At 44.2% G+C, this 72,089-nt stretch overlaps 2 protein-coding genes across 2 annotated transcripts; both read right to left on the bottom strand.

Moving 5' to 3' along the window:
• Positions 1-12,539: 12,539 nt before the first annotated feature.
• LOC136610459 (olfactory receptor 11L1-like) lies at positions 12,540-13,535 on the bottom strand. The gene has a single exon (XM_066589687.1). It carries the CDS (start codon positions 13,533-13,535, stop codon positions 12,540-12,542), a length of 996 nt encoding a protein of 331 aa, XP_066445784.1.
• Positions 13,536-31,473: 17,938 nt separating this feature from the next.
• Positions 31,474-40,499, bottom strand: LOC136610460 (olfactory receptor 1468-like). Its single transcript, XM_066589688.1, has 2 exons — positions 40,150-40,499; positions 31,474-32,509 (listed from the first exon to the last, which is right to left on the bottom strand). Exons 1-2 carry the CDS (start codon positions 40,497-40,499, stop codon positions 31,474-31,476), a joined length of 1,386 nt encoding a protein of 461 aa, XP_066445785.1.
• Positions 40,500-72,089: the final 31,590 nt, after the last annotated feature.

The raw sequence follows: 72,089 nt of genomic DNA on the forward strand, positions 1-72,089 counted from the left end.
TACTTACTGACAGGAAAGCCTCAAATCCTCGCAGCAGCTTCACGTCTGGTATTTTTACTTTTGGAAATGTGTGTCGTTGCAGGAAATCTTGAAAGCCGATCATTCTCCAGAATGGCAGACACATCGTTATTGATGTACTTAGTGCCTTTTATAAAAGAATCTTGTAGCCGCAGAGGATTCATGCCGCTCCCTCTGGGAGATTCCTCTCTGCAGAATAGTTTGCTAATTTTTCTACACTACATTTCATTCATTGTGCTATAAATGTGAAGACCTCAATAAAAAAAAAAAAAAATGGTTTTAACCCTTTAAAAACCAGAGTGTTTGGTCCTAAAGAAACAGACACTTTTAAGCAATGTGCTGAATTTTTTTCCTCATTAATTTTTTCTTGGGATATCACAATAGTTTTTCCTGTGTTTTTTTAACCACCTATTTTGGACCTGAGGACATAATGAGTTTTGGGAATTTGCATATCTACTTTTCAAGTGTCACAACTTTGTAATTTTTCCATTGAAATGGCCACCAAAATCAGCAAGGCAAACGCGCTGGCACATCTTAGCTAAGCATCACACTAGGTGCAACGAAGGCCAATCACCGCCTGCGGGTGACACCACTGCCTCTTCTCCTGTGTTACATGCTGGCATTGCTGTCCAATCCCCCCCAGGATGCAGTACCCCTAGGTCTGCTAAGGCCCACTTGGTACCTTGTCCTGATCCAAGGTCTGGTCCGGATGGTGAGGTTGTGGGCATTAGGGATACAAGTGTGAATGGGAATAATCCTGGTTCAGCCTGGGTTTCAGATGCTGTTAAGAGCTCAGAGACCCAGGCAGCTCTTGGTGCTCCCAATATGGGGGCACCTATTGCACAAGCAGGTACTGTATCTGCGACTCCTGGGGGCTTTGCGGAGGGGAAAGAGTTCAAATACAGTTGGAGGAAGAGAGGTGGACCTATCTCTCTGGATAGAGAGCAAAGGGGGGAAACCGTATAGTGCCTACCGACACCCAGGCAGGACGTATCTCATAGGAATGTGGTCCTTCTTTGCTGGAGAGGCAATGATGCGTGTTCCCCAAGGGGGAAGGTAGTGGAGCTTCTACTGATGATGGGCTTCAGGGTGGTTGACATCTTGCCCTGATCCATCCCTATGGCACATCTGAGTTTGACATCAGTTTTCTTTGCCCAGAGGGTCTAGAGATTTTCTGGGGAAACTACGAGCTGATGAAAAAGGAGCCCAACTGGCAAGACTTTGGCGTCCAGGTGGTGTTTCGCCAGAATGAGGTCAAGAAGGTGACCGTTTTGACCCATAATGACTCCCTTTCATGCTATGACATTATGACGTGGCTCAGTCGGTACAGTGAAGTGACAGACATGCCCAAGATAAACAGGGATGAGCAAGGCATATGGTCCGGGGCCTGGACGTTTATGGTCAAGTTGAAGCTTTCAGGGAACTCAGTAGCTCATATACCATCTGCAGCCTTCCTCGGCAGGGATCGTATCCTGGCCTTTTACCAGGGGCAGCCGAAGCGCTGCAACAGGTGCGGTGACCCATCACACTTGAGCGTCACTTGTAAGACTGTGAAGTGCGCTCTGTGTGGGGGTCTGGGTCATCTCCCTGCCTCCGGTGCGGAGATTAGGTGTAACCTGTGTGGTGACCTTGGTCACCCATTTAGCCGCAATGTTGTCTTAGCTCCTATGGATGGGGGTCGTGATGTGACCTCCAGGGGAGAGGGTACCAGCAGACGTGAGGGGGCTCAGGAGCCAGGGAAGAACCAGCAAAAGACGGCTGCTCAGCAGAGGCGTCATTAAAACGCAGATGGAGCAGGGAGCTGGCAGGAGCCCACGTGGCAGGTGGATCAATGGTGGCCCCTGTACCCGAAGCGAATCTTGCAGCTGAGGCTTTGAGGGACAGCGAGTTAGATGAAGAGGACAGGAGGATCCACAGGGTGGAGGAGACCAACTCTGCAGATTCTTCCCACTATGAAAGTGTGGATGAGGAAGGCAAGAGGTGTTTAGAGAAAAGGCACAAGCTGAATGCCACTAGGAGGAAACGAAAGGGGGATTCAAGATCTTCTCCCACTCCAGGCCAAGTACTTTAAGGAGAATCCTGCTCACCTCCGGTTGGAAAAATTAGTGGCTAGAGCCTGGTGGTCACCCCCCTAACAATTTAGTTGGGCCAGACCATAATCAGCAAGGCACACGCGCTGGCACATCTTACCTAAGCACCACACAAGTTGGAACGAAGGCCAATAACCGCCTGCGGGTGACACCACTGTCTCTTCTCCTGTGTTACATGCTGGCATTGCTGTCCAATCCCCCCCAGGATGCAGGCATAAGCGTCCACTGCGTACTGAAAGTTTTCCCAGCACAGCAAGCAGCTGTCCCCATCCCAGACGGGGTAAGGCGCACCCCTTTGCCTACTCAGTATTCCACAGTGTACGGAAATGTTTCCCAGCGCAGTGTTCAGCTGTCCTCATGCCACATGGTCGCTTGATAGCCACACCACCCTCATGTCTATTTATAAGTGCAGGAGAAGGAACAGGAGACACACATTGCAGAGGGTTGGCAGGGCCTTGCAGCAACCCTCCTTGAAATTGTGGGCGATAGCCCACAATGCTGATGAGAATTGCTGATAAATTAACGTATGATCATAATTCCAATCCCATGCCACCTCCATCACAAAATTTCATGAGCCACAAATGGGGGCATAAAGCGGACTCGGATGCCAGTACTTCTACATATCTCCAAAATTCAACAACCCATTCTAAAACAAAATATTTTTTTACCCAGAGTGCAGGTGAAACCAGAAAGATTTGTTTACCAAGAGTATAGGTAAACTCTTAAAAGATTTGTTTATTTAGAGTGTAGTTGAACCCCTGAAAGATTTGTTTACCAAGAGTGCAGGTGAAACCCTGAAAGATTTGTTTACCAAGAATATAGGTGAACCCGTAAAATAATTAGTTTACCAAGAGTATAGGTGCACCCTTGAAAGATTTGTTTACCAAGAGTGCAGGTAAAAACCTGAAAGATTTTTTGAGTGACAGCTCATACTTGCTTAATGGGATTCAGGTGGTGGTCCACCGACAGGTAAGCTACCGCCTTTCCCAGCCCCTGCCTCTCGCTGAGGGCCTTATTAACCAGTGCCCCAGGGAAAGACAGCATGAACTGTAAAGAAATCAGTGGCCAAAGATGGACACCGCGCTGGGATACGTTTCCATACGCCCTGTGACCCTTTGAAAATTGTGTTTCATAGCTGACAAATCGCAGACAAATTAATGTATCATTGTAAGTGCCATCCCATGCCACCTCCGCCGCAGCATTTCATTAGCCAGAAACGCCAGCATAGGGGGGACTCAGAGGCCAGTACTTCTACATTTTTAATGAAGAAAACAACCCATTTTAAAAAGAAGAATTTTTTTTTTACCAAGATTGCAGGTGAGAACCTGAAAGATTTTTTTGAGCGAGAGTGCAGGAAATTTGTTTACCAAGAGTATAGGCGAATCCCTGAAACATTTGCTTACCAAGAGTATAGGCGAAGCCCTGAAAAATTTGTGCACCAAGAATATAGGCGAACCCCTGAAACATTTGTGTACCAAGAGTATAGACGAACCCCTAAAAATTATGTGTACCAAGAGTATAGGTGTACTCCTGAAAGATTTGTTTACCCAGAGTGCAGGTGAATCCCAGAAATATTTTTTTTTTTTAAAAAGAGCTCGTACTTGCCTAATGGGATCCAAGTGGCGGTCCACCGATAGGCAAGCTACCGCCTGTCCCAGCCCCTGCCTCTCCCCAAGGGGCTCTTTAACCAGTGCCCCAGGGAAAGACAGCATGTACTGTGAAGAAATTAGAGTGGCCAAACCAGGACAATTCATTCTGTCTCGCTGTCAGATAGCTGGACACTGCTCTGAGATACATTTGTGGACTCTGTGGGCATATAAAGCTGGAACCAGCATGTTTGCTGAACTCTAGTGGTGGACCTCTTCAAAATTGGGGGCAAGAACCTGGAGGCAGCCCTCAGAAAAAAATTGTTTTGACAGAGCCTGGAGGCAGCCCTCCGAAAAAAATAGTTTTTACAGAGCCTTTTGGCCCTCTGAAGAATTGGCTGATCAGCATGCTGACATGCTGGTTTAGGAGGAGGAGGAGGAAGATCAGAGAAGAATAGATCAAGCTACTTCTACCCTTTTTTGGGGTGATAGAATGTGCATGGTTCTCCAGTTCCAGCTTAAAGATAATTCATGTGGAGAAGAGAAGTCTAGGGGAATCCAGGCTCTCTTCATCTTAATGAGTGTAAGCCTGTCGGCGCTGTCAGTTGATAGGTGGGTACGCTTATCCGTGATAATCCCCCCAGCAGCACTAAACACCCTCTTTGATAACATGCTAGCGGCAGGGCTGGCCAGCACCTCCATGGTGTACAGCACAAGTTTGTGCCACGTGTCCAGCTTTGACACCCAATAGTTGTATGGAGCAGAGGGATCACATAGGACGTTGGTACAGTCAGCTATGTACTCCCTCACCACCTTTTTATACTGTTCCCTCCGACTCAGCCTAGACTGGGGAGTTGGGCCACAGTCTTGCTGGGGTGCCATAAAAATGGCAAAGGCCTTGGAGAGTGTTCCCCTGCCTGCGCTGAACACGCTGCCTGTTCCACTCGTCTCCCCTGCTAGTTGGCCCACTGAACTACGTCCTCTACTGCTAGCGTTGTCACATGGGAACTTTAGCATTAGCTTTTCTACCAGGGCCTTGTGGTATTGCATCACTCTCGTACTCTTTTCCTCTTCGGGAATGAGAGTGGAAAGGTTCTCCTTATACCGTGGGTCGACAAGGATGAACACCCAGTAATCTGTGTTGGCCAGAATGCATCTAACGCAGGGGGCACAGGAAAGGCAGCTTAATATGAAGTCATACGCAACAAATCGCTGTCCTTACTAGGAGGATGACTTTCAGTCTTCTTTTCCTCCTCCTTCCCCTCCTCCTCTTCAGCTCATACACACTGAACAGATGTGAAGGAAGTAGCATGGGTACCCTTTGTGGGCAGCAGTCTCTTCCCCCTCCCCCTCCACCTCTAATATGCGCTGAGAAACAGACCTGAGGGTGGTCTGGCTATCAAGCGATGTATTGTCATTCCCCATCTCCTGCTCTATCCGCAAAGCGTCGGCCTTAATGCTTTGCAGCAACCTTCTCAGCGGGCAAAGCAGCGGGATGGTTACTCTGATATTGGTGGCATTGACGCTCGCCATTTGTGTTGACCCCTCAAAGTTTCCTAACACCTGACAGTTGTCACACATTCATGCCCACGCCTCTGTGAAGAAGAGCGGAGGCTAACTACCACTCTGACGGGCATGTTGCAGCTGGTATTCAAGAATGGCTCTACGTTGCTCGTAAACCCTGGCCAACATGTACAAAGTTGAATTTCAGCGCATGGTCACGTCGCATAACAGTCGGTGAACTGGCAGCTGGAAGCGCTGTTGCAGTCTCCTGAGGGTGGCAGCATCTGTGGTGGACTTTCTAAAATGTACGCACACGCGACACACCGTTCTGAGCAGCTCAGAAAAATTGGGTCAGTTTTTAAGAAAGCGCTTACTCACCAGATTGAACACGTTGGCCAGGCATGGCACATGTGTTAGTCTGCCAAGCTGCAGAGCCGCCACCAGGTTATCACACATGACAATGCCTGGCTGGAAGTTCAGCGGCGAAAGCCACAGATCTGTCTGCTCCGTCAAAGCCTGTAACTGCTCTTGGGTGGTGTTCCTCTTGTCACCTAAGCTCAGGAGTTTCAGCACAGCCTGTTGATGCTTCCCCACAGCAGTGCTGCAGCGCCTCAAGCTACCAACGGAATATAGTAACATAGTTCGTTGGGCTGAATGAAGACAATGTCCATCTAGTCCAGCCTGTCTATCCTTCTGTGTTGATCCAGAGGAAGGCAAAAAACCCCAAGAGCAGAAGCCAAATAGCCCTTTTGGGGGAAAAAAAATCCTTCCCGACTCCCTAATGGCAATCAGACTGTCCCTGGATCAACCCCTAATATTTCCTACCTACCTGTAACCCGGATTAACAATTGACCTAAGATTTATAACCTATAATATCCTTCCTCTCCAGAAAGACATCCAGTCCCCTTTTAAACTCCTCTATGGATTTTGCCATCACCACTTCCTCCGGCAGAGAATTCCACAGTCTAACTGCTCTTACAGTAAAGAACCCCTTTCTATGTTGGTGATGAAACCTGCTTTCCTCTAAACACAACGAATGCCCTCTTGTTACCGTCGCAGTCCTGGGTATAAACAGATCACGGGAGAGATCCTTGTATTGTCCCCTCATGTGTTTATACATGGTTATTTGGTTGCCTCTTAGCCGTCTTTTTTCTAAAGTAAATAATCCCAGTTTTGGTGCCTCTCTGGGTATTCCAGTCCCTTCATTCCATGTATTAGTTTAGTTGCCCTTCTTTGAACCCCCTCCAGTACTGTAACATCTTTCCTGAGCACCGGTGACCAGAGCTGTGCGCAGTATTCCATGTGGGGCCTGACAAGTGCCTTATATAGTGGGAGGATAATGTCCTCGTCCTTCGCCCCTATACCTCTTTTAATACACCGCAAGACTTTATTTGCCTTTGCAGCAGCTGACTGGCATTGGTTACTCCAGTTTAGTCTACTGTCCACCAGTACCCTCAGGTCCTTTTCCATATCACTTTTCCCTAGCAGTACTCCATTAAGTGAATATTGGTGACATCCGTTCCTCCTGCCCATGTGCATAGTCTTACATTTTTCAACAATGAACTTCATTTGCTATTTTTCTGCCCAAGCCCCCAGCTTATCCAGGTCCTTTTGTGGCCGCACATTGTCCTCTGTTGCATTAATTATATTGTATAATTTTGTGTCATCTGCAAATATTGATATTTTGCTGTGCAGCCCCTCTATCAGGTCGTTTATAAATATATTGAACAGAATGGGGCCTAATACTGAACCCTGTGGCACCCCGCTAGCGACTATGGTCCAATCAGAGTACGAACCATTTATTACCACCCTCTGCTTTCTATCATTGAGCCAATTATTTACCCAATTACACACGTTTTCACCCAATCCGAGCTGCCTCATTTTGTATATTAGCCTATTATGTGGCACGGTGTCAAAGGCTTTAGAGAAGTCCAGATATACGAGATCAATAGATTCCCCCAGGTCCAGCCTAGAGCTTACTTCATCGTAGAAACTGATCAGATTTGTCTGACATGAGCGACCCTTCATGAATCCATGCTGGCGCCTCTCAGAATCCCCTCGAAAATGTTTCCCGTTACTGAAGTGAGACTTACTTGCCTGTAGTTACCAGGCTCGTTTTTGCTCCCCTTTTTGTAAATTGGAACCACGTTGGCAATGCGCCAATTCAATGGTACTACACCGGTTTTGATAGTGTCTAGAAATATTAGATATAGCGGCCTGGCCTAGCTATCTCGTCACTTAGTTCCCTTAGTATCCTTGGGTGTATTCCATAACTGAAGGCGACATGCTCACAGATGGTGATTGAGAGGTGGAGGAGGAGGAGGGGTGGGGGGGAGGAGGTGGCATAATAAGCCGGAGAAACCATGACTGAGGTAGGATCTGCAATCCTCGGTGTGAATAGCATGTGAGCGGACCCAGGGTCAGACTCGGTTCCAGCCTCCACCAGGTTAACCCAATGTGCCATCAGGGAGATGTAGTGTCCCTGCCCACCAGCACTTGTCCACGTGTCGGTGGTTAAGTGAACCTTCCCAATAACCGCGTTGGTGAGGGCACGGTTTATTTCTGTGACACGTGCTGGTGTAGGGTGTGGACAGTGCAGCGGGAAAAATAGTGGCGACTGGGGACCGAGTAGCGAGGGACTGCCGCCACTATCAGGGTGTGGAAAGCCTGTTTCTACCATCCTATATGGCAGCATCTGCAGGCTGAGTAGTTTTGAAATATGTACGTTTAGCGATTGTGCATGCGGGTGGGTGGCAGCATATCTCCGCTTGCGTTCCAATGCTTGGGTTATCGACAGCTTAACACTGCACTGGGACACATTGGTGGAGGCAGTGGAGGACCGTGCATGTGAAGGGTGCAGGGTGGGTGACGCTCGTGCCTGCATCCTGGGAGGGGGATTGCATCTCAGTGCCAGCATGTGACACAGGGGAAGAGGCAGTGGTGTGACCCGCAGGCAGTGAATGACATTCGTTCCACCTTGTCAGGTGCTTAACTATCATATGCCTGCAGATGCTGGTGGTGGTCAGGCAGGTAGTGGTGGCTCCCGTGCAGCACAGGTTGCACACCACTGTTTGTCGGTCATCCGCGCTCTCATTAAAAAACCTCCAGACTTTCAAACACCTAGCCTCTGCACGGGAGCGTGCCGTGAGGAGGTGCTGTGGGGAACAGTTGGGGGATTACTTGCTCTGGCCCTGATTCTCCCTTTGGCCACCCCACTGCCTCTTCCAACCTGTTCTGGTGCTGCACTTGCCTCCCCCTCTGAAACGCTCTCCTCAGCAGGCTTACCAACCAAGGTCGGGTCAGTCACCTCATCATCCACCAGATCTTCCTCGGAATCCCCAGTCCACTCCTCCCTCAGACTTAATGCCCTAACAACAACCTCACTGACAGACAACTGTGTCTCATCATCATCATCAACAAATACCTCTTGAGACATTACTTGGAAGTCCCCACCCTTATCACCCGAGACTATGAAAGGTCCAAATTTTGAGGATCGGTCATGACAAACTCCTCAGGTGGCTCATAAACCCTTGTTTGGGACTCAGGTAAGGGACCTGAGAACAGTTCCTGTGAGTATGCCTGTTCTGAATCTCCTTTTCCTGGAGTGAGCAGGCTGGGAGGAAGGAGGATCAGCGTGAGGATTCAAAGGTCCAGGCCCTTGGCTAGTGTGAGTGGACTGCATAGAAGACTGGGTGGTGGAGAAATTACTGGACGCGTTATCCGCTATCTGCGACATCACCTGATTGCACTGTTGTGGTTTTAAGAATGGTGTACTACGCGGACCGGCAAACTGTGAGATGAAGCAAGGGAGCATAGATATGTGGCGTTCTATTTCTTCCTCAGCAGCAGGCACTGTTTCACCCCACCCAGGACCTTGGCCTCTGCCCACACCCTCATTTGGATGTCCACGTCCACGTCCTCGTCCTTGACCCTTACCCCTAGTCTTGATCATGTTGTATAATGCACTGCGTCAAAATGCTACGCAAACTGCAAGGTATTTTGCGTACACTATAGCCAAAAAAAGATTGTGAGAAAGGCGTACAGTCTGCTTATATAGTGTGGATCGACAGGACACACAATGGGTTCTTTTGTGTACACTATAGCAAAAAAAAGACCAAAAGTGGAAACAAAAGTGGAGTTGTAGTCCTAAAAAGGACTGTTGGGTTCTTGGGACTGTTGGGATCCCTGCCTAAACGCTCCTTCTAACCTACACTATCACCCTCCCTCATTTACAGCAGCTCTGTCCCTCAGCTAATCCAGCGTCTGTGTGAGGCGAGCATCAGGTGACCTGAATTTTCATGATCCCAGGTCACCTGTTGCGGCCAGCCAATCACTGCTATAGACATGCACAGGGTTGGAACGTCATAGTAGGAGGTGCCAAAGCTGTCCCTGAACGTTCATTGGCTTAAAAAAGCCGCTAAATATGTGGGGAGGAGAGGGTGAAATTTTCTCGAGCACCGAGTCACTTTTCTCGAGTAACGAGCATCTCGAATATGCTGATGCTCGAACGAGCATCAAGCTCAGACGAGCATGCTCACTCATCTCTAGTGCTCACACATGCACATTGACTCTCCTTTTTCCTGGGGTACTCAGGGTGCTCTTTTCTTGTGATCCTTGGAGGTCTCAGTAGTTGGACCTCCAGCAATCAAACATTTATCACCTAACCTGTAAATACTTGTTTCTTGAGGAATAATGCCTTTAAGGTGCACACCTAGTGTTGAGAGTGAAACACACACTTAAATAGATGCTTTGAACAAGAATCAGGTCCAGCCTCTCCCTATGAAGACGGTGTCAATGACCAGGGTGTAGTTTAGGGTGACTTTCTCTCCACCAGGGGAACATCTGCAACCGCCAGCTGCTCGTGTGCCAGTATGTTGGTAAGTGTCCATAAACTGTGCCAGGGACATTATGGGAGGCTGAGGGCTGCGGGGATGTTCTCTGTGTAAGAATAGTCCTCAGACATCCTTCCTGTGTAAGTTTGAACAGTTTATTAACAACTTTAACTTTCTGGCTGCAAAACAGTTTCTTAGTCTGTGCAATGATTATATGTCCACAAAGGTAACGGCAAGGTTGTTTCCAGCTACGGTTTGTTGAATAGAAAAAAATAGTTTTCCTGCTGAATCAGTGGAACCAAAGTGTCAAGTCCTTCAGCGCAGCATAACTCACAGATACAAGACCGCTACCGGCCACCACAGGCTAATGTCCAGAGGAACCCCTGGGTCTGACTGCTCCCAAAGAAAATGCAGTTGGGATGTTATCTTCCTCTATGCCCATAGGGTGCTTTGGTGCCAGTCACCTCTTGGGTCCAGACCACGATCTGCAGTGGAGCTGCTGCAGCTGCTTCCTTCTCTCACTGAAGTCCTGACCTCTACCAGGTGAGAGGAAGGGCAGTCCACCCAGAGCCCCATACTGTATGCTTTAGTAATCAAAGCCCTATGATCTATATTAAAGGCACAATTACCCAAATGTCACACCATGCTAACTTAACCAATAACATCTTGGCTACACCCCTTTACACCTACAGTACATAATGTATCCTTTGCCAGTAACTAATGCAATGCTATGTGATGTCACGCTATGTTATACCATGTGGGTATATGTGTTGTTTAACCCCTTAAGTTGATGATACAACAGTGCGTTCTGGATGCATTTATATTCCATAATATGGATAAGTGTCCCAGCCTGACCATGGGTTCCTGAGCCAAATTCAGAGCACATTAGAATCTATGATGCATGGGGTTCAGGTCAGGAGACACTCATTCATATTACAGGTGCATAAATGCGGGGTGGATTACACTTGTGTGTCACCATCCAAAGGGTACATCCACACCATGAAATCTACTTTGAACAAATTCAGTGTGGATTTCAATGGAAAGATGAGGCAGAAATCCACAAGGCTTATGATATATGGGATATGTACAGCCTAAAGCTGCATGGTAGCAGCTTAAAACACATTTGTAGGTGAATGGAGTGATTAGCCAAAATCCCAAAATGTTAGTCAGCAAGTCACCAGTAAAGCCAGCCTCTTCTACTCTCACGGCCACCCCTTTCCTGTCAATGTCAGCGCTCATACCACTGGAATCTCGTGCAGGCGCTCTCCTGGCTCATCTCTCATGACCCCTCAACTTCACTGACACATATGCGCCGGGAGAGGTGCAAGATGCGTGCGTGAGATTTCAGCGCTAAGAGCATTGACATAACAGGGGTGTCGGTGAGAGCTGAATAGGATGGGTTTTATAAGTGATGTGCTCACTGACAGCTGCAAGGGCTTCACCTCTTTGACTCAACGTGGCACATTTGCGTATCAGACAGACTGCACCAAAAGTAACATTTTGGGGCTTTGCATAATTTCTGCATTCACCTTAAAACATATACTTTATTCTGTTGCTATGCTGCTTTAGGCTATTGTGCCATCTTATTTACCTATATTCTGGTGATTAGTTCCCTTTGATGGTTACACACAGAATAATGGCACAGAGCTTAGCGGTCACACAGAGTATTAAGGCACAAAGCTTTATGCTTATCGGTGGCAACAAAACAGTCTCTAAGTACAGTCATCTATGTAATTCCAACATAAGGCTACCAATCATAATGCAAACAGTCTCTTGCCATTGGCCACAGTTTCACTCACAGTAGATGTTTGCAAAGCAGCTATACGCAGTCCATGGTACTATTGGCAGTGTGTGTTTACATAGCTTGGCAGGCCGACTGGGTCACAGTCTCAGGTCGCTTGCCGAGTCTAGTACAAGTAGTTTGTGCCTGCTCATAATACAGACTGTAGACCAGAAATTGTCGGTAAGCACTTGCAGTGTCCAGGCTCACCTTTACTCATGGAACACTTACTACGCAAGGTCCACAGTGTAGAGAATGGTCAGTAACCACCCCATCGGATCCCAGGATCACTACTACTCATAGTAGACCCAACTCTACCCACGGATTCTCCTCTCCACTAACTAGCTCAGGACAGGTAAGTACTGGCTCTACAGAACTCTGACTGTCTCACTAACTCATGAACGGAACATGAGGTGCTCTGAGATGACCCCTTATAAAAATTGGCCCCACCAAGCATGCATTAATGGAGATGCAACATACAGTGTCCTCACATGTGACCTCTGAAACATTTACGCTCACTGCTAACAGTATAACATAGCTGGAAGGTGGAGTGCCTGCAATAAAGTTCATGTTAAACATCACAAAAGTCAAAATGGTACTGAAGAGCATGGCACAGATCAGCAGTTAGATACACTGGCATATCACAGTCCAAGGGGGTAAATGAGTGCTCTGACAGGCCTATTTGGAGCACCCCTTTACGCACACACTTCTACCTGCCTTACTGGAAGAATTATAAGGTGGATGGACAGTGTTTTTCCTTAGGAGGTGAGGCAGAAAGACTAACCAGCCAGTTTACCTGAAATATTGCAAAACAGTTATTGAAAAGTTTCCTAAGAGCCTGCTTAATATCTGTGTTGCTCAGACTGTATATCATAGGGTTAAGAAGCGGAGTTACAACAGTGTAGAACAATGATAGTAATGTCTTTGCATTTTGCTGCCGTGGAAATACATATGTGGTAATAAGTGAACCATAATATAGAGACACCACAGACAAATGGGCACTACAGGTGGAGAAGGTCTTCTTTCTCCCGGTCACAGATGGAATCTTCAGGATGGTGAAGATAATGTAGGCATACGAAACTATAATAACAGTAACTGGGCAGATAGCAAGAAAAAGAACTAGAAAGAAAGTTTCTAACTTCATTATAAAAGTGTCTGAACAGGAAAGCTCCAGTAAAGGCTCCAAGTCACAGAAGAAATGGTCAATGACATTCGGCCCACAAAAATCAAAATGGCTCACTGTAAGAAAAATCATCAACACTGTAGCAAAAATCACCAACCAGCACAATAGTACGGCTTTTATACAAAATGTGAGGTCCATGACTGAGGTGTAATGTAGAGGGTTACAGATGGCCTGATACCGGTCATAGGACATCACCGTCAGGAGAAGACATTCCAACGCCTCAGCGGCTGAAAAAAAGTAAAATTGAGTCAAGCAGCCGATGAAGGACACAGAACGTCCTTCATACAACATAATGTGGAGCATGTTGGGTACAATGGTGGTGGTGAGTAAGAGATCAGTAAGAGAGAGCTGTGTGAGGAAGAAGTACATGGGAGAGTGGAGCGATCTGCTGTAGGACACCACCAGGATGATGAGGAGGTTTCCACATACCGTCACACAGTAAATGATCAGCAACAGGAGAAAAAAACAAAAATTAAAACTTTTTAAATTTTGAAATCCCAAGAGCAAAATCTCCGTCACTTTAGTGAAATTGTGATGCTGCATATCCAAGAAGAATTGTCAAAATTGTTGTAAACTACAAGAAAGAAATATAAGTTAAATATAGTGGAGGGCTGAACATTTGAATGTCTCTTGTCATCCTACATTATTAGACTCTCCGTTCTGTCTTTTTTAGGAGAATTTGTCTAAAAAGTCAATATATGGTAATTCTAGGAAACATTTTGATTTTCCCTGACAGATGTGATGTAGAGGAGATCTGACCAACGCTTTTTATAATGTGAAGGAAGAGCGGCTCGATTGAAAATGAACAGCCATAACACACAGATGGCAAGTCGCTTAAAGGGGTTGTCCCGCGCCGAAACGGTTTTTTTTTTTTTTCAACCCCCCCCCGTTCGGCGCGAGACAACCCCGATGCATCGGGGTTAAAAAAGATCACCGGACAGCGCTTACCTGAATCCCCGCGCTCCGGTGACTTCTTACTTACCCGGTGAAGATGGCCGCCGGCATCTTCTCCCTCCGTGGACCGCAGGGCTTCTGTGCGGTCCATTGCCGATTCCAGCCTCCTGATTGGCTGGAATCGGCACGTGACGGGCGGAGCTACACGGAGCTACACGGAGCCCCATTGAGAAGATAAGAAGACCCGGACTGCGCAAGCGCGTCTAATTTGGCCATTAGACGGCGAAAATTAGACGGCAACCATGGAGACGAGGACGCCAGCAACGGAGCAGGTAAGTGAAAAACTTTTTAGAACTTCTGTATGGCTCATAATTAATGCACAATGTACATTACAAAGTGCATTAATATGGCCATACAGAAGTGTATAGACCCACTTGCTGCCGCGGGACAACCCCTTTAACCTTCTTTTAGAAATTTAAATTATTTCATGATTGGAATTATTCTTTAAAAACTGATAATAATCATTAAATGATCTAAAGCAAATCCCAATGTAGATGTAGAAGACCTTTAACTTTACTTTTTCAATCGCATGTAATATGCTAAGTGTCAACTTAAAGTTCACTACTTTAACCCCATAAGGAAACCGACTCCCTTTTTTAATTTCCTATTTTTTCTCCCCACCTTCAAAAAAAAATCCTGATTCTTTTATTTATATATTAATGTCTGGAGGCCTGTTGATTTTTACAGGACGAGTTGTATTTCTGAATGGTACTATTTAATAAACCATATAATATACTGAAAAACTTTTCAAAAGTGAAGCAAAATGGGAAAAAAATGCACATCCAGCATCTTTGGGGGAGGGGTGTCTTGTATACACAACAGCAAAAATGACATAATAACTGTATTCTGTGGATCCGTGAGATTAGTGTAATGTGAAATTTATAGAGTTTTCTTTTTTTGTTGTTGTAATATTTAAAATATATATTTTCTGCCGCCATATTCTGACAGCCATATTTTTTTTTATTATTTTGGAGTACATACAACTTTTGATCGCTTTCTATTACATTTATTCTTAAAAACGGGGTGACTGCAAAAAACGCAGTTGTGACGTGTATTGTTTTTTTTGCCGGTATACACTGTGTGCTATAAATAATGCATTACTTTAATAGACTTTTACAGATGTAGATGGACATTTCCGTAGCGATATCAAATGTGTGTGTGTATATATATATATATATATATATATATATATATATATATATATATTTTTTTTTTAAATCTAGATCTTTTCATTAAAAATATGGAAAAAGGGGGATTTTATTAAACTTGCATTTTATTTTTCTTAATAATTAATAAATAATAATAATAATAAAACTTTTTTTTTACTTTGACTTGAACTTGCAATTGTTTGATTGCTATTGCTGTGTAATGTAATACCATAGTTACATCATGCCACGCCACAGTCATGGCTTTATAGGCAATTTACAATGACAGCCCACTGAGCCTTCAGCAGGACCCGGGTGCCATGGCAACTGAGCAGCAGCCATGAGGGGGCTGTTCAGCACCCCTAAACTATGATCAAGGCTCTTAAATGTTGCTGTTGGAATTGAAAGCAGCAGTTAAAGAGTTAACAGCCGCAACCTTCGTGAGCACTGATTGTCGCTGTTGCGATGGGAGTCAGCTCTCAAAGACAGACGACACCTGCCTTGTATGGAGCAGGATCTCACTCCATACAAACCCTGAACCTCTATAAGGTAACTGGGCATCACAAAGATAAATAAGTTATGGTGGTCCGAGGATGGCGACAAAAGTTGTAATTTTAAAGATATATTTTTTTTAAGTAGTACAAGAAAAAATCTGTGCAAATTTGTCAATGCCATCATTCTACTAAGCCAAAAAATTAAATTAACACATCATTTTGTGGGTTAGAAAAAGTTTAAAAAGTTATGAATTTTGAAAGTGGGTAGGAAACAAGGAACAAGTCCTCACACAGCCGCAGCAATGGGGGGCTCAAAGATGGCGATAGAAATCAATTATTTTTAAAGGTTTTTTTTTTTTTTTGGCTTGTTTATATCAGCGTTAGGGAGTTCTGCTTTCCAGCTCCATTCAGGGAGGAGGAAGATTCCCCACCGACCGAGTGTTCAATTAGCGGCCAGCAGTTGGGCATTTTACTAGAATTTACAGGACTAATTCTATATTCTAGCGGACATCAGTGACAGAGGTTCCGCTGTACTAGATTAATAAGCGGTAACCATGCGGTATTGACTTAGTCATACTCACTCAAGGAATAAAGATAACATCATGTTTACCGTGCCGTGAAGGCTGTAAAAACCGCCGCCCAAAAAAGGGCAAAGTTTCATTTTTCTCCATTTTTCCTTACTTAAGCCATTTTCACACGGCCAAGAAAATCGTGCGAGGTTTGTGTGTTGCAGGATTTTCTTTGATGTTTTTCTCACATCGCAGTGTGGAAATAAATTGCGGCATGTCCTATATTTGTGCATTTCTGTGCATCAGTTTCAATGGGGCTGGCCAAGCATCACATGGCTTGTGAGGCGCATACAAGCGCGATGCAAGGTTTCCCATTGAAAACAACTTCCCTGAACGCATGCAACAAAAAGCTTTGCATACGCGAGGACATCGCACACTGGTGAGCATGAGATCGGGCTGAGTTTCACGGCTTGACATCACACTCGCACTCGCCTGTGTGAAATTACATTATATGGTACATAATACAGCACTACTGAAAAACACAACTCGTCGCACAAAAAAGCTCCGATGTAGCAATGTGATTGAAAAAATGTAAAAGTTATGATTTTTGAAAGTACAGAGAAAAAAAAGAAAATGTAAACACAAAACTCATCATCATTATCATGGTTTTCATTAAAAAAAAGCCTAAATGACATTTTCAAATTTGCAGCATAAATATTGGCATAAAATAAAATCTACTTACTGGCAGGAAAATCTGAAATCCTCTCGGCAGTTTCACTCCTGGAGATTCGTCCTTCAGTAAACGACATTAGAACTCTTTTTATAGAGAAATCTTACATCAGTTCCATAGTGAAGTCATGGAGGATTCAGGCTGCTCCTCGGGGAGATTCCTCTCTGAGAAGTTTAAGTTTGTTAACTTTTATAAAACTTTGAACTAAGTTTTACTTTTCCAACTATAAATGTGAGGATTTAACCTATTCAGGATAAGTCCTAAAGACTAGAAAAATCAGGCTTTTTGTTTTGCTTCTCAGCAACGTCATAACTCACTCCATTCATAAATAATAGTAATCATAATGATAATAGTAATAATAATAATAATAATCTTTATTTGTATAGCGCCAACGTATTCCGTAATGCATTTGAGTGCACAAGGGGCTCAATAGGGAGGTGTGCAGGCAGGAAATAAACATGATGGGTGTAATTTGAGGGCAGGGTCTAAATCAGGGGAGTCAGTATACTTCTTTGAAGAGGTGAGTTTTCAGGGCACATCTGAAGTTCTGTGCATCAGGGATTGTCCAGGTGCCTTGGGGTAGAGCATTCCATGGGGTCAGTGCTGCTCTGTTGAAATCCTGGAGGCGAGCATGTGAGGTTCGTATTAGGGGGACGTCTAGTCTAGCTGTTGGCAGAGCGGAGCGCAATGGCTTGGTGGTGTACGGACAGGAAGAAGGTAATGTATGGTGGTGCAACGCCATGGAGAGCTCTGTGGGTGAGGGTGATGAGTTTAAATTGAGTTTGGTAGTGTATGAGCAGTCAGTGCAGTGACTGGCATAATGTAGAGGTGTCTGAGAAGCAGATGGATAGGAAGATGAGTCTAGCTGCCACGTTTAATACGGCTTGGAGAAGAAAGGGTCTGTTGCAGGGAAGGCCAGTAAGCAGTGAGTTGCAGTAGTCAAGTCGAGAATGGATGAGGGCGACAACGAGTGTCTTTAGTGTGTCTGTGGTCAGGAACAGACGGATTTTTGCAATGTTCCTGAGGTGCAGATGGCATGTATCCTTTAGGCCGATAGAGTAAAGCATAGCAAGGAGGAGATCATGGTTGACAGTATCAAATACAGCAGAAAGGTCGAGGAGGATTATTAGGAAGTAGCCGCCCCTCAACCTGGCCATCATTAGGTTGTTTGACACTTTTGTGAAGGCGGATTCAGTTGAGTGGAGGGGGCGGAAACCAGACTGGAGGGGGTTGAGGAGTGAGTTTTCAGAGAGAAAGCGAGTTAGGCGGGAGTACACAAGGCGTTCAAGTAGTTTGTAGATAAGAGGGAGGTTAGAGATAGGTCTGTAATGGGCGGCATCAGTTGGGTCAAGGCTCGGTTTCTATAGGATAGGGGATATGATGGAGTGTTTGAAAGAGGGGCGGAAGATGCTAGAGGATAGGGAGAGGTTGAAGATGATAGTGATGTTGGTAATGACAGCCGGGGAGACGGATTGGAGGAGATGTGAGGTGAGAGGGTCGCTGGCGCTGGTGGTGGGGTGAGCAGCGGAGAGCAGTCTGGAGACTTCTTCCTCTGTTGTAGGTTTGAGTACAGATAGTGAGTGGTGGATGCCATACTGAAAGTTCTGGGAATTCTTTATGGATATTTTCTATTTTTTTTCTTTGTGTGGCTAACTCTCCAGTGCTGAGGTTCATCATGTGGGCCTGTTTTTTGTGGTTAAGGAGGGAGTGGAAGGTGTCGAAAAGTCGTTTAGGGTTGTGGAATAATGAGAAAACAAGGGAAGTGAAGTGGACTTGTTTGGTATGGTGGAGGGTGAGGTTATAGGTTTTTAGCATGAATTTGAAGTGGAGAAAGTGTCGTTCAGCACATCTGGAGTGCCACAGGAGGAAACCTGTTTGGGGCATGAGCCTGGATTGTCGTAGTCGGCGGTTAATGGCTCTAGTCACAGGGAGTGCCGCAAGATAAATGTAGCCTTTATTTGCAGATGTGCCATTCTCTGATAGATAAACTCATCAGCTATAAAATGTAAGGAGTTTTCTGAGCACCCCAAGCAATGGTGGCAGTGGGGGGGGGGGGTATATAATATATTCAATACTCACCATTCGTTGTATGCTGCTCCCCCATCACCATTCGCTGTTGCTCCAATCTCCAGTCTCTTGCGCCATTCACTGTTGCTCTACTTTCATCGGCTGCAGCAGCCTTGTGGGTTGTTCAGCCACATGTCCGCTGCAGCTAATAGGTGGCTAGACAGGGATGTCATCAGTGACATTTTCTAAACCTGCCTCAGAGCTTCCACCTCATGAGCCCATGTGACATGTTTATGGGATGTCACCAAGACTTATTGCAGGTTGACATCACCTGTCAGATGCCGTGGTGTGGAAGTGACAATCTTGCTCTATGGTGAGAATACTACTTTTACAAAGTTTTGCCATGCAAAACCAAAAACTATATAAAAGAAATAACTTGGAAACCCCTTTAACCTGTTCTTGCATTTTATCATAAGAGTACCTTAAAGTTCTCAGTTTATTCGTGTCCCTCCATATACTAAGGTGATTGTGTAGGCCAGTGATTCCCAACCACAGTGTTGTAAGGATCCACTAGGGGTGCCAACAGAATCAGGTCTAGAGTCAGAGTTAGCGACTAGCGATGAGCGAGCACCAAAATGCTCGAGTGCTCGTTACTCGAGTCGAACTTCCCGCGATGCTCGAGGGTTCGTTTCAAGTAACGAACCCCATTAAAGTCAATGGGCGACTCGAGCATTTTTGTATATCGCCAATGCTCGCTAAGGTTTTCATTTGTGTAAATCTGGGAAATTCACGAAAGTGATGGGAATGACACAGCAACGGATAGGGCAGGCGAGGAGCTACATGTTGGGCTGCATATCAAGTTCCCAGGTCCCACTATTAAGCCACAATAGTGGCAAGAGTGGGGCCCCCCCCCGCACTGTCAGCATAAAGATCGTTCTCCTCTGCCACTGCTGTAACAGCTGTGGCAGAGAAGAACGATGTTAGCCCATTGAATTCAATGGAGCCGGCAATACAGACGGCTCCATTGAAAGCAATGGGCTGCCGGCGAGCGCGGGATGAATTTTCGGGAAGGGCTTAAAAATATAAGCCCTTACCTGAAAATCATCCTAAAATGTGTAAAAATAAAAAAAAAATGTATACTCACCTTTCCGCTGCAGCCGGAGTTCAGCCGCGTCTGGCCGGCAGTTCTCCTGAACTGCTCTCTGTAGTATTCAGCAGCCGGGGATTTAAAATCCCCGCCTGCTGAATGAGCTGCCTCTGATTGGTCACAGCCTCACCAATCAGAGGCAGCTCTCACTCATACCCATTCATGAATTCATGAATGGGTGAGTGAGTGCTGCCTCTGATTGGCTCAGCGCAGGGACCAATCAGGGGCAGCTCTCAGCTGAATGACAGCTAAATACAACAACTGAGGATATCTATATATATGAAGACGAAAGCCCTCACTGACTGACTGACTCACTAACTGAATTCATGAATGGGTGTGAGTGAGAGCTGCCTCTGATTGGTGAGGCTGTGACCAATCAGAGGCAGCTCATTCAGCAGGCGGGGATTTTAAATCCTCACCTGCTGAATACTACAGAAAGCAGTTCAGGAGAACTGCCGGCCAGACTTGGCTTAACTCCGGCTGCAGCGGAAAGGTGAGTATACTTTTTTTTTTTTTTTTACACATTTTAGGATGATTTTCAGGTAAAGGCTTATATTTTTAAGCCCTTCCCGAAAATTCATCCTGAGATCGCCGGCAGCCCATTGCTCTCAATGGAGCTGGCTGTATTGCCGGCTCCATTGAATTTAATAGTCAGTGCTCGTTTAATTGAGACGAGTACCGCGTGGTGCTCGTCTCGAGTAACGAGCATCTCGAACACCCTAATACTCGAATGAGCATCAAGCTCGGACGAGTATGCTCGCTCATCTCTATTAACGACATTAGGGATTAATTATCTGCTGGTCATTAGCACTTCTGGAAATAAGAAATGAGAAAGCACCACAGGGAAGCTCCATCCACAGCACACAATTACGCTACTTCACCTTCTCCTCATCCATTGTCTATGTGTATAGAATCCCTCACTCTCCACCTTACCATACTGTGCACATCTCCACCCCGCCATACCGTACACCTTTCCACCCGCCATACCGTGCACATCTCCACCTCTCCATACCGTACACATCTCCAGCCCCTTTACCTTCTGTATCACCCCATTACTTGTAGTATGTAAGCTCCCTTACCACTATTGTTTCCATCAACTGATTACTATGTAAGGCCTCGGTCAGATGGGCGTTTTTCACGTGATTTGCGCATGCGCATGCGTCCGGCGATTTTATAAAACCATTGCTTTGCAATGGTATCGGACACATGAGCGCTTTTTATGCGCTCGTCCGATAAATTATAGAACAGAAATCGCAGATCGCACCTATGTGCGATCTGCGATTCCTGTTCTCTTCTCTATATGCGCTCAATGGGACCGGCGGCAGCAGCGCCGACCCCATTGAGAACATATAGTAGACAAATCATTCTCCACCGCCACAGCTGTAACAGCTGTGGCAGAGAAGAATGATGTTTGCCCATTGAATTCAATGAAGCCGGCAATACAGCCGTCTCCATTGAAAGCAATGGGCTGCTGGCGATCGCACAATGAATCATGGGATAGATCCTTGTATTGTCCCCTCATGTGTTTATACATGGTTATTTGGTCGCCCCTTAGCCATCTTTTTTCTAGAGTAAATAGTCCCAATTTGGATAGCCTCTCTGGGTATTCCAGTCCAGTCATTCCATGTATTAGTTTAGTTGCCCTTCCTTGAACCTCCTCCAATACCGTAATCTTTCCTGAGCACCGGTGACCAGAACTGTACACAGTATTCCATGTGAGGCCTGACAAGTGCCTTATATAGTGGAAGGATAATGTTCTCATCATTCGCCCCTATACCTATTTTAATGCATCCCAAAACTTTATTTGCCTTTGCAGCAGCTGACTGGCATTGGTTACTCCAGTTTAGTCTATAATCCACTAGTACCCCCAGGTCTTTTTCCACATCACTTTTCCCTAGCAGTACCCCATTTAGTGTATATTGGTGACATCCGTTTCTCCTACTCATGTGCATAACCTTACATTTTTCAACATTGAACTTCATTTGCCATTTTCCTGCCCAAGCCCCCAGCTTATCCAGGTCCGTTTGAAGCCGCAGATTGTCCTCCATTGCATTAATTATATTGTATAATTTTGTATCATCTGCAAATATTGATATTTTGCTGTGCAGCCCCTCTATCAGGTCGTTGATAAATATATTAAACAGAATGGGGCCCAATACTGAACCCTGTGGCACCCCACAAGCGACTGTGGTCCAATCAGAGTACGAACCATTTATTACCACGATTTGCTTTCTATCATTGAGACAATTTTTAACCCAATTACACACGTTTTCACCCAATCCGAGCTTCTCATTTTGTCTATTAGCCTATTATGTGGCACGGTGTCAAACGCTTTAGAGAAGTCCAGATATACGAGATCAATAGACTCTCCCAGGTTTAAGGGCTGGACATGGGCATATTGCATACTCACCTGCTTTCAGTGCGCTGGGGCCCAACTGACTGGTTCCTGCTGCTCTGTTCCTGTCCTCCGCAAAGTCAGCTGACTGTAGCAGCCAATCAGAGGCTGCAGTGAACTACTGGTATCATGACACCCAGGATGTGAGTTTGGCAGGTGATACAGTGGCTTTGATTGGCCTCAGTGGTGACCTGATTTCTGACAGCAGAAGACAAGGAGGGAGCAGCGTTAGTTGGCTAGTGGATTCCCCAGGGGCCCAAAGGCAGGTGAGTATACTTCATTTTTTATTTTAACACATGCCCCGCTCTTAAGCATTTTTACTTTATTTTGAAACCACAAGATTGCAAGTTATTCCCTATCCACAGGGTACTCCTAAGGATAGGGATTAATTTGACGATTGGGGTGGGTTTGCTAATAAGACCCCACTGAACTTGAGATTGGGGGTCAGGTGTTCTCCATCCTCCTCTTTGTGGAAATCACCACAGTGAGGAGGAGACTGAATGGAACGCTGGTGGTGCAAGCACATCAGCGCTCCATTCACTTACAATTGAGTTGTGGAGATACCTGAGCACATGCTTGGCCAGCGCTCCCTTCATGCTGAAGTCACAATGGAGGAGGAAGCACGTTCCCGCAGTGGCAGGCAGAATGGAACATGAGAGTCCTGTACACAATCAGCAAGTTATTCCCTATCCTCAGATGGGGCTGCTCTGGTGCTCTCCCATCTGTATTATTGTTACTACTCTGATAGCTACTTGGTCAATGTGAATTGGTGGTAATCCCCATCAGATTATAATCCAGTGGTGTGCCTGGAACCAGAGTGGTGAGCCCTGAACATAGTCTACAAGGGCTACTACTACTCCTGCTAGGTCCTTCCTCCTATGGGATGGGTTCTATTCTCCGTGCTTTGCACTTGCAATTTTTTGTGCAAATACGTCCATCTGAAGTTGCAGTTCATGAGCAGTTTATTTAGGGCTTTAATGATAAACAATTTTTTCTTTCTTTCTGTCATCAGCACATTCCAACAGCCGTAGTTTTTTTATATTTTTCTGACATTGCCATATCAGGGCTTGTTTTTCTGTGAAGCAAGTTGTATTTTTTGAAGGCACCACTTTGGGATGCGCATAATGTATTGTTTAATGAGGAGATGGAAAAGAAAACTAGAGGTTTCATCATTGTGTTTTGAGGTGTTTTTTTTTTTGCTTCACTCTGCTGTACAACTAATGTGAGAATGATATTCTCTGGGTCAGCACGGTTATGGTGCACTACAAGCTCCCTAGCATTTTTTTTATTTAATGAGGGCTTGTTTAGTGCCATTTGGGGTTTTTTTTTGGAGGCAGGATGAAGAAAATCAGCAATTCTGCCATAGTTTTTTCTTTAGCATTCACTGTCCGGTATAATCAACAGGTTAATTTTATTCTCTAGGTGGGTATGATTGCACTGATACCAAATTTATGTTTATTTTGATGGTTTAGCGTGCCTTTACACTGGCAATGAAATCGCACGATTTCCCAGCGCTGCGAGTCTGCGAGAAATCGCAAAATTATGAGGTCAATGTCTTCCAATGGCTCACTTTACATTTGCGATGTTTTCACGCTTGCAATGCAGCATGAAAACAAAATCGCAGCATGTTCTATCTATTTGCACTCTCGCCGGCGCCCCATTGCAGACATAGGGATATCATCACGATCTGCTGCCACTGCTGTGACAGCAGCAGATGGGGATTCCTTCCCTCCCACGGGGAGTCGCCTCATCACTGAACACTGTGAAAGCAGAGCAGGGTGGTCAGTGAAGAGCGGACTCCCAGCAGCGGCAGGAGACCTTCCTATGTTTTCAATGGGGCTGCTGCTGCTGGACCCATTGAGAACAAGATTAAACCCTTGGATGGGACAGCATCCAGGAGTTTAACATCCAAAGAATCCCTTGTTGCTGCTGTCACAGCTGCAGCAGGGGATCACTATCTTCTCCCATTGCTTTCAATGGGGCCAGCACTGCTGCTGTCCCATTGAAAGCAATGGAAGAATACCGACTCTCCTGCCACAGCTGTCACATTTGCCCTTTTCCAATCTTCTGGGACTTCTCCTGTTCTCCAGGAATTTTCACAGATTATGGCGAGTGATTCAGCAATTACCTCCGCTGCTTCCTTTAGTATCCTAGGATGTAATTCATCTGGACTTGGAGACTTGAATTCATTTAAGTTAGCTAAGTGTTTCCTCACCATCCCTCTGCTTTTAGATAACCTGCATTCTTTTATTTCCCCCAATACCACAGGGAAGATAAGTGTTAGGTTGTGCTACTGGGAACTGTAGTACTATGGTTTCTAGCAGCACAGTCCCACAGGTGTTTAGTGATTGAGCTGGCTGGGTGTGGTGATCTCTTGCTAGCCAATCCCCCAGTTCTTTGCTCACATATATACCCAACTCGTTTCAGTGTCTGTTTGGTGTCCAGGGTGAGCAGTCCTGTTACTTCCATGTTTCAGCTTGTCATGTGACTAGTGTCCAGTTGTCTGTCCTGTACAGCTTGCGGTGTGACTTGTGTCCTGTTGTCTGTGCTGTTGCAGCTTGCTGTGTGAACTGTGTCTGGTGCTGCTGGATCATGTGTCTTGTTAGAGTAGGAACTGCAATATACGAGGAGCCAGTGTATGAACTAATCCCTCGTTTTTAATATTCAGCTATATCATCTGCTTATTTGTACAGGTATGCATGGTGAGTGTTTGGGGCAATTTGTCAGTCCCTATGTTATGTCCGTCCATCAGTCCAGTCCAAAGTATGCAGTTTTTCCTGTCCAGTTGGTGTTTCCATCATTACGTCTAGTCTGAATTCCATTTTAGGTCCCCGTGTTTGTTATACCCAGCCTTTTTGGGCACGTTCGTGTGGGTTCTGCCCACACGAATGTAACATAATGCACCCTCTTTTGTAACGGGGGGGGGGGGGCATTATGTTAGCAATATGTTAGTATGTTGTATGGTATGTTGGTACGCATTATGTTGATATGCATTATTGGGTTGTGTGTGAACAGTGTCAGGTCCAGTATCTGTTCTGGTGGCCAGACATCAGGTGTGGATAGTCCTGTTCTGAGTATGTTACTATGCATTATGTTAGTATCTTGTATGGCATGTTGGCATTCATTATGTTCTGTTTGTTTCACTATGTTGTGTGTGTCATGTCCTCTGTCTGATCCACCCGTCCACTGGTGTTGGACGCCTGGTTCCTGTTCCTATATGTCTACCCGTACGTAGGGGGTCAATCTGTGTCCTGTCACCTTTGTTCATTGGTAGGTGAACTTTAGGGCCCTATATTTCTGTTCTGCCCAATCCGTATCCTTCCCCTAGTCTGTTGGTAGGCGGATGTTAGGGCTTTATTCCGTGTATCAGCCTTCCAGGGATAGCAGGCCTGAGATTCCAGCATTGGTCACCTTTATCTAGGCAATCCCCCGCCTATTAGGTAGGGACCTGAGTTCCAGTTCTGTCCTGGCATCCGTGCGGACATAATAAATGACTAGCTTAACCGTTTGCTGCAGCCCCCTGTGCGGTATGCACCTGAGCTATTTCCCTGGCTGGCATCTGCATCAGGCTCGCATTGATAAGTCCTGTGCACGCTATGTCAGTAGGGAGGGTTGATAAACATAATTTTTTTCATTTTTAACAAGTGTGCAAGTTCTGTGTTCATCCATCCTGGTCTCTTGACATGCTTCCCTTTCTTCCTTTGAGAATCTCATTTTACAATATTTCCCAACCTTCTTGGACATTTCTGTCCTTAAGAACATCCAGCCATTGGATTCTTCCCACCCTCTTTCTGAGTTCATTAAAATCTGCCTTTCTGAAATCCAACCTTGAGGTCTGAGTCTTCTCGGGTTTTCCTCCCCTTTTTATTAAAAATTCAAGGATAGCATGCTCACTGCCTCCTAAGGTGCCAGACACCCTTACTTCCTCAACCCTTCCCTCCCTGTTGGTAAGAATTAGGTCCAAGGTAGCAGATCCCTTTGTTTTCTCTTCTACTCTTTGGAAGGTAAAGTTATCAGCAAGAGCAGATAAGAATTTGTTGGATCCATTACTTTTACCTGAGAGATTCCCAACAAATGTTTGGATCAGTAAAATCTCCCATGATCACTATGTCATGTTTTTTTGAGAGCTTGGCCATCTGATGTAGAAAGAGGTCATCAATATATTTTGCTTGTCCTACAATAGTATCCTTTCTGTTGTTCTCTCCTTGTATTCTTACCCAAACAGTTTCTACAGAACTCCCAGCTCTGAAGCTTGAATCTCTGTGGAGATGAATGTTGTCCTAACATACAACACAACACCTCCTCCCCTTTTTTAGGTCTGTTTCTTATAAATAAGTTGTATCCTTCAAGCCTTGTGTTCCGATCATGTGTATCATTTCACCAAGTTTTTGTGATGCCGATGACACCATATTTCTCTTCCTGTGTTAGGAGCTCTAATTCTCCTTGTTTGTTTCCCATGCTCTGGGCATTTGTGTAAAAACATTTTAGTTTGTGATCAGGGGCTCTTGTTTCCCTACTTTCCTTGTGAATTTTTTACCTTTGTTCTTTCTTTCCACTTCTAATAGCAAGGTTCCTAAATGTATCAATTAGCTGTATATTTTTACCTGGCCTTCCACTTCTGTTTCATGTTGCTCTAGTTTAAAGCTCTCCTAATGAGTGAAGCAAGCACATTGCACACAGTGCGATGCGTTTTCCAGCCCCATTGAAAACCATAGGCGAGGCGTTCCGAGGAATGCCCTAAGATAGGAAAACCACTCATATATATTACCACATTCTAAAGAATGGGGTTCATATTTGTGTGTCTCGCATCGCACAAATCTCGCTTGATTTTCACAGCATTGTGAAAGTAGACATGCTGTGAAATTCAGCCCTTTGCAATACAAGAGTTAAATTCCAAAGCTGATCCACAATTTAAAACACAGCAAAATCTGCAGCATTTAGGTGCGGACTTAGCCACTGCAGATTACTAGTGGAATTGGTGCGGGCATTCCATTGTGGAATGTGCACAGTGTGAAAGTACCCTAAAAAGATTGTATTTGCATCATCACATTCAAAGACCAATAACATTTTTATTTTACTGTAAATGCAGGTGGGTGGCTGGAAGCAATCTCCGGTCCTCTCCACCTCCGTTCACTGAGAGATCAATGCTCCTCTACTTTCACGTAATTATCAGGATGACTGTCGAGGCTTAAGTGCCCAACAATCTTTCCATGTAAAAAGAGCCTTACATAGAACTTGTCTGATGATATGAAGTTGGCTAGAAGATCTCAAAAAGCTACACATGATGTCAAGTTCTAAAAAGATAGTCAATTGAATCTACCTCTTCCGAAATAGTTACAAAGCCATTATAAGACTCTGGAACCATAATGAAAGCCAATGAACACAAATGAAGAAAACTTGAAACAGTGGTGAACCTTCTCTAGTAGTGCCCAGTCTACCAAAAATTTCACAAAGAAAGCATCAACGAATCACCCAGGAGATCAGAAAAGAACTCAAAAGAACATCTAAAGAACTGTAGATCTCACTTGCCTCAGTTAAGATTAATGTACACAATTCTTCAAAAAGAACAGTTTCAGACAATTGTATGCGCACACTCCAGCACAACATATTTGTGCAATGTACAACTTTGATTTTAGAGCATGTTTCTGCATGTCGCAGCACAGTACTTTTTTGCACATGGAGGTCCTGTTCACATGCATGCACAAAAACACCCGTCCTGACTTTAAAGGCTATTTAGCCTAATGAGGTCCAGATATGTTCTTTTCCCCTCAGTTTGGTGGTGTTTACACATCCCCTAGCATTTTGTATGCATTTTTGCACACCTTCCATAGATTTTTTTAGGGGCCTTGGTGTGCAAATATGCAGGAAAAAAGAGCAGGTAGTGTTTTTTTTGTGTGAAGACGAACCAACATGTGCAAATACATCTGTCTGCAGCTGCTCTAAGAAAAACATTGAGCAAAAAATGGCATTCATGGGAGAGTTACAAGGTACAAACCACTGATGACCAAAGATAACAAACATGTCTTGTCTTGCATTTGCCAAAAGCCATAGAGATGATCCCCAAGACTTTTTAGAAGAAATTCTGTGGACTGATGAGTCAAAGGTGGAACCTTTTGGAAGGCTTGAGTTTGTTTCATCTGGCAAAAAAATAACACTACATTCTACAATAAAACATCATACCCACAGCCAGACATGGTGGTGGTCATGTGATAGTCGGAGGTAGGAACTGGGTGACTTGTCATCATTGATGGATCCATTAAATCTAATCTCTAGCAAAAAATCCTGAAGAAGAATGTCCGACCATCAGTTCTGAAATGAAAGCTCAAGCGCAGTCGCGTTGTGCCTCAGGACAATGATCCGAATTAGCAAGCAAGCCTACCTGTGAATGGCTCATAAGATCCGAAATGAAGCTTTTGGAGCAGTTTAGTTAAAGTAGTGTCTTGAATCCCATTGAGATGCTGTGATAAGACCATAAGTGAGTTGCTCGTGCTCGAAAACATCCAATGTAGCCAAATTAATATAACTTGCGCAACAGTGTCTCAAGGTTCCTCAATGGGAATGTAAAAGAATTATCACAAGTTACTGCAAACTTGTGACTGCAGTTGTTGCTGTCAACGGTGGCACAACCAGTTATTAGGATTGGGGGGTAGTTACTTTTTCACATGGGTTTTTGAATAAATGAGTGTTAAGGTTGTGCATCTGAGACCTGCGGTTCTACAGGCTTTCTTATACACACCTTCACAGGTAGGGGTTAATTGAGCTTGCTTGGTGTTGTATTCTTCAGCAGCCAATCCCCCTGGTATGCAGCAAATAAATACCAGTAAAAAACCCTTGGGAGAGACTGTTGGTCATTTTAGTGCCATATGTATCACTGTTTATCCCACTCAGAGCATGCTTGTCTGTAGTGTCTTTCTCTCGTCCCCTGAAGACGGTCTGGACACCTGCTGTCCCTCCCCTCCTGACAGTTTCTGGGGTGCATGCATTGTGTAGTGTGTGGTACGGTGACCACACAGGTACAGGCTACCTGCAGGTTTCTCCCTATCCCTGGGAAGGTGTAGCCCCCAGACGTCTGATATCTTATGTGTTTGTCAGATGGGTGATGCCTGACACTGTTCCCTATGTCAGCACTGTGGCTTACTCTCCCTATTCCCCTGGAGTGAGGACACTTGGACTGCTGTGGCTTGCCATTGGTATGCATGTGAGCTCTGGGTGGGGTCCGTGTTGTATGCACTACCTGTTGGTGTGAACAGTGACTTGTGTTGTATGTCTGTGCAAGTGGCCAGACATGAGGTGTGTACAGTCATGTACTATGTGGTATATGTTATACTGTATGTTGGTGTGAACAGCGACGTATGTTAGGTATGTGCAGAGTGCCAGACATGTGCTTTATGTGCAGTCATGTTCTGTGTACAGTATGTATGTCTGAACAGTGTTGCATCCTGTGTGTTTAGTGCATCTCTCCAGCTCCCTGATTAGGGATAACCAGGTCACTAGAAGAAGACAGTGGGGCCGCCTTTATCGAAGCGATGACTTCGCTTTTAGCCAAGGGTGCCCCTCTTTCCCTGATCAGTTAGAGACAGTTGTCCATTCTTCCTTCTGGGGAGATGCAATTGGTCCATGCAAGTACTATATGTGTGTGTCTGCGGTTTTAAATGCACACGTTTGCGTCCGTTCTGAGAGTGGCGCTTTTGTACGCCAAGTGGACGCAGCAATGAGATTATGAATATATCGATCTTAAATAACTGTAGTGACCATTTAAAGGCCACATTTTGTGTTTTCTCATGCTGTCTTCATATCTTAAATTAAAATTAGTTAATCATTCGAAACATTTAAAAGTTACAAATTCGTAAGAATAAAAGAAATTGGAAGAGGGGTAAATACTTTATCACAGCACTGTATGTAATGCAGTGTACTATGTGTGCCTGTGACAGGCAGGCAAAAAGGCTTCAATTCTCTGTAGAACAGAGGCATCCAACTGCCACAGTAACCCATCAGCACCCTGCAATGGCATTGTGCACCAGTGATGAGTAACAGATGGAGTACCTTCCCACTTGAAGGAACTAGATGCTTTTGACTGTGTCTTCTAAGGTGTTAAATAGCATGACTACTGCCAGCTTTAGACTGGGCTGTCACAAAAAGGTTATAGTCTATTCCAAGACCTCTTAGTGACTGCCATATTGCTGCAGAACCATTGCAAACTTGCCCTGGGCTAAAGTAGTAAGCATTGAGGAGGTTCCACGGTAGTAGTTTAGCCTGCTGAGAAGAGCAGTGACCAAGAGATCTGACGGTGCGGTAACTAACCAGGACTTCGCCATGGACCTTGCACTGGATTGCTGTACATGATTGAGATTATTGGAGTGACAATCTCATGAGTAGAGGCAGCTCTGGATATTGAAGGTGACTGCGGGCAACTTCATGTCTACAAACTGTATCATAAGCAGGCACAAGCCAGTCGCCCTGGACTAAGTTAATGACTTACCCAGCCACCATGTTAAGCTCTGCAACTGCTTGCTGTGAATATCTACTGTACTGCCAATTCCAAGAGACTGTTTCTGCTACAAGTGGCATCTGCCTGGTGTAGTACTTTGAGAACGACTTTTTCATTACTACTAAAACTCATCAAGTACTGTAATTCAATACTATGTGTAATCACCAAGCTCTGTCCCAATATTGTGTGCAACTTCCAAGAATGTGGATTTTGGGTGTACCCTATATATTTTTACATGGTACCCAGCTTGAGGTACACAAACTCAGGAAAACTTAGCTTGACAAGAAGTTTGCTTGAAATTAGGCAACTGGTGTAGAAGTTACAGTCTGTCAAACAAGGTTCAATCGTGGTGGTTACATACAGTACTGAGGCACAGAGCTTGGATGTTATACATAGTGTTCAGGCACACAGCTTGGTGGGTATAAGTGGCAAAAGACCAGTCTCTAAGTACCCTTCTCAATGTAACTTCAACAGGTGATTGCCAATAGTAACTGGAACAGTTTCTTGGCACAGTGTCACTCACGTTAGCCATTCACAGGTCCACTATACACAGTGATCTGTACACACACAGACTCACACAGCTACTTCTGCCTTGTGAATGATGCCTAATTGTTAACTGGAAGAATAAAGGGCAAGATGGGGTTTTTCTTTATGGGGTGAGGCAGAAAGACCAACAGCCCAGTTTAAATTAAATCCTACAAACAAATTATTGAAAAGTTTCTTAAGAGCCTGCTTAATATCTGTGTTGCTCAGACTGTATATCATAGGGTTAAGAAGCGGAGTTACAACAGTGTAGAACAATGATAGTAATGTCTTTGCATTTTGCTGACGTGGAAATACATATGTGGTAATAAGTGACCCATAATATAGAGACACCACAGACAAATGGGCACTACAGGTGGAGAAGGTCTTCTTTCTCCCGGTCACAGATGGAATCTTCAGTATGGTGAAGATAATGTAGGCATAAGAAACTATAATAACAATAACTGGGCAGATAGCAAGAAAAAGAACTAAAAACACAGTCTCCAGTTTCAATATAAAAGTGTCTGAACAGGAAAGCTCCAGTAAAGGCTCCAAGTCACAGAAGAAATGGTCAATGACGTTCGGTCCACAAAAATCAAAATGGCTCACTGTTAAAAAAAGCATCAACACTGTAGCAAAAATCACCAACCAGCACAATAGAACGGCTTTTATACAAAATGTGAGGTCCATGATTGAGGTGTAATGTAGAGGGTTACAGATGGCCTGATACCGGTCATAGGACATCACCGTCAGGAGAAGACATTCCAATGCCTCAGCGGCTGAAAAGAAGTAATATTGAGTCAAACAGCCAATAAAAGATATAAAACTTCCTTTATGTAACACAATGTGGAGCAGGTTGGGTACAATGGTGGTGGTGAGTAAGAGATCAGTAAAAGAGAGCTGTGTGAGGAAGAAGTACATGGGAGAGTCGAGCGATCTGCTGTAGGACACCACCAGGATGATGAGGAGGTTTCCACATACCGTCACACAGTAAATTATCAGCAACAGGAGAAAAAAACAAACATTGAAACTTTCTAAATTTGGAATTCCCAAGAGCAAAATCTCCGTCACTTTAGTATAATTGTGATGTTGCATATCCAAGAAGAATTTCCAAAATTGTTGTAAACTGCAAGAAAGAAATTAGAGTTAAATATAATGGAGGCTGAACGTTCAAATGTATCCCTCCTTTAATCCCACATTATTAGATCCTCCTTTCTGCCATTTTTAGGAGAATTTGTTCAGTTAACTCACAATGATTCTAAAAAACATTCTCCTTTCACTAACAGAGATCATATAGAGATGGTCTGACCAGCACTTTCTGCATTGTGAAGAAAGAGACTCTCTTGAAAATGAGTTGACTTAACACACACACGGCATATAATATACATTTTTTAAGAAATTCAAAATCTGATTGGTCCCTGCGCTGAGCCAATGACAGGCAGCAGTCACTCACCCATTCATGAATTCATGAATGGGTGTGTGAGTGAGAGCTGCCTCTGATTGGTCAGGCTGTGACCAATTAGAGGCAGCTCATTCAGCAGGCGGGGATTTTAAAGCCCCGGCTGCTGAATACTATAGAGAAGCAGTTCAGGAGAACTGCCGGCGACCGCAGCAGAAAGGTGAGTATTTTTTTTTTTTTTTTTTTTTTTTACACATTTCTGGATGAATTGCAGGGAAGGGCTTATATATTTAAGCCCTTCCCAACAATTCATCCCGCGCTCGCCGGCAGCCCATTGCTTTCAATGGAGCCGGCTGTATTGCCGGCTCCATTGAATTTAATGGGCAAACATCGTTCTTCTCTGCCACAGCTGTTACAGCTGTGGCAGAGAAGAATGATTTGTCCACTATATGTTCTCAATGGGGTCGGCGCTGCTGCCGCCGGCCCCATTGAGCGCATATAGAGAAGAGAACAGGAATCGCAGATCGCAGATAGGTGCGATCTGTGATTTCTGTTCTCTAATTTATCAGACGAGCGCATAAAAAGCGCTCATGTGTCCGATACCATGGTTTTAAAAAAAATCGCCGGACGCATGCGCATGCGCAAATCGCGTGCAAAAACGCCCGTCTGACTAGGCCCTAAAACTGCTTTGAAAAAAATTGCATCTTCTTTGCTCTATTCCAAGATCTATAACACTTTTAATTTTCCACCAATGGAGCTATGTGAGGTATTAATTTGGGATGGATTTTGTAGTTTCCATTGGTACCATTTTGGGGTTACTGTGAGTTTTTGATCGTCTTTCATGTCATCTTTTTGTAAAACAGATGGTTGAAAAACAACTTTTTTACTAACTGTATTCTTTGGTTCAATATGAATATTGAAATACGAAATTCCTATTTTTTTTATTTTTTTTATTACTTTGGCACAATAAAAGCTCTTTTTATAATAATAAAAATAGAATTTACTGTAAAAACATGGTGACCTAGACTAAGGCACTTTAGTGACCACCATAAAAACCCATAAAGCTGGTCTTCAATAGGTAATTAAAATATAATATTGGAAAAATCTCATGAATGAAAAGTTGTATTTTCCCAGAATACAATACAAGTACTTCGTAAGAAACCATGCTAAATATATAATGGCATAAAGCCTGGAAAAATTGATGTGCATATCTGATGTTTTGACATTTGTGAAAAATGTACGTGGGTCCACTGTGTTTGTTTATTTTTTTGAAATTCCTAAAAATTAGAGATGAGCGAGCATACTCGTCCGAGCTTGATGCTCGTTCGAGTATTAGGGTGCTCAAGATGCTCGTTACTCGAGATGAGCACCATGCGGTGCTCGTCTCGATTAAACGAGCGCTGACCATTGAATTCAATGGAGCCGGCAATACTGCTGGCTCCATTGAAAGCAATGGGCTGCCGGCTAGCGCGGGATGAATTTTCGGGAAGGGCTTAAAAATATAAGCCCTTACCTGAAATTCATCCAGAAATGTGTAAAAAGTAAAAAAAAATATATACTCACCTTGTCCCGGCAGAACGATGTTAGCCCATTGAATTCAATGAAGCCGGCAATACAGCCGGCTCCATTGAAAGCAATGGGCTGCCGGCGAGCGCGGGATGAATTTTCGGGAAGGGCTTAAAAATATAAGCCCTTACCTGAAAATCATACTAAAATGTGTAAAAAGTAAAAAAAATATATACTCACCTTGTCCCGGCAGAACGATGTTAGCCCATTGAATTCAATGGAGCCGGCAATACAGCCGGCTCCATTGAAAGCAATGGGCTGCCGGCGAGCGCGGGATGAATTTTCGGGAAGGGCTTAAAAATATAAACCCTTACCTGAAAATCATCCTAAAATGTGTAAAAAGTAAAAAAAAAATATACTCACCTTGTCCCGGCAGAACGATGTTAGCCCATTGAATTCAATGGAGCCGGCAATACAGCCGGCTCCATTGAAAGCAATGGGCTGCCGGCGAGCGCAGGATGAATTTTCGGGAAGGGCTTAAAAATATAAGCCCTTACCTGAAAATCATCCTAAAATGTGTAAAAAGTAAAAAAAAAATATACTCACCTTGTCCCGGCAGAACGATGTTAGCCCATTGAATTCAATGGAGCCGGCAATACAGCCGGCTCCATTGAAAGTAATGGGCTGCCGGTGAGTGCGGGATGAATTTTTGGGAAGGGCTTAAATATATAAGCCCTTCCCTGCAATTCATCCAGAAATGTGTAAAAATAAAAAAAATATATATGCTCACCTGGTCCCGGCAGACGGAGTTCAGCCGCGGCCAGCTGGTAGTTCTCCTGAACTGCTCTCTGTAGTATTCAGCAGCCGGGGATTTAAAATCCCCGCCTGCTGAATGAGCTGCCTCTAATTGGTCACAGCCTGACTAATCAGAGGCAGCTCTCACTCACACCCATTCATGAATTCATGAATGGGTGAGTGACTGCTGCCTGTCATTGGCTCAGCGCAGGGACCAGCGCTGTATTGCCGGCTTCATTGAATTCAATGGGCTAACATCGTTCTTCTCTGCCACAGCTGTTACAGCTGTGGCAGAGGAGAACGATCGTTATGCTGACAGTGCGGGCGGGGGGGTCTCACTCTTGCCACTATTGTGGCTTAATAGTGAGACCTCGGAGCCCGAAATGCAGCCCTGCATGTTGCTCCTCGCCTGCCCTATCCATTTCTGTGTTTTTTACATGACTTTGGTGAATTGCTAAGATTTTCACAAATGAAAACCTTAGCGGAGCACCAGTCATATACAAAAATGCTCGAGTCGCCCATTGACTTCAATGGGGTTCGTTACTCGAAACGAACTCTCGAGCATCACTGAAAGTTCGACTCGAGTAACGGGCACTCGAGCATTTTGGTGCTCGCTCATCCCTACTGAAAATGTATTTTGAGTTAAAGGACATGTGTTTTTCCAATTATTCGTATACTCCTTATTTTCAGATTTTTGTACTAATTTTGACATGTTAATTAACTCTTTAAGGACATGGCCTATTTTGGACATAAGGACGCGATGATTTGGGGGTGGGGGGGATTGTTATCCACTTTTCAAAAGCCATAACTTCTTTATCTTTCTATCGGCATGGCCGTGTGAAAGCATGTTTTTTGTATGCAAACTGTAGTTTTTATTGATGCCATTTTTGTTTACGTAGATTATATTGTAAAACTTGTATTATTTTTTTATGATAGCAGGGAGACAAAACACAACATTTCTTCCATTGTTTTTTGGATGTTTTTTTATAGCGTTAATCATGCAGCATAAATTCATTTTTTCTGTGGGTCAGTACAATAACAACAAGACCAAAATTCTTTTTTTTTTTCTTTTTTTCCCTTTTTCGCATTAAAACACCTTTTTTGGAAATCATTTTGTTTTCTAAATTGCTACATTCAAAGTTCTATAACTTTTTTATTTTTTCATAGATGAAGCTCTGTGAGGGCTTGTTTTTTGTGTGACAAGCTGTGGTTTTTATGGGTACCATTTTGAGATACATACGTCTTTTTTTATTTTAATTTTGCCTCATATTTTTAGGTGTTTTTTCATGCTGTTTGCGGTGCAGGATAAAAAGTGGCAACTGGACACCAGACAATGATGTCCCAGCCTGGCATGACCTGTGATCGCTATTGTCAGTGATAATGCATATTGAACACATTCCCTTCTTTGTATAAAAAGAAAATTTAAAAAACACATATCTGGTATCCTCATATTCGTAACGAGATGTACAATAAATTGAACACATTATTTATCCCACATAGCAAACACTATGAAAAAAAACTGAGCCAAAATGCTTATTTAGTTCATTTTGCCTATCATAAAAATGCAGTAAAAGTTATCAAAAAGCTATCTGTACCCCGCTATAGTACCAATGAAACCTATAGCTCCTCATGCAAAAAAAAACAAGTCCTCACAAAGCTTTTCTCATGGAAAAATTTTTTTTATGACACTTTCAATGTAAAAATTTTAGAAGAAAATAAAAGGTTTTTATTGTGTAAAAGTGAAAAACCTAAAAAAGCAAATAATAATTTTGATATTATTGTAATTGTACCGACCCTCAGAAAAAATGTATTATGTCATTTGTGCTGTATTAGTAAAGCAGCTTCATGCACGAATGTGAACCTCATTCTTTTTAATGGGATCATACACGTGAGCAATGTTTCCAGCATCATGGGAAAAACTCGTGTCACATCCTGTATTTGGTGTGCTCCTGCATCGCATTGCCCACTGTCTTCAATAGGGTAAGCGACAGCATCGTAACACCGTGGCTGCTACTTCAGCCAAGTGATGCGAGGCGGTTTTGCTACAAGCATCCACTACAAAATCACATGTTGTCGAACGCGATATCCCACTAGCCTGTGTGAAATTTGCCTAACGTTGTAAAAAAAATGGCAGAATTGTTGTGCTTTTGCACATTATATTTACCCAATTAAAATTACAGCCTGCCGCACAAAAAACGAGCCCTCCCACGGCCGCGTTGGCAGAACAGTAAGGGTGGCGTTTGAAAAGTGAAGATAAAAATACCCCAAAAACTGTTGTGTCCTTATGGCCAAAAATGGCTGTGTCACTAAGGGGTTAAAAATACTACATTTTAGTGTAATGTAAGGTTATATAAAATACTATGTATACAAAACCAGGATTTTTGTATATTTTTAAATGCTGAAGTTATAATTAATAGAAACTCTTAGAAGCGGATGATGATGACACTGATAAAAATATTACATTTCCTCAATTAATGAATGAATGAATTTAAAAAATAAAAGGTACGGTGTATCATAATATAGTGGAATGGAAAGTATTATAAAATATGATATATATTCACTATTCTCCTATTCATGAGCCCGAAAACATAAATCCAATCTACTTACAGCACAACCTCTACTTCCCCTCCTAGTCTGTGATCTGCTGGAGAGTCGTGTGGCTGCAGGTAATCTTGGAGGACGATCATTGGCCATAAGACACAATGTTAGAACTCAGCCGCTTTTATAGAGCAGCCAGGCAGGATTCATCTCCTCTGGGAGATTCCTCTCTGCGGAGAACCTTATTAACTGTTATAGAACTTAGAGGTAATATTTATTTCTTGTGCTGTAAATCTGAAGATTTCCTTTAACTTCGACAAGAAGATCATTTATGTTTCAAGGGTGGGAATTTCTACAGATGTATTTTTTCTCATCTGGACTGGCATGGCACACTACATTTATATCACAGGGCGTCTACACTATTGGCATGGCCTGGTCTCTTAACAATATTCTCCGATATGGCCGTAGGTGTCTAAACTCATCGATGCGTGTGGAGCAAAGGCTAAGCCTGTCTGGTCCAATCCCACACAAGATCACCAGTAGCACCTATTGCTGAAAAGTAACTGATGGTTATAATAGAAAGTTGTCAGATCACAAACTTTCAATTTAGACGCCTAAAGTACCTGGTGCCAAACTTAACATATATTTTTTAGACCGTCCATTGGACCCAATGGCCCTCCGAGGTTCCCCGGCCACTATAACCTAACTTTTATTACTATTATTAAATTACTCCCAGTAAAGGCTACATTTACAAACATAGCTACTGTACCTATCGATTTCTATCATAATTGTCTAAGTAACTACTACATTCATTCATGAGCACTACTGCTGATTGGTCTCTTGACTATGGCATGTACAGAGTTAAACAGCGGGGATCAAATTTGTCCAGTACCTGCTATTTAAGCAGGTGCCAGGCTGTCATCCGACAGCCAGCCACCTGCTCCCACTGGCATGGGAGACCCATGCCAGGCTTCTGAAGCAGCACCGTAAGGCCCCTTAACGACTGCCAGAAAAAGCCATATGGACAGTCGTTAAGAGGTTAAGCATATGTTGATGTGGTCAATTGAGCTCTGTGGATAGAAGGCAATCTTCTCCTTGTCACCCGCTCTAATATGAAACAGATTATATGCGCCTCTGAAGTCCAGTTTAGTAAAGACTTACCTTCAGGGGAGGATTGGGTACTTAAAGTGGCCCTAGAAGAAAAACTAAAAGTGTCCCCATTCGGAACCTGGGTAAATATTAGGCTGGGTACTAAGTAAATGCTAATCAAGGACACATTGGAAAAACGAGCCCATAGAGCATGGGTTTTCATTGGGGAGAAGTAAAATGCAACTGTTGGTGTGGATTTTTATGCAGTTTTTTTTGTCTTGGATCTGACGCAGATTTCACTCATTCAATTGAATTGTTGAAGTCGGCTGCGGATCTGCTGTAACTTTTGGAGGACTTGTATATAAACCATCTTTCAAGATTCCCTTTAACTTATTCAGATATATTTTACCTCTAAGGGACAGACAGGAGCTATGTGTGACCACAGGGTGGAGTAGTAAATGGAAGCAGATTAATAGGACAGTCATAGGGTCTATGGGGTGGCAGAGTCTCTGCTTGGGCTTGCTGAAGATGTCAGCATAGCTGGCATACTGAGCAGGTAATAATAATAATCTTTATTTATAAAGTGCCAACATATTTCGCAGCAATTACAAAACAGGGGGAACAGAAACAAAACCACAGTAAAATCTAATCAATTGATGGAAACAGTAGGAGTAAGGAGCTCAAACGAGCTTACATACTACAAATAATGGAGTGCTACAAAAGGTAAAAGGCTGGAAATTCTACCAGGTTGAACAGAATTGAGGGATACTAGTTTTGCTATGGAGCACATTCATAACTCTTCTCCCCAAAGACTAAAGAACTGAGATAAGTGGAATGACCATCACTTTCTCTATTGAGTATGAAACACACTGTGACCACCACAAAAATTAGAAAGGGCGACTGGCAGAAAAAACAATAGAAGAGTGGAATGACCATCACTCTCTCTGAAAAACGTAGAATGAGGTGAAAAGAAGGCCCCGCCTGCTGGGACAGACCAGATGGACAGCTAGCACTGAGATGCGACATGGGGGACACAAGAAACCTCCAGTCATACACATAAATCATACATACCATGCACACAGTTTCAAACACACGGTGGCATATAAAAGCTGCACATTTCTAAATTAGCATATTACACTTATGGGAAAATATATTACTTTAAATTAGGCATGAGCAGGTGAAGCAAACAATGCGCGCTATATTAAACATCACTTATATATTACACATTACTTAAACATTATAATGTTGCATAACTTTATAAACCTTTTCAATGTGAAAAGCAAAAGCATGTGTTGAACTATGAAAATGGGGTAACTTTAGAGTCTTTTGAAAAATAGGGGCTTAACGGGGGTCAGGAACAAATGTCTCTTATGTATTTTATGGAAATTGGAATCTGTTGGCAGGTAGTAACAGTCTGCTGAATAGGAACCTTCCCTCACTGACTTCCCTCACTGTCAGAGTCAGAAACTGATATGACAGACGGAGACCGGTCATTCACCAGCACCTCCATCACAGAACTTTCCGACAGGCTGCGTCGCAGACTTGGGTCACTTTCCTCCTCTCTATCTGATATTACCGCACTGGCGGTGGAAGTGGAGGCTTGAATGGAGCTCCCACTAGAGGGTGAAGTGTCCACAACTGTAATGGGAGATGTAGCGGGTCTCCTCAGTGGTGGTTGCAATGATGTGCTGGGCCCGGCCTGACGCTTCCCAGTGAAATGGAAGGCAAAGTCGGAGTCTCCAAACTCTAGAACAAAGGCACGTAGGAGTTCTGTAATATAGTCCCTCATGACAGAGTTCTGGTGGTGGATCAATATTCACGGTGGGTATTCCACCTGGTTGGTCACATTACTTCTTCTAAAAGTGTAGATAGGGTGTGGGGGCTCTGTGGCATCCCCGGTGGCCACATCAGATCACTGATCAGTAGTAGCAAGATACATGGAACTGGCGGAAAGACAGATTAGTTGGGGATCCTCCTCCCAGTATAATGGATGCCTCCTGAGGGACAGTCCAGCTGTAGTCTTGAAGATAGGGCATAGTCTCAGGTGCATGCGCACTGTATCCATCTTGCTCACATGGGGGTTTGTGAGAGTTTGGCCTAAGGAGTCTGCAGCGGCAGATAACTCCTCCCCTTTTGGGTTGTCTTTAATTACAGGTAAAGTCCTTTTGATGGGGTAGTCCTCCCCACTACTTTGCACCTGGCCAGGGTGCGGTCTTTTTGGCGCCAACGATCTGGCGGGAAGGTTTTGGCAGGAGTGAGTTGGAGAGAGGAGAGCGTTAGAGTTTGGGCGCCATTTTGAGCAGTCCTAGGAGGAACGTGGAGTACAAACATTTGTAAGCTATTTGAACATTTCTTTTTTCTGGGTAGTACATCTGCATTACTGCAGGCATGACTGTGTGGCACAGAAGATTCAATCCTGCTCTTAGTGATGCCAAGAAGAAGTAGGCTGCTGCAGTAGACCGTAGGGTGACCCCAGACACATGGAATACATTGAGGAGCTGGGAGGGCAAGATGCTGGCTTGTCACAGCAGCACTTACCATGCTCCCTCCCAGAAGGACACACGCCGACAGGGCCGGACACCCTCAGCATGGGGATGCCCAATCAATGGGAGAACAGGCGCTGAGATTGTCACGGGTGATAACACAGTTCCGATACCCACCAGCTTGAACATCGGTGGGGAGATAATTGAACCACAGACAATGATAGAATACCTCAGGACCAAGGGAACGGTCAGGGCCTGGAACAACTTAACTTTACATAACGTCAGCAGTACACAAGGCACTGATTTGAAAAGTGCAGGAACTAGATAAACTAGAGTACCTCCACACGGCAGACCCAGACTTCAGGATGCCGGTGTGTAACTAAATAAAGATGTGTACCTCCACTCAGCAGGACCCAGACATCCGGACGCTGGAGTGTGAACTATGAAAGTAGAGTACCTCCACCTGGCAGTCCCAGACTACAGGATGCTCGGGTGTGAAACAATTATTAATGAGTACTTCTGCACTAGGCCTTGGAAGAATGCACTCACTTACTGCTCACTCTCTCTCTCTCTTGGGGGCTTCACTCTCTCTTCATCATGGGAGCCCGCACTTGGTGGAACCTCTCCTTCTCTTCCATCTTCACTACATGCGGGTTGAAGGTACCCCTATTCAGCTCTGGACTTTCTCTCCTTGGTGGTACTTTAGATGGAGCCCATAACGATGACTCTCTCTTCCCACTCTCAATCACTCACATTTATATCCTCACTCATACCACGTGACAGGACATAAATTGATACATTTTCAGACAGTCAACACTTTGCAGACATTAGCCACTTATTTGCTGCAGCTGTGCAATACACATAACAGAATGCCCATACAGTTTTGCACAGAACATCTACATAAGACATACATTTATGACATTTGTGACATTTATGAAATTTGTTATACTGGACATTTCCAGCAAAACATTTGCAACCTTGCATTTATCAGTCTTTTTAAGCCCACATGACACAGAACCAGTAGTCTGCTGAATGGCCTCACCACTCCATGCACTCTTCACCTCCTGTGACAGCTTCTCCAGACAAATGGATAGGCTACTTTGGCCCAAAATTCAGACCAGTAGACACCAAGACTCTACCTGCAATCCAGTCAGGGACTTTTCCTTAGCTCCTGATAATTGGCAACCAGGTGCTCACTGATCTACACCCTTGCACCTCTAGAAATAGTCTCTCTGCTTGCTGGCAACAGCCACCTGCTGTCGACATCGGTCGCTTGCAGCAACCATGACAGTCCATTGTAGCTCACTGGCAACAGCACTCTGTTCCACTTTTCCTCCCAAGGAATAGCATCTTGGATCTTTGGTAACAAAATCCTCTTGCAGGGACACCTCCTGGCATGTCCTCATAGCCATGCGGTCTTTTTCCAACCACACCAAGGCTTTCTCACTATCCATTTCTATTTTAGCAATTCATTCTTGCTGCTGCACCAATCATAAATGGCTGCATAATCAAGTGGAATAATGTATCAAGTAGGGTACCACAAGGCTCTGTCCTAGGCCCAGTGTTGTTCAACATTTTTATAAATGATCCAGAGGAGGGAATTGATGGGAAACTGTTCAAGTTTGCCGACGACACAAAGCTAGGAGGGATAGCTAACACTAGGGTAGAGAGAGACAGTATTCAAAAATATCTAGAAAAGCTTGAACAGTGGGCGTCGACTAACAGAATGATATTCAACAAGAAGAAATCCAACGTCCTACATCTGGACAAGAAAAATGAAAAAAGGACATACAGAATGGGAGGAATTGGGGTAAGCAGCAGCACATGTGAAAAAGACTTGGGTATACTAATAGATCATAGACTGAACATGAGTCAACAATGTGATGCAGCAGCCAAAAATGCAAACACAATTCTGAGATGTATTAATAAGCATAGAGTCTAGATTATGTGAGGTAATTATTCCCCTCTACTCTTCCTTAGTCAGACCTCATCTGGAATACTGTGTCCAGTTCTGGGCACCCCACTTTAAAAAAGGCATAGACAAACTGGAGCAAGTTCAGAGAAGAATTACCAAGATGGGGAATGGTCTGCAAATCATGTCCTGTGAGGAAAGGTTAAATGATCTGGGAATGTTTAGTCCGGTGGAGCCAAGCACACCTCTCCCCTAGGGGTTCTTGGTCCCCCTGAAGAACAGAGAGCAACGTCCCCTATCAGCCCTTCTCCTTTTCTTGGCTCCTCCTCAAATGAAGAAGATGTGAGGTCACCTCCAGAGGTTGAAAACAGTTTGAATGCCTGACCAGAGGGGAACCAGTCTGTCATTTCTTTAGTAATTGGCCTGGGGCATGGGGAGATCTTTTCTTCCCTTGTTGTTTTCTTGTCTGTAAAGTCTTTTTTCCTTTTTCCTATCCACCATTTCCCATTCTCCTCACCAATTCCACCTTCTGGGTGGGAGGACAAAGAGGTGACTCCCTCCTCTCTCTCTAGTCTCCTGACCTCCTAATCCAACTCACTACCCTTTACCAGCCTAGGACCCTTATCCTGAGGGACCTCCACCAAGTCGGGCACCACGTTGGCCTGGCAATGCAGACAGTGGCTGTAGGGGTGTCCGAAGACACAATACAGATGATAGCGAATGTGCCCACAGGATGCAGCTATATATCCTGTGCCCTGAAGCTCATGTCTAGCAACAGCTCAACTACTTTTGATCTTTTTGGACATGTGTCGTGCTGCCACAAAGCGCTATCATGATGCCGCAAAGCGCTATGATGAGGGCTAATTTCTATTATTATTATTTGTGGCTAGCAATTAATTGTAATTTATTTTGTTTGGACGCCCGTGCCCTTGAGCACAATTTGTGAGCGGTGAGGTGTGGTATAATACACAGAGACAGATATTTTGCTTAAATTGTAACCACAATATTATTTAATAAGACAGTGAGATGAGGTAGTTTTCTTTATCACAATCAGTGCATAATAACTGATACACAAATTGCAACAATGTAAACACCTGTGTCTAACTCATCCGTGTACTAGGGGATTACTCTAGATTTCTTCTCTCTATCTTTCTTGGTATTTATATCTCTTTATTTCTTTATCTCCCTCTCTTCAGATTTACATCTGTTTTATTTTATGTTTTTTATTCGCTGCTTCTACTTCTCAGCTGCTCATGATTTCTCAGATTTCTGTCTTGTTTCTCTCTTTCTCTCTTCTATCTCCTGCCTGGCACTTTCTTTTCTCCTGTCAGGCAGATTTCTTTCCTGGCGCTCTCTCTCTCTCTGCCTGGTGCTCCTCTCTTTTTTCACTACCCTTTACTCTCTTTATTTATTTCTTAAACTTATTCTTCCATCTACTCTCTGGCACTTGCTTTGCCTGGTGTGTCTCACTCTCTGGCTCCTGCGACCATTGTCCAGCTATTTATCTTCTCTGTCACCTGACAAGTTTGTCTGCAGCCAATGACAGCCTATCTGGTTGCTAGGCTACCTGCATCCCTTGTGTAAACTGACTCAGATTAAACCTTTTGGCTGGTTATTATATTACCAGTTCCCATAACTAAACAGTGCGATGTAGTGCCTATTTCCAGGCCACTACATCTCCCCGTTGTTTGAGAACAGCCGTCCTCTGCATTTTTTTCCCTTCTTCTTTGAGGTCGGAGCAGGTGGATGGCTGGAGAATATGACAAAATGTCTGGGAAATTAAAGTTGACTTTTTATTTAGCAAGGGATTTGAAGAGGCACCCTACCACCTACTTCAAAAGAGCTATGGGGCCCTTACATGTATTTTCTCCACAGTCATAAAATAATGCATTTTTGAAGTTTCATATACAACAAGATTATGCATAACAACATTTGTCATATTTAGATATTCTTGATACGATCCACCTAGTGGCACAAAACTTTGGTTATGCAGTCATGCAAATCAAACATTACAATTTTTATTCTTGATTAATCTTCATTAGAGTCTTTGTCCTTCTGGTTGTAGTTGGGACAACAAACCTAACTAAGATCCAGGCAGTCCTTCTAAGAACCCTGGTAGAAAGCCTCACTACCACTAACTAAGGGTATCGTTCCAGGCACAACTTGGGGGGCACAGTCCATAACAAGTTGCTTGTGCCAGCTGTAACAAGTCATGAGAAGCTGGATGTGGGAGATAGTCTTTGGGAAAACAGGAACTATAGACTGAGGTTAACATTCTTCAGGGTACTAAAAGTTGAATGTTACTATTAACCTATTAAGTCTTCTATTGAGTTTTAAACACATGACCAAATTAACTAACTAATTACAAAGGTAAAGTTACTCCTTTGGGAACATCTGGGGATGTTGACAGTCTCATTTTCAGAGTCTTCACTGGAACTTTGTGCATCTGGAAATCTACACGTTGTTGGTACTGAAGTTTCATTCACATTGGGTGATATTGCCAAGAAGTAATCCAATGGGCTTGGTCCAACCAAAGTCATTGCAGGAGTTAAGTACCATGTTTGAGAATTTTTTATGTCAAATTCACCAAGGTTTCTTGTACTTTCTGTTCTTTTTTTTGTCTTCTTCTAATGTATCTTCGGGCGTAGGGTCCAGTAAACAAAGTTTTAGCCTGTTTCGGTGAACAATTTGTGGGACTCTTCCATCTTGAGCAATTTGGTACAGGTCTTTTTCTGGAAAGGGCATTCCTATTATAGTGTAAGCCATTGCTTCCCATCTGTCGTCTACCTTTCCTGTTTGATGCTCTTTCTTTAGCCAGACTCTTGTTCCTTTTATGGACCTGCCTCATGCGAGTGTTTACATTTTTTTGTGTTGTTTAGTTAGCTTTGTTGTTTCTTCTTTTAGCACATGTTTGAAACTCTGAACACCACGTCTCTATATCTCTTCTCATTCCTACCCAATAGAATCTTCTCTGTGTGGTATTCTCTGTTTTGTTCACTCTAAAGTGCCCAGATTTGTCATAGTATACTGTTAGTACTAGATGTGCATCTCTTTCACGGAATGAGTATTTGCTGTATCTTCGAATAGGTAATAGGATCTATAGTTCCTCTGTACAATTGACCTCTCTTTACAAAGAGTCTTTTTCTTTACTGCCACAATCGGCAAAACTCTGAATCTGTTTTCCCGTTTCTCACTCTGACAGGTACTGTACCATGGATCAAGAACAGACTGAGTTCTCCTAAGGTGTGACTTTCAGTTTGAAGACCAATCCACTGTTTTTCTTCCACAGGTTTAGCTTCATTAGTATCAGCAGTTTGGATGACGTTCTGTTGTACATTGTAGCAACCAAAGTCAGGCAACTCTATCTCCTCCCATTGATCTTCTTCTGTGGAGTAATCTACTGATTTTGGTTGTCTGGATAGTGCATCAGTGTCGGCATTACTCTTTTCAGCTCTATGTTTGATAGTAAATTGAAGTTGGCTAGCTATGAAGTCCATCTCTGCTCAAAAGCTCCAAATTTTGCTGTCTTTAAATGTACAGGGGGTTGTTTTCTGTGTAAGCTACGAATGTGGATGCAATCAAGTAATCTTTGAAAATCTCCATCACATCACAGACGAGAGCGAGGAGTTCCAATTTAAATGAGCTGTAGCTCTGGTCATTTCTTTCTGCTACTTTCAGAGTATGGCTTGCAAATGCTATTACTCTCTGTTTATCACCTTGGACTTGACTTAATACTGCACCCAATCTTTGCTTACTTGCATTAGTGTATACTCGAAAGGGTTTGTTGTAATCTTGATATCCCATTACAGGAGGGGATATTACATTATTTTTCAGGATTTCGAAAGCTTCTTGTTGTCTTTTCTCCCATGTGATGTAGATGGCTTTCCTGCAGTTTTGTTTTGATGTTCCCGGATCAGTTCGTGCAATGGTTTAGCAATTCTGGCGAAATTGGGTATAAATCTCCGGTAGTATCCTGCGAATCCTAAGAAACTCCTCACTTGTTTGACAGTTTTGGGTATTGGCCATTATTGTACTGCTGCAATCTTCTCTGGATCAGGTCTATTTCATTCTGCACTCACAACGTGTCCCAAGTATCATACTTGCTTTTTTAACAGATGACATTTGGATGGTTTCACCTTCAGGTGATGGCTAACTAGTATCTTGAACACTTGAGCCAGGTGTTTCTGATGGTTGTCGTAAGTATTGGAGTATATAAAGATATCATCCAGATATAGCTGCACCGTTTCAAAATTCTTATGCCCAAAGCATCTTTCCATGAGTCTTTGACAATTGCCAGGAGTATTATATAGGCCGAAGGGTATAGAATTGAACTTGAATAGCCCCATTAAGTTGGAAAATCTGTTTTCTCTTTGTCTTTTGGAGCCATGGGTACTTGCCAGTATCTACTACTCAAATCTAGGGTGGCGAAGAAAGATTCCAAAGCAGTGAGGGATTCTTTGATTTGGAGCAAAGGATAGCCATCCTTATGCGTGATATTGCTCAATTTTCTATAATCCATACAAAATGAATACCTCCATCTTTTTTCTTCACCAGTACCAGTGGGGCTGCCCATGGGCTATGGCTCTCCTGTATCACCTTGGTGTCTTTCATTTCTCATTAGTTTCTTTACAGGTTGATACATGGCTGGTGCTATGGGTCGGTATTTTTCTCTAATTGGTGGATGTGATCCTGTTGGGATGTAGTGACAGACACTTTCAATTCAGCCAGAGTCTAATGGGTTTTTACTGAAGGCTTGGTGAAATTTATGAGCCACTCTGACTACTCCTTTCTCAATAGCAGGGGTGGCAGTATTCCCAATTAGTAATTCAGCCCACCAAGGGGGTCTCTGGTTGGCTATTTCTGTGGTCGAAACTCTGTATATTGTTGAACCTCTGTTCCAGAGAAGGTGAGGATATCGTCCACGTGTAAGAGTGAGATTTGTGCCACTGGGTAATATTTCTTCAATTGTACTGCAGACTCTCCTATATTAGGTAGGCGAACAGGCACTCTTCCTCTTGAGATGTTTACTATACTCTGGGTTGCCATGATACTTGGATGTTCTTCCAATTGAAGCAGCTCTACCAGGGCTTGGTAATCTCTTCCTTGAAGAACTGGTCGAGTTTGACACCATATAATAGTTTCAGTACTGGCTTTCAAAGTTATCGGTCTTACGTCTTTTATCCTTGCATGTCCTACTTGACCTTTATCGTTGGTGAATTTCTGGTGGGTGAACAAGACTTTTATAGTTTGATGTAAGACTCATTGTTGGGCTTGTAAAGCAGAAAGAATGGAATTTCGTAAGGCTTCCAGCATTTATCCATAAGAATTTCTAAGAATATTTATGCTGAAAATGATGGCTGGAGCATTTCTCTCTGTTACATCTATGACTAAGAGGCCTTGACGGGGCAGTTCTGCACTAGTGCTAGTTCTTCTAAGGACCAATACTTTTGACATTTGGCTCTGTGTATGGTCAGCTGAGATCTTGCAATGAGTAGTGCTGGAAAAGGTATGTCATTGAGGTGGATGATAACCTCCGGGCAGGGTCCCACGTACTTTGAGAACCATCAGGGGACTTCAGGACCTACTCTTGGTTTCCCTGAGGGGCGGTCCTTAGCCTCAGGGGATATCTGTTTAACTGCCAGCAGTCTTTTTCGGTATGTCCTCTCTTCTGGCAATGCCTGCAGATAACTGGGTCTGGGCTACTTGGTTGTGTTCTGGTAGATGTGGTAGCTGGACAGGGATTACCCGTGTGTGGCAGGACTATTGAGTCCTCTTGCCTGTCTAATCTTGCCTGCAGTTTTTCCATTTTCTTGCAGAGGGCAGATAAACTATGGGCTACTACTGCAATGTCCTTATTTACAATATTGAGGATCTCCTTCCCGTAAGACTGGCTCTGACCCACTTGTAACACCACAACATTCTTTGAGGATTCTGCATATAAATGTTCTTTCCTCTTATAGGGAGAGGCCTCTGATGTTGCGTCAGTCCCTGTCAGGACTTCTCCACCTAGTACCTGTATGACCAGTTCCTTAAAGTCTAAGAAACAGAGACTGTGGTTCTGGACGGACAGCATGCACAGCTGTCTTTTGACTTCTTCTGTGACTGTGCCTTCCAGCATCTGATCTGTACGTATCGCTACTACTGGATCTGTGTGGATCACGGCCTTAATGTCTTCTTGTAGTAACAGTGCATATTCTCGGAGCGCTTCATGTGATTTCTGTCTTCTGTCAAAGAAGCATTGTTTTACTCTGGATGCAGTGCTGCTATCAAAGATGTTCTGCAGTCTCTCAAAAGTCTGATCCACCGTCTTCCTATGTTCTCTAGGTAAGGATTTGACCTCTCTAGCTATGGCGCCTTCTAATTGGCCCACTAACATCTCCATCTTTTGCTCATTAGTGAGAGGGCTCAGACGGTAAGGCGCTTTCATCTTCTGCTTGAACTTGCTGAACTGATATTGTTCTCTATTATATCTAGGCAGTCAATGGGCTCCCAGGTAATATGGCATGGTAAATGGCATTATGGGGGATGGAGTAGGGATCTTTGCTCCTGTGTTCCTTTGCTGTTCATTGTCACTTGAATCTGACATTTCCGTCTATTGACTTTAAGCGGAGGTACTACCCACACAATGGCTGGCATTTAAATTTGAAATGACAGTTGTAGGTAATTTAGACGATGTGATTAGCGATTAATTGCAATGGCAGTTATAAGGTCACAGAGGGTTTATTCCTGTTCGTAGATGCCACTAATGGCTGACGTGCCACCACAAAGCACAATTGTGACACCACAAAGCGCTATGGTGAGCGCTAATTTCTATTATTATTATTTGTGGCTGGCAATTAATTGTGATTTGTTTTATTCGGATGCCAGTGCCCTCGGGCACAATTTGTAGTTGTGAGCGGTGAGGTGTGGAATAATGCACAGAGCCAGATAATTTGCAAAAATTGTTGTAAACACGGTATTATTAAATAAACCAGGGAGGGGGGCGGAGCCTGGACGCCGAGCGGGATGGCTGCTTGAGAGCTGCGCTCCTACACATGGGCAGCCACAGAACCTCACAGCAGTGGTAAACCTAAAGAAAGATGGGAAAGACAGTGAAAGAAAAGGGCACAGACCTGCAGGGCACCCCGCAACCGGCGGAAATGCAAGTAAATGTGCAGCGCTTCTTCAGGGAACGGACCGCTCGTTCCCCGCGGGCCCCCATCCAAGATGGCACCGGCACGAGAGCTTGCCCCGGCACTTAACCATGCGGAGGAAAAGGAGCTGCTGTCGGAGGGGGAGGAGGGTGAGTCAGTCTCCAGGGGATTTATGAAAAATCTTATATCCCAAGCACTGTGCCCCATTAGCTCTGACTTGGCAGAGATAAAAGATGAATTTTTAACACCTGGGTCAAAGAGTGGAAGATTTGGAGTCCACATCTGCCGCCATTACCTCACATTCTCTGCAGCTAGAACAAGCAGTAAAGGAGCAGCACCTATACCTGAATAAAGCTCTTTTACTTCAGGAGGATCTCGAAAACAGGAATAGGCGCAATAACTTACGCTTCAAAGGTATTCCTGAGTCCTACGCCAATGAATGCCTTGCAAAAGTCGCAAAAGAAATCTTCAGGGCCTTGTTGGGGGAGGAGAGAGCGTCTACCATCAATATTGAGAGAATTTATCGCACCCTCAGACCCCCGCCTAGCACTTCGGAACCCCCCAGGGACGTGATATGCAAGTTACTTGCCTTCCCTGACACGACCGCAGTGCTGAGAGCAGCCAGATCCCACAGAGACCTGAAATATGTAGACTCTTCAGTTTTGATCTTCCAGGACCTTGCACCCTCCACCTTAGCAAAGCATTGCACCATGCGACCATTACTGGAGGTCCTTAAATCAATGGAGATACGATATGCCTGGCTATTCCCCTTTGGCATCAGCATCCCCATTAAAGGCAAAAAGTATAATATTCACACCCAGGAAGACATGCAAAAACTGTGGGAGCTCCTGAATATTGAGCCAATTGATCTCCCTAACTGGCAGCTCCCTGATCCACCTCAGTTCCAACCACTTGAAAATCCAGGGGACTGGTCGATGGCGGGTAGCTCAAGGTCCCCCAAGGGGAAGAAGAAGAAACCCCGGCAGGACTCGTGAGGACCAGACACTGCAGAGTCCATGACTCTTTTGCTCTGACTTTCTTTTGTTAGAACAGACCCCATGGGCAGCTTTTGCACCACCTATGATTTCTGCCCTGTGAAGGGGTCCTTTTTTCCCTATAGCTTTCCATCTCAACATCCTTTTTTGCAGTACGAAGAGGTGCGAGAACGGAGAACTGCTCAGACCAGATATCCAGAGGAACTTCCTGAGGGATACTGAAGAATCCTCTCCAATCCTCCGGCACATCTCCCAGAGACTGGTGACTTTTCATATGCATCCTATTGATTATCGCTGGTTTAACAGTTTGCCGATCGTATTGCATGTTATGTTGATTGTTTACCATTACATGTAAGATGTTTACGGGGCGTTTAGCCCTTACGTTCCCTTCTAGAGGATAAGGTGGGTGCCTGTACTGTCCTGGCACTAACTAGTACTCTGACCTCCTGACAGGGTCCGTGACTCTGTGGGATCTCAATAGACCGCCCACAAGGTGGACTTGAAGTGGGGAGTCGGCTGACCCCCACCCGAGTGCATCCAGATAAGTTTTCTTCTCACCAGCAGAGATTTTCTGCTGAAAGGAATCTTGCGTTCTCCTTTTATTAGCAACACTTGTGTCTGCCTTTCCCTCCCTTTTCCTCCCCTTTCTTCCCTTCCTAGCCTTTCCGCTTCCTCTTCATATCCATCCTTGTCCTATCCAAGTGTGAAGGCTTCCTGGAGGAGCATCATCGGAGGAAACTTTTTCTCTCAAATACTCGTCATCTTGAATTGTTCTCACGCCTGTCTGTTTTTTCACCCTTAACACAGGATCCCCCGTCATGAGCGGACTACGTCTCACGTCTTTTAACGTCAGGGGCCTTAACTCGCCTTCAAAACGACACGACCTTGAGCTGCTTCTCAAGAGGTATGACACAAAAATTCTCTTTCTCCAAGAAACCCACTTCAAGGGAGATAAATCCTTCTCCCTACCGGGAAAGCTTTTTCCCAAAGCTTTTCATAGCACTCACCCCTCGTCGGCCTCGAAAGGGGTCTCCATATTCTTACATAAAACAATCAATTTCGTTGAGGAGGCTCAGTTTAGGGACGACGAGGGTAGAGTCCTTTACATAAGAGGCACATTGAACAACACTAAACTGACCTTAGCGAATATTTACGCGCCTAACACAGAGCAGATACCCTGGTTGCTGAAGCAATTAGAGACCCTGAAACACTTTAGTGTGGGCCAAGTAATATTAGCAGGTGATTTTAACACCACCTTCAATCCCGCACTAGATTCCCCCTCTGGCCGATCCCAGATCTCGCAAAGCAAACTTAAAAGGCTGGGCAGACAGCTCTTGGAACTCGGCTTAGTGGAAGCATGGCGCTCTTTATACCCTACCACAAAAGATTTTTCACACTTTTCTTCGGTGCACTCCACATTCCAAAGGTTGGATTACATCTTGGTCTCCTCCACCCTCCTCACGTCACTGACTGGGGCGGACATCGATACAATGACGATCTCAGATCATGCCCCCGTACATGTAACTATTCGGTCACCCCAGCTGCTCACCAGGGAGTGGAGATGGTCTCTCAATACTTCACTCCTTGACCAGTTAGAGGACAGAGAACAACTAACTAAACTACTAGAAGAATACTTCTGCCTTAACTCAACGGAGGGGTCGGAGTCTCCGATGGTTTGGGAAGCTCATAAGGCTTATATGCGAGGTCTGCTGATAAACCTGGCTCACGCATTAAGAAACACACACAAAAAGACATCGATGAGAAGCTCTTACAGATTGCCAAATTAGAGTTGACAGTGAAACTTTCCCAAACGAAACAAAACTTAGATAAACTCATGGCAGTAAGAGCAGACCTGAAGCTTCTGTTTAACTCTAAATTCAATAAAAAACAACTTCACTTTAAGCATAAGATATATGCTCAAGTCAATAGAGGTAGTAGGCTTATGTTCGCCCTAATCAAAAAAGCCAGAGCAAAAAAACAGATTAGGGCTATTAAATCCCCCACAGCTGTGACTCTGACCACTTTTTTAGACATAGCAGAAGAGTTTCAAAAGCTCTACTCGAATTTATATAACCTAAAAAATGCCCATAATCTTCCCCCTCCGGAGAACCACTCCGCCCAAATAGACGGGTTCCTCCGCCAGATCAATATGCCGAGACTAGATCCGATAGAGGCTTCCTCCCTGGTCACACAGGTCACGCAGGCCGAGGTGGAAGAATTGATAACCTCCAGTCCCCCCAATAAATGCCCGGCACCTGACGGACTCCCTCTCTAGTACTATAAAGCATTCCTCTCAGTAATAAAACCAAGACTAACATCTCTATTTAACGATCTGATGAGGGGTGCATTCTTGCCGAGACAATCCCAGGAGACCCATATCACTCTGATCCATAAGGATAACAAAGACCCGGAATTATGCGGAAGCTACCGCCCCATATCTTTAATTAACCTAGATATGAAACTTTGGGCCAAACTGCTAGTGAAAAGATTAGAACCTTTTATGCCTTCTTTGATCAACTCGGAACAGGCGGGTTTTGTCAAAGAAAGGGAGGGGAGAGACAACTGACTCAGACTACTTCATGCGGCCAGATACGCCCAACATCACAGGATACCCCTTGCCCTAGTAGGTACGGATACCGAAAAGGCTTTTGATAGGGTCGACAGGCTCTACATGGAGAGGGTCCTGCACCACTTTAACCTACCAGTGCAGTTTACTCAGGCAATTTTCTCACTTTATGCTTGCCCTCATGCAAGACTTACAGTTAACGAGGTTCTCTCCCCTCCCTTCCTCATAAGGAACGGCACTCGGCAGGGGTGCCCCCTCTCTCCCTCTCTTTTTATTCTATCTTTGGAACCCCTGCTCTTAAGGGTTAGACAGGACCCCGGAGTTAGGGGCCTTTGTAATGGTGATCAGCAGCTCTCAGCGGCAGCTTTTGGCAACGACATTGCATTCCTAGTCACTGAACCTCAGAAGAGTCTACCCAGAATACCTGGGGGTCAGACTGACTAAAAAGGTCAAAGACTTAAATAATGCTAATTCCCCCCCCCCCCCCCCTCTTATCGATCGGGTCAAACAACTTCTTAAATCCTACGACATTCCATGCGTGTCATGGTTTGGGAGAAAAAACATTATAAAAACTTATATTCTACCCATTATATTATACAAGATCAGGATGCTCCCCATCCATCTCCCTACCAGTTTCTTCAATGTGTTACGTTCAACCTTTTCGGAGTACGTGTGGAGGCGGAGGAGACCGAGATTGGCACACAGCTTGATGATTAGGAGAAGCGCCAAAGGAGGCATAGATCTCCCCAACCTCTGTGATTATTATCGCGCATCCCAACTACGCTACTGGTGGGATCTCTCACAGTCAGAGAGCGACAAACTACTTACAAAATTGGTGGACGGCTATAGTAGGTCCCCCTTGTTTGAGGACCTCTGGTTCCCCGTGAGCGCCCGCTACCAAGCCAGGACCTACAATCCACTCCTCAGAGGTCCATGCGAGATGTGGGACAAGCTTAGAGAGGAACTTGCCCCAGCTCCCTCACCCATTCTCCCTTTGTCCGCCATTCCTAAAATACTGAATCCGCACTTAAGCCAAAACTCTGCTCCGGTCTGGAGGAAATTCAAATCGCTCTCCATATCAAACCTACAATCCCTCGCCCACCTCGTTCCTACCGCCATCCCTCAAAAGCTTCTGCCAATGGAGAACTTCTTCTTCCTAGAGCTAGCCCAAGTGACGGGCATCTTTAAAGAATTTCTCAGTTTACACGAATCTTCCAGACCAACTACACCATTTGAGAAAGCCTGGTCAGAAAAGAAGCCCTCTCACAAGAAAATCACTTTTCTACGTAAAAATTTAATTTCCCCCCATCGGCCCTGCAAACCAGCCTTTCTTACTTCCTGGGAGAGAGAGCTGGGCATCCGACTCTCAGCAGAGGAGACTAAATCGATCTTGAACACTTCGTTTGGCCTAACCCCATGCGTAATAGCCCAGGAGGCACACTATAAGCTGCTAGTCAGGTGGTATCGGACACCACAATGGCTATTCGAACATAAGCTCTCCCCCCAGGAAACTTGCTGGAGATGTAAGAACGATGTAGGGTCAAACCTGCATATCTGGTGGTCCTGCCCGGTCCTGGCCCCCTTTTGGAAAGGAGTTAGTACAATCCTCCAAAAAATCGCACCAAATTTTTCCATCTCCCCAGACCTAGTCCTCCTATGGAGGCCGCTTAAAGGGGTTGTCCCGCGCCGAAACGGGTTTTCTTTTTTCAACCCCCCCCCCCCCCCCGTTCGGCGCGAGACAACCCCGATGCAGGGGTTAAAAAAGAACACCGCACAGCGCTTACCTGAATCCCCGCGCTCCGGTGACTTCTTACTTACCTGCTGAAGATGGCCGCCGGGATCTTCACCCTCGGTGGACCGCAGGGCTTCTGTGCGGTCCATTGCCGATTCCAGCCTCCTGATTGGCTGGAATCGGCACATGACGGGGCGGAGCTACACGGAGCCGGCATCCTGCACGAGCGGCCCCATTGAGAAAAGAAGAAGACCCGGACTGCGCAAGCGCGTCTAATTTGGCCATTAGACGCCGAAAATTAGACGGGCTCCATGGAAACAAGGACGCTAGCAACGGAGCAGGTAAGTGAAAAACTTCTTATAACTTCTGTATGGCTCATAATTAATGCACGATGTACATTACAAAGTGCATTAATATGGCCATACAGAAGTGTATAGACCCACTTGCTGCCGCGGGACAACCCCTTTAAACATTTCTATTCCATAAGAAACAAATTAATTGCTCTGCTACTGGATACTGCTAAATCCTTAATTCCCCGTCTTTGGCTACAAAATACACCCCCAACGCTGGATCATTGGAGAGAGAGAGTTGACAATCTATACTCATTGGAAGAATTACACAGCTGGTCGAATAACACCTATGACAAGTTCCATCTAACCTGGGCACCCTGGCGAGAAGTGCGTCTCATGGCGGTGTGGGACTAGTGAGACGTGGTACCTCCGCTCCCCCACCCTCCTCTTACAGGCTCATTACATTGCATCCTCCACCCCCCTCCCCTTCCCTTCCCCCCTGTCCCTGCCCTCTCTTCCCCTCCCCCCTTCCCCTCTCCTACAGATGTTGTTTCCTAGTTTTATTTCATCTCTGCTTGTCGGTCTGGTAAGAGAGAGTAGACTACGAAGAAGAATGCGAATCGAGGTTGCACTTCCAGCTCCCTCCAGTATAGCTGCAGATCAAGATAGCTTACGTCGATCGCAGACTAATACGTAGGACATTTAGCAACCTGTTTTTTACACGTTTGTACTCTCTGGACCAATGAGTTCTTGATACTTATTTTGTCTCTGGATATCCCTGTACAACTGGTTAAAACCTTAATAAAAATCTGATTTGAAAAAACAAACAAAAACAGGGAGATGAGGCTTTTTCTTCATAACATTCAGTGCATAATAACTGATACAGAAATTGCAACAATGTAGCCTCCTGTGTCTAACTCCTCTGGGAGCTTACTCTGGATTTCTTCTCTCTATCCTTCTTTGTATTTATCTCTTTATTTCTTTATCTCCTTCTCTTCAGATTTACATCTCTTTTATTTTATTTTTTATTCACTGTCAAAGCTGTCTCTCCTTCTCAGTTGCTCACGGTTTCTCAGATTTCTCTCTTTCTCTCTCTGTCATGGCTGATCTCTGTCATTTCTAACTTCTCTCTCCTGCCTGGCACTTTCTTTTCTCCTGTCGGGTGCTTTTTTTTCCTGGCGGTCTCCCTCTGCCTGGCGCTCCTCTGCCCGTTACCTCTCTTTTCTCACTGCTCTTTACTCTCTTTACTTATTTCTTAAACTTATTCTGCCTCTACTCTCTGGCACTTGCTTTGCCTGGTGCGTCTCACTCTCTGGCTCCTGCGACCGGCTATTTATCATCTCAGTCAACTGACCAGTTTGTCTGCAGCCAATGACAGCCTATCTGGTTGCTAGGCTACCTGCATCCCTTGTGAAAACGGACTTAGATTAAACCTTTGGGTTGGTTATTATATTACTGGTCCCCATAACTAGACAGTTCTATGTAGTGCCTATTTCCAGGCCACTATACATGTATCACTGCTGGTATATTTAGGACGGACGACATACCTCTGGGCTCCCCGTGACCTGCCTGTAGGGTGGTACCCTGGCATTCCATGTTGCCCACACGGCTCACACTAACTCAGCATCTCATATAACTCTCATGGCGATGGTGTAGACGCCTCTCACACTCCTGACACTGCGGAAGGCTGTTCCCCCTCACTATCTGACAGGGAGAAAGCATGTAACTCTCGATTAGCCGCGACCCGCCAAGCATCCATCCTCTCCTGGTTTACTAGGCGCAAAGAATATTAGTTCCAATACTATTCAGCAATGCATTGCATGTTTGAAATATCTATGTCCCGGTAATCGTATTCTAATGCAACAAATATCTCAACTTTCTGATATTTTTTTTGCATATTTATTATAAAACCCAATGTGAAAGATATAGTTTGGTTCACTGACATTGGTTCACTCTGCAGATCCCTTTAAGGCCTTCAGAGAAGAACACACTGCCCTGGTCATGAACTGTGTGCTGACTTAGCATGTCATGCACACTAGTAATTAGTACAAGGATGTTTGCGCTGGAAACTATCTTTATTATGGAACCAGGATGCATTGAGATTGATGGAGTGCGTAGGGGTTATCCTTTCATTGTGTGATTTCTCAACATCTGCGAATTCCAATGTTTCTATGTCAAATGTGATATTTTGAGCTTGGGAAAGTCATTAATTTGCCAATAACGTATACGCCCATATGTCTTACCTATACCTTATTTGAATATGCCTTCCCTCATCTATATGTTAATTACGTCTTTCCTGTGTACTCAATAAAAGTTGGGTGCCTGGCTCGCCGAGCTCTCACTGCCATTAACTACATTCGGATGTCGTGTCTGAATTCTGGTTAAGGGTTAAGTCACTAGTGACTCTTATAGTCAATTTTACCTGATCTAGGTGTACTTCTTTAAAAATTCTTTAACAGTTTTGGAGGCCCCAGCGAGATGCTATACCTTTACACTCTTTTTACTGAACGGGGAGCAGCGGCCTTCTTCTCTTGGATGAAGCAGTTCCCCGGGGCAAGAGATTTCTCTTGACTTCTCCACAGAGAGGGGGTCGTCTGCGGTGTCAGTGTCAGGTGTACAGCTTCAGCATTTCTGAACTTGCTCCCTATCAGGTAAAATTATCTTTCTGTTTGTTTGTCTTTTTTGTCTTTCTATAAGCAGCGCAGCAATAGCTCTGCTACATATCATTTCCTGCCTTGTATTCATGTTTTAACGCTTCCTATCCCTACTGCTTCCTCGCCTTCCTGTGTCGTTATTCGGCTCTGCTACATCGTGTATTGTTTTATATTAATGTTGTGCAGTATTACAGTATGATTATTGATATGCAACATCCCTGTGAGACAGCTCTTATTCCCCAGAAGACTGCTTTATTCTTTTCTGCACAATTACAGAAGATGAGCTTGAATGTAAATATAATTTTAACGCTTCAGAGAGAGATTCTGGTATTGATGCATAGATTTTCACTTGTGGTTGTGTTTTTATGCTCTGCACGCTTCCCTTACTCATGGTTTCAATACGACTCTACAGTTTTTGGCTACCGATAGAGTGTAGGTATATGTAACTGGGCTCTGGGATAGCCGCTTACTGACAGTTGCGGGACACAAGGTTTTGCACATAGCTAGATATCTGAAGACGGGACTGGCTCTCCCTGTTGGATTGCTATGGGTGTGATAGGCGGAAGGCCAAATTACCAAAAGCTGGTCTTGACCTTAATGCTTGGCGCCAATTTACAGCGATTGCAGAATAATTTCATCCACTTTCCTAAAAGTGGGACCTATGAATATGTCCTAGTGTGTGTCAGTATGGAATACCAGAGGTGATTGAGAGTGACAGAGGTATACACTTTACTTCTGGAGTATGTCAAGAGGTGAAAAAGGCCTTGGGAATAGAGCAGGCATTCCATACTCCATGCCACTCACAGAGTAGTGATAAGGTGGAGCGGTTAAATGGATGTATGTAGTGATGTTTACGAGGGGGGAGAGAATGCTATGTGACATGCCTCTAAGAGTTTTGTTGTTAACACTAGTAGAATATTACTATGTTACACTACAGAAAGTTAAAGTAAAACTAGATGTTTTAATAATGTGCAATGAAGTAAGTTATGCAATAAGAGAATGTAAGTCTGTCTGATGGATCTGTTACCTTTAGGTATAGGAGTATGAAATATGATGGAAAATGACTGGATTTAGTTTTCTGCTGTGAATGATTTGGTATTAGTGTGTTTGCACTGCGATTGTGGGTACATAGCTGATAGTCTGTTGGTTCTGTGCCAAGTGCACAGCAAATATTTCATCATGCAATCTCCTCTTTAACTGCCTTTATCATGTATGGTAATGTTTAAATTGGATAATGTACGGTGGTTATTCACTGTATAACCTTTTATGTTCATAACTGTATGTTTGCATTCTCTAACTATTCTAAGAGGAATCTTACTTGTGTGCTGATTGATGTTTGGATGTTACTTTCGCCTGTATAAGTGTGAGTACAGTTTTGCAATGTGAGCTTTGGGTGAATGCTTTGTGGTTCGTGTCCATATAAAATCAGTAATGTAGGGTTTTTCACTGGTCATGTAATTTTAAACTTTTCATGAGAACGGTCTGTTACGGACTGGAGTGTTTATACTGTAACTTTAACTGAGTAGAAAACTGAAGCTCCTTTAATTGCTTGGCATACGTGCAAGCATTATATCATGACTATGTTCTTGTGTTTTCAGTGGGTGTACAGTATTGCTAGAAATACTACACAATCACTTATGTGAGTATATGTTTAAGGGTTACAAGTGCAAGTTCCTCTCCAAAATCTGCTGGTCTGTATTTGGTTGCCTGGATTAAACTGGCTACTGTAATGTGTGGAACACTAGCCAGGGGTAATGACAGAGTGCCAAAGGATCGCAACCCGCGGCCAGGTGTCATTTTGGTAAACAGATTTTACATAGCAAATACTGAAGACAAAGTTCGCTACTTTTGACAGTTGCTATGGGACCCATGACCGATCAGAAAATATCCACGATGTGATGGGATCAGGGAAAAACTGATCAGGGAAAGTTCATGATGGGATCTGGTATGGGTGGTATATGAGGCAAAAATACATGAGAGCAGGTATGGAGATTAAGGGAATTTGCACCTGGACAGGAATGTTAAGTAGAAATTCATGACTATATGATGTGTACTTAAGTGAGTAAGTATGCAGTGGTTTAACATTTTGGAATACTCAGAAAATTAACCTCTGTTCCTCCATAGAATGCAAATGCAGACATTGTGGAAGGGGTGAAGGGGGGCATTCTATTTAACGGAAAAACTAGTAATATAAAAGATACATATATAAGCTATATATGCAATTTAAGATACGTGAAAATCCTACTGAGTTGAATCACAAGGGCTGCGATACATTCACATCCCGTCCACAGCCAAAGAAGGGCGTTACGGCTGTGGAGCGATGGGTTGCATGAAGGGCAATTGCCCACCATGTAGAAGCCAGACATAGGAGCGATGTTTGGCTATAGTACTCCCTCCCTAGCCGGCTGATCGATAATATGTAAACAGGACATACGTTCTAGTTTAATTGAATCTAATAAGAAGTGGGAGTTAATAGGTTTTGCTTGCTATAACATACAAAACCTTTACAAAATCATTTAGTGGAGGTTCTGCTGATGATACTTATATCCAGCTGTTGGCTTCTAAGAACTGTCCTGTAAATCTAATGAGTACGAATGTGTGAAGTCCTATTAATGCAAGTATAATGAGGTATTGAGGTATGCTCTGATCATCCATATTTTTGCATTTGAGGTTTAACGGTCTAAACAACTGGCTGGACTCAAAGGGGTGGAGCTGGATGATGTGGAGAGAGGGAGTGTGCAGTGGGTCCCTCCCCCGAAAAGGAGGGTGTAAGGGAAGAACTCTGAAAAGGCTAGACTGACAAAGTATGAAAGTTGCTAATTATAAATGTATGGATGATAATGATAAATCTTAAGATTGTGTTTTAAACTTGATTATCTTAATTTGTGTTGTTTGAATAATTTTAAGGAATTATTACTGTTTGTTCAAAAGACTGATTCATGAGTTGTATGTATAAAGTATATAGAAGTTGCTCCTGCTGTCATAGAAATAGATATTTATTAAAAATATTTGTTTGCTGCAGTAGAAAGCTAATACGGTCACTCTGGGCAGAGATTGATAAAGCTGACATATAGAAACTGGTTTCATCCATTTTTATGGACGGATGAAGAAGAGTACCACAAGACCCAGGACTGCGATTTTGTTTTTTTGTTTTAATTTATCATGGACTGAACTATTTGCGATCAAGGTTATTTTGGACTGAATGAATTCATGAACTGAGTTATATCTGGCAGGAGATTGGAACTTTGCAAGTGTGATTTTAATTTTTATCTTCTCTAAGTGCCAGCTGTATCTCTCCATAGCTGTGACTATTCAACTGAGCCTGAAGAACTGACAAGTGTTTAAAACAGTGCCTAACTGCCAGTTGGCGACTAGTCAAAGGAGGGCTAAGCATTATAGCTCCTCCCTGGAGACCTGAGACGACCAATGGTGTGCAAAGGGCATCTGGAAGAGTGGAATCTACAAGGAACAAGGGGCTCTATAGTCACCTGTGAATACCTTACATCCATGGGTATGATGAATGGAGGAGATTGACTGACACCAGACTAACCAGGGAAAGTAGTAAGGACACAATAATTGCTCTGCTTCCCTGCATTAGAGACCCTGTATATTTGGGATGTAATGAAAAACAACGGAAGGAAGACCTCAAGATAAAGAGACATTTGTATTCCATATATGACTGTTTTGCTTTTTTATTTTTATAGATTTATTTTTCATTTTTGCTTTTGTTTTTGTTTTTTTCTCGAGCCCAGATTTGACAGGATTGGTTTTGTGTTGCTAGCAAATGAAATTCTAGGGTGTAATAAATTTGATATTAGATTATCTGATTGTTTATGCAATGTATCATTGTTATGAAAAACATGCAGCATTTGAGAGAAACATTTAGAAGTTACCAATCATTTAATAACAGAATTATAAAATGTCAAAAAGGTATGTTCAAACTTTTAGTTGGAAGGTGATTTTATGTATTATAATCACATTCTTGATCCCATTATGTAATCCTGTTTTAGTTATAAAAGGGTTGGGTTCAGACACCCTGTTACCTGTGCCATCTCACAAGGACCTACACATCAGTTCAAAGAGGCAATGGTGAGTCTGGTAAACAGCGCTGGGTAACATCAGGATGTCAGCACGCTATTGCTAGGTTTGTGCAAGGATTGTGCCATTTGCATCTGCCAGAACGTTGGAAAAACTGTTAAGGTTGCACTTAAATTTTTCTCTAAAACCCTTATACCTGTTTCAGTGACCAATAGATGCTGTTTTGACATTTTATGTAGAAAATATTGCGGCAGATTCATAAACATGTTTTCAGTTCTATTCCAGATCTATTATCATTACAAAGTACTCATAACCTGCAACCAGGAGATGGAAGGCCTTTACCAACTTTAATTACTTCTGTAAAGGAACAAAACAAAATATTTTACTTCCCTTCCTGTATTATTGGCAAGATTTCAATTGTGTCTAGTGAGCATGCATTGGATAAAGAATGCGCTAACAAAATCATTATGTATCATGAGATCATATCTAGAGTGACAAAATCTGTTAGAAGGTTGGGTATGCTGTCATGCCCCTTTGGTCGCTAAAGCGTTCTATTAGGAATTTATTAATGTTGAAGCTTATTCTTGGTGTTTATTTCCTAATACTGTGTTATTAGTTTATATTGCAGATGCGGTCATACATGGGATACAGATTAAGCTTCCAGGTGTTTATGCAGTATGTGGTAGTAAAGCATACAGGTGGATCCCACTTGGAGCTGGAGGTACATGTACCCTAGCAAAACTGGAGCCGGCCACCTGGGTTTGGACTAGTGATGACTTTCCCTATCAGCATGTTCCATCACATATGTTACGTTCCAGAACACAAGGTACACTTTGCACATACACATTGGGCCTGGAAGGCTGGAGCAGTTCTGGGAGGACCAATAGGTATGATATTTAACTCATTAAGGAACACTCACATGATAGAGGCTTTGGAAGATGCTTTTGATAACATCACTGATACACTATTTGACATACTCGGTGTTCAAAATGAATATACTAAACAATTAATCCTAGTCACCAATCAACATACAGTGGTTCTAGACTATCTCACCGCCTCACAAGGAGGGCTATGCCAGGTAGTGGGCCCGTCTTGTTGTCACTGCATAAATCCAGCAGGAACATTGCAGATCACTCATGATTTGGAACAAGCAAGAAAAATAAAAGAGCTGTACCGTAAGGCTATTTCTGATGACGAGACTAAATGGCCAGAATGGTTATCTTACTTGAATCCTGTAAACTGGTTTAGAGGTTTGGGTGGTATAATTTCTGGGGTAGTGGGTCTGTTCCTACAGGGAGTTTTGTGCATTGTGGTATTAGCCATTATTATTAAGATTGTCATGGTAATCATTAAGAAAATTCTGGGTACTAATTGCAAATGTCTTTCAGGAAAATCTGCTGAGAAATTACCTGGTGTGTTAAAAACTGAAACTCATCTTATGACCATGTTGACAACTGACAAGGCACCTTGCACCTAATGTAGAAAACCTACTCTGCAAAAGTTTGACAACTGCATGTACTGTGGATATGAGAGTGTGATCTAAAGGATCTCAGCCTTAAAGGACTATACTCTTTTTGAGAGACTTATACACCTAATGGACTGTCAATCATACCATGGACATTTCATTATATGGACTTTCATTGGACTCATTTATTCTCATCTATTTGCATATAACCAACACCCTTGGATGCTGTACACTGGAATGTGATAACCCCTTTTCCTTGTGCTGTGTTTTGCAAGACAGACATAGGGACAGAAGAGACCTGAACCAGTTGGGGGACGGGTAGAGGAGTGGGAGGAAGATCTCCTGTTTTTCCTCGGGGCAGGTCTCTCTAGGAAGGGCTAGTGAGTGTAGCAAAGATAGCAGGTCTGCTTTGTTTTAAATCTTCTAGCCTAGGGTGCATCCTCTTCTTCCATTTTAAAGATATTTTAGGAGGGAAATTGTGAAAGATATAGTTTGGTTCACTGACATTGGTTCACTCTGCAGATCCCTTTAAGGCCTTCAGAGAAGAACACACTGCCCTGGTCATGAACTGTGTGCTGACTTAGCATGTCATGCACACTAGTAATTAGTACAAGGATGTTTGCGCTGGAAACTATCTTTATTATGGAACCAGGATGCATTGAGATTGATGGAGTGTGTAGGGGTTATCCTTTCATTGTGTGATTTCTCAACATCTGCGAATTCCAATGTTTCTATGTCAAATGTGATATTTTGAGCTTGGGAAAGTCATTAATTTGCCAATAACGTATACGCCCATATGTCTTACCTATACCTTATTTGAATATGCCTTCCCTCATCTATATGTTAATTACGTCTTTCCTGTGTACTCAATAAAAGTTGGGTGCCTGGCTCGCCGAGCTCTCACTGCCATTAACTACATTCGGATGTCGTGTCTGAATTCTGGTTAAGGGTTAAGTCACTAGTGACTCTTATAGTCAATTTTACCTGATCTAGGTGTACTTCTTTAAAAATTCTTTAACACCAACAAAAAAATTATTGTAAAGAAAATGGCCCACCTGTCTCCAAGATGCCCTCCTTTCTTGCTGACAGACACTTCATTTTCGCCTTCAGTTTCTTTATTTCTGCTGCAAATTTGGCTGCTTCCATTCTGAGACTGTGTCTGCTGCAGCTTAGACCCCAGCAGCCGCAGCCTACCGCAGCAGTTCTCATATTCCTTAGTGTATTCATGTATACACTCACTGAATATTTGGGTAGGCTCACCAGGCTCCGCTCACCCCATCCCAGCTGGCTCTGGGGTAAAGCTTTGCTGGAGTCTCGGCTGCTGTCATTTTCATTTGCTACAGCTTCCAAATGAAAATGCAACCTCTCTGATCTCCTTCAACCAGAATTACTTTCTGGGGCCGGTTACTCTCCACTGTCTCTTGCTGGCCATCCCTGAGAGATAGGGGGTGCTCCAGAGGAGAGCATTAGCAGCCTAGATGTACACCTCTCTCCCCTGGGAGAGGCTCCAGACATGTACTCACTCCATGGGAACCTTCTTACAGCACTTGATATAATAGATGATGAGAGAGATCTCTGTACTGACCCCTGATATATCTATACATAGTTATTAAAGCACCCCCTTGTTACAGTTCTGGGTGTAATAGATGATGGGAGAGATCTCTGTACTGACCCCTGATATATCTATACATAGTTATTAGAGCGCCCCCTTCTTACAGTCCTGGATATAATAGATGATGGGAGAGATCTCTGTACTGACCCCTGATATATCTATACATAGTTATTAGAGCGCCCCTTGTTACAGTGCTGGGTGTAATAGATGATGGGAGAGATCTCTGTACTGACCCTGGATATATTATACATAGTTATAGGAGCGCCCCCTCTTACAGCACTGGTTATACTAGATGATGGAAGAGATCTCTGTACTGATCCCTACTATATCTATACATAGTTATTAGAGTGCCCCCGTTGTTGCAGTCCTAGGTGTGAATAGATGATGGGAGAGATCTCTGTACTGACACCTGATATATTATACATAGTTATTAGAGCGCCGCCTTGTTACAGTCCTGGGTATAATAGATGATGGGAGAGATCTCTGTACTTACCCCTGATATATTATACATAGTTATTAGAGCGCCCCCTTGTTACAGTCCTTGGTATAATAGATGATGAGAGAGATCTCTGTGCTCAACCCTGATATATAATACATAATTATTAGAGCGCCCCCTTGTTACAGTCCTGGGTATAATAGGTGATGGGAGAGATCTCTGTACTGACCACTGATATATCTATACATAGTAATTAGAGCGCCCCCTTGTTACAGTCCTGGTTATAATAGATGATGGGAGAGATCTCCGTGCTGGTTCCCTGATATATTCATGCATAGTTTATTAGATCACCCCTCAGCCTTCTATTTTCAAAACTTAATAATTACTCTGGGTATTGTAGTCCACCCATTCCATTTATTACTGAAATTGCCGCCTTTGTACCCACTCAAGCTCTGATATGTGGAAGAATGGAGGGGAAGAATGTATCAAGTGGGGAGCCACAAGGCTCTGTCCTAGGCCCAGTGTTGCCCTTTATTTCTCTGAATGGTGGAGTTCTGGTCCAGTTCACGTCCTCCTGGTGTAACTCACATATCCACGGACTTGATCTGAACCCTTAGTGGAAACCAAAGTGAGTACCAACAAAAAATGGATGCTGACAAATGTATTCGTGTAATACACCTTTCTTTGTATAAGTAATCTGCCTGATTTATGGCGGAAATGGTCACACAGTAGATGGTATCTCTTATCTTGAATATTAAGATAGAGGACTTAATTGCACAGTAAGTCACACTCATCCAGCTAGAAAATGAGGCCAACTAGCAGAAAGACCATCAGATGATACTATAGTCGTTTGTGTGCATTTATGCTCATATCATGCACACTATTCTTGCTAATCCCATATTTGGGAAGGGTATAGTAACAGGTATTAGTGCCTAAATAGTTCACACTTCACTAGATGATACTAGGATTTGCTAGCTGGTATTGCATATTTCCTTTCTAAACAAAACTTCCCCCCCAAAAGAAGATGAAATATCAGAGATAGAGGTAGCAACTCATAGCCTCTGTGGTAGGATAGAGTGTGCATGAGGCTCCCATGCGCTCACAGGCTTCTTATAGTCTCCCCAGAACCACCCATGGGTTGGGCTTATTGCCCATTATCCAATCATGGAACGTCCTGCATCTGATCATGTTTCACAACAAACAGTCTCGCATATTAACTCTGAACCTTGCTCATCATGTGACTGGAATTTAGTGGAGAGATGCCATCTTGGAATCTGGCAATAGTAATACAAGGGAATAACTCTTATTTCCCTAGACTGCCAATGAGTATGATAATAAAATATCCTCCGGATTACATATCATATGTGATTTTTATTTATTTTTTATTATTATTATTCAGGATTCTTAGTAGATATGCTAACCATTCTCATGCATATTGTTAGCGATTTCAGGGCATCTCTGTGTGAATCAGATTATGCATTAATGTCATGACAAATCATGTGAAAGATTTCACTATGGTTTATTTAATATTCAGGTTATTGAGTAGGTCGGTAATAATTTAATGTATTCATTAGAGATGAGCGAGCACCAAAATGCTCGGGTGCTCGTTACTCGAGATGAACTTTTCGCGATGCTCGAGGGTTCGTTTCGAGTAACGAACCCCATTGAAGTCAATGGGCGACCCGAGCATTCTTGTACATCGCCGATGCTCGCTAAGATTTTCATTTGTGAAAATATGGGCAATTCAAGAAAGTGATGGGAACGACACAGAAACGGATAGGGCAGGCGAGGGGCTACATGTTGGGCTGCATCTCAAGTTCCCAGGTCCCACTATTAAGCCACAATAGCGGCAAGAGTGGGCCCACCCCCTCCCAACAATTGTTACTTCGGACAAACCCTCATTAGCATTGCATACCTTAGCTAAGCACCACACTACCTCCAACAAAGCACAATCACTGCCTGCATGACACTCCGCTGCCACTTCTCCTGGGTTACATGCTGCCCAACCCCCCCCCCCCCCTTGCACGACCCTGCATCCGCAGCGCACACCAAAGTGTCCCTGCGCAGCCTTCAGCTGCCCTCATGCCACACGCTAGCCTCATAGCCACACCACCCTCATGTCTATTTATAAGTGCGTCTGCCATGAGGAGGAACCGCAGGCACACACTGCAGAGGGTTGGCACGGCCAGGCAGCGACCCTCTTTAAAAGGGGCGGGGCGATAGCCCATAATGCTGTACAGAAGCAATGAGAAATCCAATCCTGTGCCACCTCCATCAGGAGCTGCACACGTGGGCATAGCAATGGGGAACCTATGTGCCACACACTATTCATTCTGTCAAGGTGTCTGCATGCCCCAGTCAGACCGGGGTTTTTTTATAAATAGTCACAGGCAGGTACAACTTCCGCAATGGGAATTCCGTGTGCACCCACAGCATGGGTGGCTCCCTGAAACCCACCGGCTGTACATAAATGTATCCGATTGCAGTGCCCTGGACAGCAGAGCTAACATCAGATTAAATGCAGGTGGGCTTCGGCCCACACTGCATGCCCCAGTCACACTGGGTTTCTTTTATAAGTAGACACAGGCAGGTACAACTCCCTATTGTGAAGTCCGTGTGGACCCACAGCATGGGTGGCTCCCTGGAACCCACCAGCGGTACCTAAATAAATCCCATTGCAGTGCCCAGCACAGCTGAGGTAACGTCAGGTTTAATGCAGGTGGGCTTCGGCCCACACTGCATTCCCCAGTCAGACAGGGGTTCTTTATAAGTAGACACATGCAGTTACAACTCCGTGTGGACCGACAGCATGGGTGGGTCCCAGGAAGCCACCGGCGGTACATAAATATATCCCATTGCAGTGCCCTGGACAGCAAAGCTAACGTCAGATTACATGCAGGTGGGCTTCGGCCCACACTGCATGCCCCAGTCTGACCGGTGTTTTTAATACACAGACACTGGCAGGTACAAATCCCTAATGTGAAGTCTCGTGGACCCACAGCATGGGTGGCTCCCTGGAACCCACCGGCGCTACATAAATAAATCCCATTGCAGTGCCCAGCACAGCTGAGGTAACGTCAGGTTTAATGCAGGTGGGCTTCGGCCCACACTGCATGCCCCAGTCAGACTGGGGTTCTTTATAAGTAGACACATGCAGTTACAACTCCGTGTGGACCGACAGCATAGGTGGGTCCCAGGAAGCCACCGGCGGTACATAAATATATCCCATTGCATTGCCCAGCACAGCTGAGGTAACGTCCGATTAAATGCAGGTGGTCTTCGGCCCACACTGCATGCCACAGTCTGACGGGTGTTTTTAATACATAGCCACTGGCAGGTACAAATCCCTAATGTGAAGTCCCTGTGGACCCACAGCATGGGTGGCTCCCTGGAACCCACCGGCGGTACATAAATAAATCCCATTGCATTGCCCAGCACAGCTGAGGTAACGTCCGATTAAATGCGAGTGGTCTTGGGCCCACACTGCATACCCCAGTCTGACCGGTGTTTTTAATACATAGACACTGGCAGGTACAAATCCCTAATGTGAAGTCCCTGTGGACCCACAGCATGGGTGGCTCCCTGGAACCCATCGGCGGTACATAAATGTATCCCATTGCAGTGCCCTGCTCAGCAGAGCTAACGTCACATACAATACAGGTGTGCTTCGGCCCACAGTGCATGCCCCAGTCAGAGTGGTAATGTGTACCTTAACAGTAACCGCGTTGGTGGGAATCTGGTGGCGACTGCGGACCTAGTAGTGCGGTTTAATTTAGTTGGTCTTCGGAATGTGGCCAGGATTAAGTGGGCCATGGCGGGGGGATGGTGGGGGGGCTCTCTTGTTGTGTCGGTAAAGGTGAAAATCTTGGACTGCCACCAGACGGACAAATGCAAAGGTATTTGCCAAGAATGTTTTCATTGTTGGAGGAGGAGAGGGATGTTTTTGAGGCACTATGTGTCCTCACCACGTGTCCGTGGTTATATGCACCTTCACAGTAACCGCGTTGGTGGGAAATGGCCTTGCCACCATCATGTCTTTGGGAAGCCTCCGTTTCCACACCCCAGTGACATAGCATTAGCAGCGGTATAGGTAGAGCCCAGAATTAGTAACATATCAGCGGTAGCATTAGGGACAGGCCGCAGTAACATATCACTAGCAGCATTATAGGGGGAGCACAGTATTAGTTCCATTTCAGTAGTAGTAGCAGTCAAGACAGGCCCCAGTAACAATTCCGAAGCAGCAGTATAGGGGGAGCACAGTATTAGTTCCATTTCAGTAGTAGTAGCAGTCAAGACAGGCCACAGTAACATTCCCGTTGCAGCAGTTTAGGGAGATAACAGTCTCTTTCACATTTCAGTAGTTGCAGTATAGACAAGGCCCCAGTTACATTTATGTAGCAAGAGTGTAGGCCAATCCCACACACCTTGCTGTAGCATGAGTGCAGGCGAAGCCCATAAAAATTACTAGGATTACACTGTAGGCGAGGGCCCAAAAAAATCGGTGTACCAACAGTACTAATGTACCTCAGAAAAATTGCCCATGCCCAACCAAGAGGGCAGGTGAAACCCATTAATCACTTTGGTTAATGTGGCTTAATTGGTATTCAGGCTTGGAGGCAACCCAGTTAAAATAAAAATTGGTTCAGGTGCAAGTTTCAACGCTTTAATGAGAATTGAAACGTATAAACATGGTTTACAAAAGTAATATGACTGAGCCTTGTGGGCCTAAGAAAAATTGCCCGTTCGCGTGATTACGTGAGGTTTCAGGAGGAGGAGGATGAATATAATACATAGATTGATGAAGCTAAAAGGTCCCCGTTTTTGATGGTGATAGAGAACGATGCTTCCATCCGCGGGCGCAGCCTACGTATTGTTTAGGTAGCGCTGCTGTCCGCTGGTGGAGAAGAGAACTCTGGGGAAATCCAGGCTTTGTTCATCTTTATGAGCGTAAGCCTGTCGGCACTGTCGGTTGACAGGCGGGTACGCTTATCTGTGATGATTCCCCCAGCCGCACTAAACACCCTCTCTGACAAGACGCTAGCCGCAGGACAAGCAAGCACCTCCAGGACATACAGCTCGAGTTCAGGCCACATGTCCAGCTTCGACACCCAGTAGTTGTAGGGGGCAGAGACGTCACGGAGGACAGTCGTGCGATCGGCTACGTACTCCCTCACCATCCTTTTACAGTGCTCCTGCCGACTCAGCCTTGACTGGGGAGCGGTGACACAGTCTTGCTGGGGAGCCATAAAGCAGGCAAAGGCCTTGGAGAGTGTTCCCCTGCCTGTGCTGTACATGCTGCCTGATCTCCGCGCCTCCCCTGCTACCTGGCCCTCGGAACTGCGCCTTCTGCCACTAGCGCTGTCGGATGGGAATTTTAACATCAGTTTGTCCGCCAGGGTCCTGTGGTATAGCATCACTCTTGAACCCCTTTCTTTTTCGGGTATGAGAGTGGAAAGGTTCTCTTTATACCGTGGGTCGAGCAGTGTGTACACCCAGTAATCCGTAGTGGCCAGAATGCGTGTAACCCGAGGGTCACGAGAAAGGCATCCTAACATGAAGTCCGCCATGTGTGCCAGGGTACCTGTACGCAACACATGGCTGTCCTCACTAGGAAGATCACTTTCAGGATCTTCCTCCTCCTCCTCCTCCTCAGGCCATACACGCTAAAAAGGATGACAGGCAAGCAGCATGGGTACCCTCAGCAGTGGGCCAAGCTGTCTCTTCCCCCTCCTCCTCATGCTCCTCCCCCTCCTCCTCCTCCTCCTCAACACGCTGAGATATAGACATGAGGGTGCTCTGACTATCCAGCGACATACTGTCTTCCCCCGCCTCCGTTTCCGAGCGCAAAGCGTCTGCCTTCATGCTTTGCAGGGAACTTCTCAAGAGGCATAGCAGAGGAATGGTGACGCTAATGATTGCAGCATCGCCGCTCACCATCTGGGTAGACTCCTCAAAGTTTCCAAGGACCTGGCAGATGTCTGCCAACCAGGCCCACTCTTCTGTAAAGAATTGAGGAGGCTGACTCCCACTCCGCCGCCCATGTTGGAGTTGGTATTCCACTAT

This window comes from Eleutherodactylus coqui, chromosome 2 (assembly GCF_035609145.1).
Source record: "Eleutherodactylus coqui strain aEleCoq1 chromosome 2, aEleCoq1.hap1, whole genome shotgun sequence".
NCBI lineage: Eukaryota > Metazoa > Chordata > Amphibia > Anura > Eleutherodactylidae > Eleutherodactylus > Eleutherodactylus coqui.

Coding starts and splice junctions, on each gene's coding strand:
- LOC136610459 (XM_066589687.1), bottom strand. CDS start 13,535: ATGCAGCATCACAATTTCACTAAAGTGACGGAGATTTTGCTCTTGGGA.
- LOC136610460 (XM_066589688.1), bottom strand. CDS start 40,499: ATGAGGGACTATATTACAGAACTCCTACGTGCCTTTGTTCTAGAGTTT. Junction 32,510..40,149: donor TCTGACAGTGAGGGAAGTCA/GTGAGGGAAGGT, acceptor TCTTTCTTGCAG/TTTACAACAATTTTGGAAAT.